The sequence below is a fragment of the Salmo salar genome, chromosome 09 (assembly GCF_965601325.2).
Source record: "Salmo salar chromosome 09, fSalSal1, whole genome shotgun sequence".
NCBI classification, from domain to species: domain Eukaryota; kingdom Metazoa; phylum Chordata; class Actinopteri; order Salmoniformes; family Salmonidae; genus Salmo; species Salmo salar.
The window spans coordinates 41,749,468-41,817,788 of NC_138299.1; the positions used below are offsets into that span (position 1 = coordinate 41,749,468).

General features: G+C 43.9%; 2 protein-coding genes across 2 annotated transcripts; one reads left to right on the forward strand and one right to left on the reverse strand.

Moving 5' to 3' along the window:
• Positions 1–3,274: 3,274 nt before the first annotated feature.
• Positions 3,275–15,050, reverse strand: LOC106611356 (thioredoxin-related transmembrane protein 1). The gene is made up of 8 exons (XM_014211511.3): positions 14,637–15,050; positions 14,040–14,155; positions 13,558–13,603; positions 12,859–12,987; positions 9,341–9,386; positions 8,139–8,240; positions 7,521–7,587; positions 3,275–6,801 (listed from the first exon to the last, which is right to left on the reverse strand). The coding sequence occupies exons 1-8, from the start codon at positions 14,837–14,839 to the stop codon at positions 6,602–6,604; spliced, it is 909 nt and encodes a 302-aa protein (XP_014066986.1). The 5' UTR covers positions 14,840–15,050; the 3' UTR covers positions 3,275–6,601.
• A 2,464-nt stretch (positions 15,051–17,514) lies between these two features.
• cenpf (centromere protein F) lies at positions 17,515–37,293 on the forward strand. Its single transcript, XM_014211512.3, has 21 exons — positions 17,515–17,613; positions 18,579–18,789; positions 18,906–19,102; positions 19,245–19,360; positions 19,775–19,866; positions 20,892–21,177; positions 21,615–21,817; positions 21,936–22,061; positions 22,226–22,354; positions 22,473–22,595; positions 22,837–22,972; positions 23,215–26,066; positions 26,233–26,380; positions 26,507–26,923; positions 27,281–27,397; positions 27,597–29,104; positions 29,337–29,561; positions 29,722–29,878; positions 34,718–35,395; positions 35,519–35,616; positions 36,557–37,293. The coding sequence occupies exons 2-21, from the start codon at positions 18,628–18,630 to the stop codon at positions 36,767–36,769; spliced, it is 7,983 nt and encodes a 2,660-aa protein (XP_014066987.3). The 5' UTR covers positions 17,515–17,613; positions 18,579–18,627; the 3' UTR covers positions 36,770–37,293.
• The last annotated feature ends 31,028 nt before the right edge of the window (positions 37,294–68,321 follow it).

Below are 68,321 nucleotides of genomic sequence, written 5' to 3' on the forward strand. Positions count from 1 at the left end.
TGATTGCTTCTGTGGACAGGTGTCTTTCATACAGGTAACAAACTGAGATTAGGAGCATTCCCTTTAAGAGTGTGCTCCTAATCTCAGCTCGTTACCTGTATAAAAAACACCTGGGAGCCAGAAATTGTTCTGATTGAGAGGGGGTCAAATACTTATTTCCCTCATTAAAATGCAAATCAATTTATAACATTTTTGACGTGCGTTTTTCTAGATTTTTTGGTTGTTATTCTGTCTCTCACTGTTCAAATAAACATACCATTAAAATGATAGACTGATCATTTCTTTGTCAGTGGGCAAACATACAAAATCAGCAGGGGATCAAATACTTTTTTCCCTCACTGTATAACACAAGGTTGTTTTTCAGCTTGAGGCAGACAACCCCTTCTGGTCTCTGGCCCAGGGGCTTCAAGTCAAACAGGCCTCTCTTCCCCACAACTTACCCCTTCTGGTCTCTGGCCCAGGGGCTTCAAGTCAAACAGGCCTCTCTTCCCCACAACTTACCCCTTCTGGTCTCTGGCCCAGGGGCTTCAAATCAAACAGGCCTCTCTTCCCCACAACTTACCCCTTCTGGTCTCTGGCCCAGGGGCTTCAAGTCAAACAGGCCTCTCTTCCCCACAACTTACCCCTTCTGGTCTCTGGCCCAGGGGCTTCAAGTCAAACAGGCCTCTCTTCCCCACAACTTACCCCTTCTGGTCTCTGGCCCAGGGGCTTCAAGTCAAACAGGCCTCTCTTCCCCACTACTTACCCCTTCTGGTCTCTGGCCCAGGGGCTTCAAGTCAAACAGGCCTCTCTTCCCCACAACTTACCCCTTCTGGTCTCTGGCCCAGGGGCTTCAAGTCAAACAGGCCTCTCTTCCCCACAACTTACCCCTTCTGGTCTCTGGCCCAGGGGCTTCAAGTCAAACAGGCCTCTCTTCCCCACAACTTACCCCTTCTGGTCTCTGGCCCAGGGGCTTCAAGTCAAACAGGCCTCTCTTCCCCACAACTTACCCCTTCTGGTCTCTGGCCCAGGGGCTTCAAGTCAAACAGGCCTCTCTTCCCCACAACTTACCCCTTCTGGTCTCTGGCCCAGGGGCTTCAAGTCAAACAGGCCTCTCTTCCCCACAACTTACCCCTTCTGGTCTCTGGCCCAGGGGCTTCAAGTCAAACAGGCCTCTCTTCCCCACAACTTACCCCTTCTGGTCTCTGGCCCAGGGGCTTCAAGTCAAACAGGCCTCTCTTCCCCACTACCAACTTAAATACGTGTGCTGTATAGAAGTCAAAAGTAAAAAGGACTGGACTTCCAGAGTTCTCCCATGGATGTTGGGTAGTAGGGGAGAGTGGGGTACGTTGAGCCATTTTGTACATTCAGCATCACTCCATCAAGGGAAATATAGTATTCTTTCTAACAAAGACATCTACATACTGTATATTTCAGGATGTTGTGTGTTCCTGTAAATAATGAGAAATCATGTAAACATTACAAATTTGAAAACATAGCTCGTCCGAAATAAGTGGTCTCTTGGTACACACATGACAACATACATGTACACAGTATACACACACATGATAACATATATGTACAAACTATACACACATGACAACATACATGCAAACACTATACACACACACAAACATACACACTGTACCCACACATGATAACATACACACGGTAACATATGCCCTATACACACACACAACATACATGATAAGATGCACACACATAACATACACACAGATGATAACATACGCACTATTCACACACGATAGCATAAAACCATGTCTTTGTTTCCCAAACACAATTCAACAATCAGAATAATTTTTTGGTATTTTAATAATTTTAAGCATCTTTTAAACACACATTTCCATTATACTCTTGAGTCCTCTCTCTGAGTCCTCTCTCTGAGTCTTCACCAGCTCCAGTCTCTGAGTCCTCTCTCTGAGTCTTCACCAGCTGGGACGTACTAAAAGGTATCCCCCAGAGGCCAGAGAGCACAGCAAGCTTCAAGTTTTATTAGTTGTATGTACAGGATACACATGGTATACATCATCCAACGAAATGTTAACTTGCAGGTTCCTTCTGGACAATGCAACAATAAGAAATAACAAAGATAAGAAAACCAACAGAAAGTAAATGGCTCAGTAGAATAAACATTGTAATAACCCCCCCCAAAAAAAATTATCTAGTAAAAATCAACATGAGTAGGATTGCAATTTCCTGTTTCCAATTTTTATTAAAGCTACTAACACATTGACCTAGCAAGTACCAGTGTGAACTGAACATTTACAGTAGGGTTTTCGGCATTACTGAAAAGTATGCAGGATAAATAGTTACTATGGTAGCACAAATGCAATTATTTCAAGACAGTGGAAAACATTGCCACCTACTGGACATTAGTAGTATTACAAAACTGCTATAACATTAAGCTATACTGTAGGCCTACTCAGGCTCAAACCCTGTCATGAATACAGGAATTAAACGCTTGGTGTCTGTCATTGTACAACTCTAAGGTACATACATCTAGAAGAGTAGTCTCTCTCTCTCTCCTCTCCCGGAGGACCTGAGCCCTAGGACCATGCCTCAGGACTACCTGACGACTCCTGGCTGTACCACTCTCTCTCCCCTCCTGGAGGACCTGAGCCCTAGGACTATGCCTCAGGACTACCTGACCTGATGAATCCTGGCCGTACCCCATTCCACCTGGTTGTACGGCTGCTCTGCCTGCAGCTATGGAACCCTGACCTTGTCCCGGACCTGCTTTTTCAACTCCCTCTGTATCCATTTCGCTCTTTTACCTGCTGTCTCGACCTCTGAATGCTCGGCTATGAAAAGCCAACTGACTTTCACTCCTGACATGTTGCACCCTCTATAACCTCTGGTACAAATTATCTGACCCTGCTGGTCATCTATGAATGTTTGAATATCTTGAAGAATTATCTGGCCTTAATGGCCATGTACTCTTATAATCTCCACCTGGCACAGCAAGAAGAGAACTGGCCACCTCTCAGAGCCTGGTTCCTCTCTAGGTTTCTTCCTAGGTTCCTGCATTTTCTAGGGAGTTTTTCCCAGCCATCACGCTTCTGCCTCTGCATTGCTTGCTCTTTGGGGTGTTCAGCTGGGTATCTGTAAAGCACTTTGTGACAAATGATGATGTAAAAAGAGCATTATAAAATACATTTAATTGAGTTCATCTATGCAATTTCTAGAAGTTATTGTAAAACCTCAGTATATTACTCACTGTGAGTCACCTAATAAAAACGGACATTTCCGTCACAGAGTGACAAGTACAGATCGGTTCAAACATGACTTGATTCTTTATTGAAAGAGCTCTCGTTGGACACAGGTAAGAACATAGTTGTCTCAGTGTCCTACGTGACATCCCTCTATGCTTCTCAAATTGCACCCTATATAATGCACTACTTTTGACCTGCACTATACAGGGAGCCATTTAGGACAAGCCTGCAGCTGAAGCAAAAGTGAGGAAAGCTAGAAGCCACAGTTAGATTTCCAACCAAATGGATCCATGTTAAATGTTCAGGTGGGCATATTTTGATGTTGTACCCTTGTCACAACATGAGGAAATAGCTTGTAGGAAAGAAATAATAGCATTTAAAAAGAGAAGTCCTTAAGAGAAGTCATTGCTAAAAATGTGGAACGTCAACACAGGTCATAGGTCATAGGCCTAAACCGGTCTGTTCTACAAAGCTGAAATACAAACAGGTTTTTGTGAGCATCTGTCAGTTCTTACAGATAATGAAATGTTAGTAAAATACTTGTCCCGGGTTACATTGCCACTTCTACTGACCACTCAGAAAATGTAAAACTATATGTCCTTCGCAAAACACTATTTTATGAATGATGCACAGTACAGTCACAAAGTCATTCTCGTTTGGTCTTGTTCTTTCAGAAGAACAGGACGTCAAACTAAATCCATAAAGCGTCTCAGAATAGGGGTGCTGATCTAGGAACAGGTAAAACTGATCTCAGATCAGCACTCCTACTCAGACGCTTTGCGGGCCCTGGCTTTGACCATTGGTACTCTGCATTGACTGCCCTGGGGGTTTACCTTGGTCTCTTTTCAAACCATGAAAATAGGTTTAAGGACCTCGAGTTCAAACTCTTAGGAACAGTTTTCTGGACACCAATTAAGCATAGTCCTGGAGAATGTACATTGAAATAGCTTTTAAATCCAGGATTAGGCTTAAATCGGCATCCAGGAAATTTCAGTTAAACTTCAAAAAGCAGTCTCTCTCTCTCTCTCACACACACACACACCTCTACCCCCATCCCCCTTCCCCCGCTCTCTCTCTCACACACAGAGAGTAAAGCAGAAGCCAGAAAACTACGGAGCAGAAGTAGGGTTAAAATAACATCACCTCTCACAACACGTGTCACGCATCCCAAATGGCTCCCTGTTCCCTATATAATGCACTACTTTTGACCAGAGCTATATGAGTCTTGTTCAACAGTAGTGAACACTATAGGGGATAGTGTGCCATTTGTGACCAGGATATCGAAGAACCCCCATAATAATTGCAGTTGTAAAGACGGCATGCATTGTGTCTGACGACTGACTGACATGACAGCACATTAATAAACTATTTCCGACTTATATGGAAGAACATCTCACACAGAGATGAACACAACATAAGATATAAGTCTGAAAGACATTCCACTGCCAGCTTTACAAAGGGGTGGATATTAGCTTTACAGCAGAGATCAACAAAACAAGGTTATTAACATTTTACACAACAATATCTTTGTATCATGCTGGGGTTGTGAACGCACCCCTGCGCAGCCCTGTTCTGGCCAAACAAGGGGCGTCTTCACACCTCCAAAACAGTTAAATCCTTAATGATCCATACTGACCAACATCCACCTCCAGGGAGGTTTAGTAAGCACCACAATCTTTTTAAAAAATGGAGTGAGACTTCATCAAAACCAGGCAGGCAGAAAATAGCAGTTCCCTTCCACCGGAGATGAAAGCAACACTTGCACAACTCAACATCTTGGTGTAGCCCAAACAGAAACATATGAAGGGCCCCCGAAGAGATTTGATCTTAGTTGCCTGTAGAAAAGCATTGCAAACTGCACTGCGCTCACTAAAGCATTATGAAGTTCAGTGGTGGGCGGATACAAGGTCTGTCAAGGAAGACTTGGATGAAAACAAACAATAGGCTTTCTGAGGTAAAAAATAATAAATAATTTAAAGTGGAAAAGGAGAAACAGAAATATACATCAGATGGAAGATTTTTGATGAGTGGACAAAACATTAAGGACACCTGATCTTTCCATGACAGACTGACCAGGTGAATAAAAGTGAAAGCTATGATACCGTATTGATGTCACTTGTTAAATTCACTTCATTCAGTGTAGATGAAGGGGAGGAGACAGGTGAAAGAAGGTTTTTAAGCCTTGAGACAATTGAGACATGGATTGTGTATGTGTGTCATTCAGAGGGTGAATGGGCAAGACAAAATATTTAAGCGCCTTTGAATGGGGTATGGTAGTAGGTGCCGGTTTGTGTCAAGAACTGCACCGCTGCTGGGTTTTTCACGCTCAACAGTTTCCTGTGTATCAAGAATGGTCCACCACCCAAAGGATATCCAGCCAACTTGACAACTGTGGGAAGCATTGGAGTCAACAGAGGCTGTTCTGAGGTCAAAAGGGGGTGCAACTCAATATTAGGAAGGTGTTCCTAATGTTTTGGACACACAGTGTACAATGAAATAATGCTCAAAAGCTGTATATAATTTGTTAAAACAGGGATTAATGTAGAATACAAAATAAAAAAAATAAAAATGCATAACACACAAAGTGGTAAAATTATCCTGTTCTAGTGCACTCCATACCTTCATGTAAACTCCACCCAAACACCATCCTTTGGTATTTGTTTCATTAGTCCATTGTTGACATAGTCCCAAAAGATATGCAACTTTCAAAATACAGAAATCATCCCCGCATGATGCAGTTTGTATCATATGAGGCAAAATGCATCACACAGGGATGATTTCTGTATTTTGAAAGTTACATATCTTTTGGGACTATGTCAACAATGGACTAATAAAACAAAGAACAAGGATATACAGGTTTGTGTTCATTAGGGACATTTTTTTATTTATTTACCAACGGAAAATGAAAAAGGAGCATTTCATATTGGACTTGGATAAACCCTTCCTGTTCCAATCGGTTTCCTTCATTTGATGCCTAAAGAACATGATAATGGTTTTGGGAGTGTGCAGTAGCACCTCCAATCCAGGGGAGGGTGCTGGTGGTGAGAGCAGAGCGGTCAGAATACGGGGCACTCCCGGTGAAGCTGAAGGGAGAAGAAGCAAGGCGTCGCTGAGGCCTTGCCAGCGTGTTGCTAGGGCTCTGTAAGCTGTCTGCTGTAAACTCTACTGCTGTTCAGGACCAGGTCCCGTATTCATAAAGCACCTCAGAGTAGAAGTGCTGATCTAGGATCAGTACCACCTGTCCATGTCATCTTAGTTATCATGATCTAAAAATCCTAGATCAGTACTCTTATTCTGAGGCACTTTATAAAAACGAGCTTAGGCACCAAACCAGGCCCCCTCCCCTTCCTCGCTGTTGAAAGGGGCATCTTCAGTTCCCCTCCAGGCCTCTAAGAGTCCTCATCCTGGTCTTCACGGTTGCCCACCACCCTCTTTCGCAGCACCTCCTCTGGACACCCCTCAGGAGACGCTGTCCTCCAGACATCTTCCTGTTCTCCATCTTCATCGTCCTCATCATCCTCTTCTCCGTCCGCCTCCTGCTCCTCCTCCAGCTGCTGAATCAGCCTGGCTTGTTCCATCGTCTGTTTCTCTGGAATGGGATAATAAAGACTATATGAATACCAGGACAACAAGAATACCAGGCCAAGAAAGACTATATGAATACCAGGCCAAGAAAGACTATATGAATACCAGGCCAAGAAAGACTATATGAATACCAGGCCAAGAAAGACTATATGAATCCAGGCCGAGCGCCGGCCAAGAAAGACTATATGAATACCAGGCGGCGACCAGGCGAAGACTATATGAATACCAGGCCGGCGACCAGGCCAGAAGACTATATGAATACCAGGCCAAGAAAGACTATATGAATACCAGGCCAAGAAAGACTATATGAATACCAGGACAATAAAGACTATATGAATACCAGGACAACAAGAATAACAGAATAAAGACTATATGAATAACAGAATAAAGACTATATGAATAACAGAATAAAGACTATATGAATAACAGAATAAAGACTATATGAATAACAGAATAAAGACTATATGAATAACAGTACAGGACAATAAAGTCATTATATTACATACTGCACCCTCCATGCCACTGCTCCTACACTAAAAACAGAACTGTCCACAACTTAAGAACAGAAAAAGACATGTCTGTTCTCTGTAAAGACAATGATAAAAGATTACCATAATCTACTACTACTACTATCCGCTCCAAGAGTTCAGCACATAACACAGTGCTACACTGCACATTTCACAAAGTTACATTTACATAGATTCTCTGTCAACTCATACTCACTCTGGTAGTAGTTTGGGGAGTTAAATCGTCGTGATGGGAAGACAAAATCTGCAATGAACACCAGTATCTGGAAGAGAAGGTACAAGAGAAGTTGGCTCGATTGGTGAGGAGAGCAGAGTTGATGTTACTGTAAGATATTGACATCGCTCTCTTTCTTTGCCTCCAATAACTTCCACAGCCTGTCATTTTTCCTACTGAATATAAAATGGGATGCATTTGCTCCATTGTTTACATGTGTCTTGGTGGTCCACTATGTGAGGGCACGCACATAATACAAAATAATTACAACACTTTTTATATGACCAGACACCTTTCAGGACACCTTACAATAAAAAGTACATTAAAATCAAAAGGGTAAGATAAATCAAATCCTAGCTCAATTAAAATCAAACAAAGACACATCACATAGGGATTGAGTATCAAGGAGTATGACTAACGTACCAGTCCCAGGACTAGGCCAGAGAAGAGAGTGGCCAGTCCAAGGAGTATGACTAACGTACCAGTCCCAGGACTAGGCCAGAGAAGAGAGTGGCCAGTCCAAGGAGTATGACTAACGTACCAGTCCCAGGACTAGGCCAGAGAAGAGAGTGGCCAGTCCAAGGAGTATGACTAACGTACCAGTCCCAGGACTAGGCCAGAGAAGAGAGTGGCCAGTCCAAAGATGACATATGAGCCCCACACTGGAATCCCCAAATGCTCTATCAGGTAGTTATGGCAACGCTGGAGGGGAGAGAACAAGAAGTCAACTGTTAGTTTCAACTTGGCAATGTCTTTGCAATTTTTTACAAACATGCAAAGGATATAAAGATGCTTCAAATGAAAACTGAGATGACTGCATTAAAAGATAAATAGTGTAACTACAATATAGGCTATATACACTGAGTATACAAAACATTAAAGACAGCTGTTTTTTCCGTGACATAGACTGACCAGGTGAAAGGTATGATCCCGTATTGATGTCACCTGTTAAATCTTCAAAATCAGTGTAGATGAAGGGGAGGAGACAGGTTAAAGAAGGATTTTTAAGCCTCGAGACAATTGAGACATGGATTGTGTATGTGTGCCTTTGAACGGGGAGTGGCGGCAGGTGCCTTTGAACGGGGAGTGGCGGTAGGTGTCTTTGAACGGGGAGTGGCGGTAGGTGTCTTTGAACGGGGAGTGGCGGTAGGTGTCTTTGAACGGGGAGTGGCGGTAGGTGTCTTTGAACGGGGAGTGGCGGTAGGTGTCTTTGAACGGGGAGTGGTGGTAGGTGCCAGACGCACCGGTTTGTGTCAAAAACCGAAACACTGCTGGGTTTTTCACACTCAACAGTTTCCTGTGTGCATCAAGAATGGTCCACCACCCAAAGGACATCCAGCCCACTTGACACAACTGTGGGAAGCATTGGAGTCAACATGGGCCAGCATCCCTGTGGAACACTTTCGACACCTTGTAGAGTCCATGTCCCAACGAATTGAGGCTGTTCTGAGGGCAAAGGTTAAGGTGAGATTTGAATGGAGAAACCTGATCTGAGAGCAGCACTGCCTTTTTTTCCATTCTATCAGTATCAACACATGCCTCAACGACACACTTATGGAACATTCTCTCTGCATGGTGTTCTGGGAAACATGTCACATCTTTGGTGTTTAAGGAAAGATGCATCGTTAAAAAACACTATGTAAGCCTAAATTCCATCGCTATCGGGAAACCGGGCCTGGTCAAAGGTGGTGCACTACATAGGGAGCCATTTGGGATGCAGTCATAGTGTTGGTGTTGTGTGGGTGTGGTGTTGGTGTGTGGTGTCTGACAGCTCACAAAGTGACAGCAAAAGCAGCACTCACCCTAATGAACATTGACAGCTTGAAGAGAGCGGACATTGTGTTCATCCTTCAGGGGGAGAAAAGGGAGAAATCTCTTTTAGACATTTTAATTTAGATAATTTAAGAATTACCAGCTAACCTGTTTAAAGTGTCAAACTATCATGGTCCAAACACATCAAGAAAGTTGTGAAGAGGGTACGACAACGCATTTTCCCCCCTCAGGAGACTGAAAAGATTCGTCATCGGCCCCAGATCCTCAAAAAGTTCTACATCTGCACCATTGAGAGCATCCTGACCGGTTGCATCACCGCCTGGTATGGCAACTGCTCGGCATCTGACTAAGGCGCAACAGAGGGTAGTGCTTACAGCCCAGTACATCACTGGGAACAAGCATCCTCCCATCCAGGACCTACAGTGGGGGAAAAAAGTACTTGATCCCCTGCTGATCTTGTACGTTTGCCCACTGACAAAGAAAGGATCCGTCTATAATTTTAATGGTAGGTTTATTTGAACAGTGAGAGACAAAATAACTACAAAATAATCCAGAAAAACACATGTCAGAAATGTTATAAATTGATTTGCATTTTAATGAGGGAAAAAAGTATTTGATCGCCTCTCAATCAGAAAGATTTCTGGCTCCCAGGTGTTTTTTTATACAGGTAACGAGCTGAGATTAGGAGCACACTCTGAAAGGGAGTGCTCCTAACCACAGCTTGTTACCTGTAAAAAAGACACCTGTCCACAGAAGCAATCAATCAATCAGATTCCAAACTCTCCACCATGGCCAAGACCAAAGAGCTCTCCAAGGATGTCAGGGACAAGATTGTAGACCTACACAAGGCTGGAATGGGCTACAAGACCATCGTCAAGCAGCTTGGTGAGAAGGTGACAACATTTGGTGCGATTATTCGCAAATGGAAGAAACACAAAAGAACTGTCAATCTCCCTCAGCCTGGGGCTCCATGCAAGATCTCACCTCGTGGAGTTGCAATGATCATGAGAATGGTGAGGAATCAGCCCAGAACTACACGGGAGGATCTTGTCAATGATCTCAAGGCAGCTGGGGCCATAGTCACCAAGAAAACAATTGGTAACACACTACGTCGTGAAGGACTGAAATCCTGCAGCGCCCGCAAGATCCCCCTGCTCAAGAATACATATACAGGCCCGTCTGAAGTTTGCCAATGAACATCTGAATGACTCAGAGGACAACTGGTGAAAGTGTTGTGGTCAGATGAGACCAAAATGGAGATCTTTGACATCAACTCAACTCGCCCATTATGCTTTGGGGGTGTTTTTCTGCTAAGGGGACAGGACAACTTCACCGCATCAAAGGGACGATGGAAGGGGCCATGTACCGTCAAATCTTGGGTGAAAACCTCCTTCCCTCAGCCAGGGCATTGAAAAAGGGTCGCGGATGGGTATTCCAGCATGACAATGACCCAAAACACATGGCCAAGGCAACAAAGGAGTGGCTCAAGGAGAAGCACATTAAGGTCCTGGAGTGGCCTAGCCAGTCTCCAGACCTTAATCCCATAGAAAATCTGTGGAGGGAGCTGAAGGTTCGAGTTGCCAAACGTCAGCCTCGAAACCTTAATGACTTGGAGAAGATCTGCAAAGAGGAGTGGGACAAAATCCCTCCTGAGATGTGTGCAAACCTGGTGGCCAACTACAAGAAACGTCTGACCTCTGATTGCCAACAAGGGTTTTGCCACCAAGTACTAAGTCATGTTTTGCAGAGGGGTCAAATACTTACTTCCCTCATTAAAATGCAAATCATTTTATAACATTTTTGACATGCGTTTTTCTGGATTTCTTTGTTGTTGTTATTCTGTCTCTCACTGTTCAAATAAACCTACCATTAAAATTACAGACTGATCATTTCTTTGTAAGTGGGCAAATGTACAAAATCAGCAGGGGATCAAATACTTTTTTCCCCCCACTGTATATACTAGGCGGTGTCAGAGGAAGGCCCAAAAAATGCCATTGGCTCAGGTCATCCAAGTCATAGACTGTTCGCTCTGCTACCGCCGGAAAGCGGTACCGGAGCGCCAGGTCTAGTTCCAAAAGACTCCTTAACAGCTTCTACCCCCAAACCATAAGACTGCTGAACAACTAATCAAGTCACAACCCGGACTATTGCATTGACACCCCCTCCCCCCCTTTGTTTTTACACTGCTGCAACTCGCTGTTTATTATCTATGCAGTCACTTTACCCCTACCAACATGTACACATTTCCTCGACTAACCTGTACCTCCGCACATTGATCCGGTACCCCCTGTATATAGCCTCATTATTGTTATTTTATTGTGTTACTTTTTTACTTTATTTAGTAAATATTTTCTTAACTCCATTTTCTTAAACTGCATTGTTGGTTAAGGGCTTGTAAGTAAGCATTTCACTGTAAGGTCTACCTGTTGTATTCAGCACATGTGACAAATAAAATGTGATTTGAAGTGTCAGAGAGGCTGACAGGCACCCTATTCCTTATATTCCTACCTTTGACTAGGGCTCTGATGAAAAGTATTGCACTATGCAGGGAATAGGGTGCCATTTGGGGTATACAGACTTGGGTGTGTTGGTTGGCTGTTTAAACAGAAAACTAAGAGGCTGAGTAACTAGTGTAGCGTTTGGATATGTCCTGAAGTGTAGCGTTTGGATATGTCCTGAAGTGTAGCGTTTGGATATGTCCTGAAGTGTAGCGTTTGGATATGTCCTGAAGTGTATTGTGCGTGTGGGAGTGATAAGAAGAATGTGCGTGGTTAGGAGTAAAAACAGGTTGATGTTTTAGAGAGGACTACCCATGGAAGTGGACTGCAGCTATTTATTCACTGTTATCTACTTCTATAAAACATACTGGCTACATTCAGACTCAGTCACTACATGTTATAAAGCAGGGACGGGTAACTGGTGACCCACAGGCCCCCTGGTCTCAACTTACTGTTAAGAGTTAGAATAGTAGAATACACAAGGTGCAATTTCAGAATATGATTGTGCATCAGCAGTTTTGCCCTTGAAAGCCCATGTCAGAAAAAAGAAATTTGGGGGGTAAGTTAGACCAGCTATCTAAACTCATATTAATCATGGTCGAAATACAGACCGGGGAGCCCCCATTGATTTTGTTAGTCACTCTCACCCAGATATCATATTAAAAACTGCAAACATTTCTCTCCGCCCCATGGCAAAATGTCGGGGGGGGCTCTGACTGCATGTGTGGGTATGGATGTGGGTACGCAGACCCGCGAGCCACTGCGGTCCCTCATTTTTGTGGCCCCAACCCCAGTAAAGTTGTCCATCCCTGTTAAAGTCTTAAAGGAGGCCTGGCTGAGGCCAAAATGTCACAAATATCCCAACTTCAATTCATTATTTCTCAACAATCCTTTTAGACAGAAAAGTAAATAAACGTCCTTCCTTCAAAAGGACCTTTTAATGCATTACATTTCAGTATTTTTTCCCCCTCCAGTTTCACACATTAAGGCCCCATAATGAGAGGAGACTCACATCAATCACTCAATCAATCAATCATGAATCCACTCACATGAAGGAAGATGGTCCAAACCAGGAAGACACGGGCTCAATGCCCTGCCACTTCTTCTCATCAATAAAGCTTAGCAAGTCATCTTTGGTGCGAGCCCCCTGGTACCTCCTGAACACACCATCCTTAGAGCTGACACACACACACACACACACACACACACACACACACACACACACACACACACACACACACACACACACACACACACACACACACACACACACACACACACACACACACACACACACACACGGTGTCATCATAGAGATCTACCACAATTAAAGCCAAATTAAGAAGCCAATATTGTGGCATTAAGCACAATAAAGAAACAGTCTGATTATTTGCCCATTGTGCCACTAAGCTATAGTAGGGTCATATATATTTCGTTATTCTACCAATGACAGACAATGTTTTATAGCAACATAAGGCTAGTGTCTAAACTGGGTCTAGAATCATAACAGTAGCAACAACAAAAAAACAACATGTTAGAAAGACTCTTCCCGCCAAAGTCTGAAGCTAAAGTATATAACAGCATCTCACATTCCAGTGAGGGTTATTGGCTAAAATGTGCTTGTAAGATTACCACATTTCCTGATTAGTCTAAATAGGATGATGGGTGGTGGTTGAGTTTTGTTGGCCTGCGCCTGTGACAGGAACAGGATGTGAGACATTGCTTGAGGCACTAGAGAGATAACTTACTGGTAGATGGTCGGAAGTGAAGTGATGATGAATCGCCCGCTCAAACCTAAGGCGTGGGTAGGGGGTGGCGGGAGGAGAGAGCAGAATGTTAGTGAATATGACTAAATATCTCTCTGAATGAGTCCAACATCATCTTGTTCTTGACTGATATTACAAAGGGTCTACAAAAACATGAGATAGACCTAACAAATTATATCAATGTTAATAGTGGACTATAACTGGATCAGATTACATGCATTGTCTCAACTACAAAACATAGTGGACCTCTCCCCTCATTCCTCTGAAAGCAGTAGGGTGCAGCTGGCCCAAGAGACAGTTCTCTTTGGTCCGTTTAGCATTTTATCCACTAAAGGTTAAGGTTTGGATTGGAGAAGCTAGGATGATCAGTACCTAGGGGAAACTTCACCCCAGAACTTCGTGAAACTTGAGAAGGGGGATTATTGATAGGCAGTCAGGAAGCCAGGGAGATATACATAACGTACCAGGCTGTTCAGTAACGTCCACCTTCGCTATGTTGACGCCCATGTCCTCACCCCAGTCGGCAAACTCATTCCACACGGGCTGGAGCTGTTGGCACGCCGGACACCACGGAGCAAAACTGCCGGGGACGAGTGAGGTGGGGCCAAACGTTGGCATGACAATAACATTAACGTTAGATACAGTTTTGAGACAACAAAAATATCTGACAAAACTATCCAATATTCAATGGCAGCAGGTATCAACATGTCTTAACTACACCACACAACTAACGTTAGCTACCTAACAAAAACACTCAGTAGTCCAGCAGCCTAGCTCTGTCTTTCCAACTCCACCATGCCATGGTCTGTCACAACATTTGAGATGAATCTGAAAGCATGGATTTTACATTGTTAGCTGCGAGCCTATGAAACAATGTAACGTTAGTTTCTTATCTTAGATAGATGGCTTGCTATCTAGCTAGGTGTGGCGTGGTAATCAACAAGTGCCGATTCAAGACTAGAAAACGACCTATTGCAAAGTAACGTTAGTTGTATGTATGGCCAGCCTAACTAAGCAGTTAGCTTACCATGCTTGCTAGCTAGCTAGCTAGATGGACTTACAATTCAATCATCCATTCCCCTGCCAAGATGTCTTCCCAGTTTCCGTCAGTGATCTCTTTGAGGCTGCTCGGTTTGGCCAAGGCTGGATGCGACGTCAGGTAAATAAGCAAAAGTAGTGAACATGTCAAGAGATTTGATCTTGATCGCCACGGTAAAGAAGATAACACAACGACGCCAATTTTGTGATCCAGCAAAGGCGCCATGTTTAGTTCCACTAGTCTACCGTTTGTACTTCCGTTTACCTAGTAACCTCTGAAACCGCCCTTCTCAGCAGTTTTCTAAACAGCTGTAAAATATACTGCTCACATTGACAGCTCTCTAATGTCACAGAAAAACACACAGTGGGTGGTATTTTATTTTCTAGTTTAGCAATTTAGCAATGGTAAATATATGTGTTAATTGCATCTTCCCTTGCCGCTTTTGGCAGGCAAATGAAATTTTCCATTCAAGACCGCAAGGTCTTGAAATAATCATTTTCTGCTTTATGTTTACCACCAGGTGGTACTGTGGCCCATAAAGTGTGTGTGTGTGTGTGATGCGGTTTGAATAAAGAGAAAACAATGCATTAAAAATACCTAAATGTATCAGTTTTTTGCAATTCATATCAATAGGCTACATTAGGTTTTTCTTTCATTATTTTTATCTGATGTTAGTGCGTCACCTATGCCTAACTGTACATTAGCCAAATACATGCCAATTGCTTTTGGGAACTTGGGCAGAACAATTTAGTCGATCCACTGAGGTAAAAAAGACAATGGGAAAGGGGGATACCTAGTCAGTTGTACAACTGAATGTATTCAACTGAAATGTGTTTTCCGCATTTAACCCAAACCCTCTGAATCAGAGAGGTGCCGGGGGCCTGGCATAATCGACATCCACGTCTTCGGTGCGTCAACTGTCTTGCTCAGGAAGACCGATTTTTACCTTCTCAGCTCGGGGATTCGATCCAGCAAACGTTCAGTTACTGGCCCAACACTAACCACTAGGCTACCTGCTGTCTAAGTTTAAGTCAAAAAGAGACAAGCTGTCAAATGGAGAGTTGAAAATAAACAGAAGGGAGGGCCAGAACAGTAGACTAAAGTTTAGGAAAGATTTGGTGAAGTGGTAAAAGAGGATGATAGCAGTGCCGGCTATGTTATCTGTGATGATTGTGAAGCGCTATACAAATTCAACAGTAACAAGACGGGGACTTTAACATGGCACATCAAGGGAACTGTAGGCTAGGCCTACTGCTTAGATGGGTTAAATGGAATAGTAGGCTAAAATCTGGACACTGACTGCATCTATAACCTCTAATATAATATTGACTCCTGCATAATTAAGCATTTCTTGCAGTAAAATAATACACCAAATGTATATTTTGACTTGGTGGAGAAATATTATTTATTTCAGCATCTTGAGAGAATGAAAGCGTGGTTAGGGACCGTCTGTAAAGGTGGTCTTTATCATCATCATAGTATTTCAACCACATAAAATATGATTATGCATCCAAACCAAACGGAAATCTTATCAGAAACAATTTCGCTAGGCATAGCTTTCACAGCTTTTAATTTACTTAAAACGTGTCAAACAGATGTAATTTGGAAATTTGTTACAGAAAATCTATCCTGTTTTTAAGTCATTTTCTCCCCGAACCTTAAATGTCTTTGCTACTTGAGAGAAGCAGAGATGAAAGAGACAACTTTATGGATGTCAACTAGATTAACGCATTCATTCAATTGATTTATAACAGTAATCTGGTGAGCAAGGGTTTATTAGTATTCTAGGGCAACAAGTAATGACAGAAGAGAAGCTGCATGTATCTAATTATAGACAAGTTGACTAACAACTAGCTTACCAAAATGTTGGAAATTATAAGCAGAAACATAGGCCTATCAAAAAAATCGCTCTGCCATCACTGACTGTACAGCGCCTTTTCTATATTTGTGGGTTAGGGTCTGGTGCGGGCCTCAGATTTTCACTTTATCACATTGTCTGGCGGTTGCAGATGGGTTATTAGCAATTGTGGACTGCTTGGGTGACAAACAGCTGTGTGTGTGTGAGAGAGATATTATGAATGTACTTTAAATATTTGCACATCTTTACAACAGGCTGGTGGGAGGATGTATAGGAGGATAGGCTCATTGTAATGTCTGGAATGAATTAAATGGAACGGTATCAAAAACATCAAACATATGGAAACCACATGTTTGACTCAGTTCCATTCCAGCTGTTATACTGAGCCATCCTCCTATAGCTCCTCCCACCATCCTCCAACTCTACATAGCCATAATATGACATTTGAAATGTCTATTCCTTTGAAACTGTTTTGAGTATAATGTCTACTGTTAATTTCTGATTGTTTATTTAACATTTGTTTATTATTTATTTCAGTTGGTTTGACAATGTAAACATGTTTCCCATGTCAATAAAGCCCTTTGAATTTAATTTGATATTAAAGCCACGTTCACGTCCTAGTCGGAACTAGGAAACTCTGAAATGTTCTACTTGTTAACTGGTTGTAGTTATACACGTGCCGGTTCGAGTTTCCTAGTTCCGAGTAGCACGTGAATGCGGCATTAGCTATAATGAAACAACTGAATGCAAATTCCCATAAATGAAAACAATGTAAACCATAGTAGTTGTAATGTACATAAATTGAGTTTAGGAGACGTTACAACAATCTACCAGTTGAGGATGAGTAACTACATACAAATACAGTACCAACACAACACAGGATTTTGAAGACTGATCCCTCCCTCGGACCAACCCTTTCGTCCCTTGGCTAGTCATGTGACAAATAAACTGCTGCAATATTCTGGGGGCGGGGACTTGTTCAAATTCAAGCGTCCAATCAATGGTGGGTTTCTGACAAAGTCACTATGATCATCCAATCAAACGCCATATCGGAGATTACTGGGCGCGTTGGGCGATTTTGAATTTTCAGCAGCATTGTCTTTCGGAGCGAAATCGCAAGAACAAGAATCACCGCTTTTAGGTGAGTTCGGATTTCTACCTAAAACTTTTTTTTGTTGCAACAAGTTGGTAAAGCAGATAGTTAAATTGGACACAATATTGTTTTGAACAGTTTTGGTAGTTGCAAAACTACTATCTCTTCGTCCGCTGTGACTTTTTCTTTGTTTACATTCGATATGAAAAGCGGTCTAGCTAGCGCTAAATTAGGCCAACGTTAGCTAACGGTAGTTTGATTTAGCTAGCGTTAGCTATCTAAGCTAAAGTGCATAAACGCAGAAAAGTAATATATTTGATAAAAGGCAGTAGAGTTATGCCTCATAACGAGTCAGTAGCAGAGAGTTTTCCTTTTAGTTTTTCATAGTTCATGATTCTCCACTAACGAAAGTATGCGATACATTTGATAAAAATTCTTGTTAAATATCACATCCATAAAAATATATTTTTTTGGGGGGGAAACATCTTATTCAGTATTTTTTTAAGGTGTACTTAAATAATTACTTTGCCACATTGAATAGTATGAGTAAGGTATTGAAATCAATTGATACTCTTAAGCTTTTCCCAAAAATGTTTTATTTAAATACCCTGTATGTGTTTTTGTCTTTATCTGTTTGATATGTTGTGTAAAAACAATTTATAGATTTTTGTAACACATTCAAATTTGTATCCTTCAAAATGTATGGAATTTCAATACACATACACCCCCCCCCCCCCGTGATGATCAAACACTATTTACCGTACTGAGTCAAACCTGTCAGAAACTTTGTCACTAGTAGCCCAATAAATATGACAAATTCCTGATAATTGTATATGCACTTTTACATTTGGATATAGCATTTTTTATTTAACATCAATAAAATATCAGAATTGTGAAATTCAATACAAAACTTTGTGAATCTGATGTAATATTTAGTGCTATGTCACTAGCACTGCCTCCATTCAAATATGCTTAGCTAGCTAACGTTAGTTTTGGTACTTCTCCCCTCCCAGGATATGCCGGTTGAGGCTCGACGTAGCTAGCTACAGATATTGAAGCAGTATGAGCTGGGTAGTGGAGGAGTGGAAGGATGGTCTTTCAGGTAAAGCCCTGCAGAAGATACAAGAGATTGAGGGACAGCTGGACAAGCTGAAGAAGGAGAGGACTCAGAAACAGTTCCAGCTCGACTCACTGGAGGCCGCTCTACAAAAACAGAAACAAAAGGTTTGTGACTTAACTTATGGTGTTGAATTCCAAAACATGAACAATACTTTTTCCTAGGGGAATTTCTGTTTTTACATTGTCTGTGTGTTTGACATTCAAAGTTGTGTGTTCTCCAGGTTGACAGTGAGAAGAGCGAGGCGTCTGCCATTAAGAGGGAGAACCAGGCCTTAGTAGAGTCATGTGACGCCGTGGAGAAGGCCCGTCAGAAGGCAACCCACGACCTGGGGGTCAAAGTGCAACAGGTCAGCAACCTGGAGGGTCAGCTCAGCACCAGCAAGAAGACCATAGAACGACTGGAGCAGGAACTCAAGAAGTGAGTGGCTTGCTCAGTACTACTGTACACTAGGGCTGTACGAGAAATCCGTTGGCTTTGTGCACATACTGGAGATGCTTAGCTAGCCTAGGAATAGGATGGTTACAACATGTTAATAATAACACTGTATTCCTCTCTACAGATATAAGAATGAAAAGGACCGTTCTCAGCCCTCCCACTCCTCTGATCTACAGTCCTACAGCACTCCTCAGAAGACCTTTGCCACTCCTGCTGCTACTCCCAGCTACAGACAGCATGGTAGAGTACCACAATATGGCCCACTTACATTCTGTGCAATTGGCTCATTCATCCCCCCCTCCTCTCCCCTGTAACTGTTCCCCAGGTCGTTGCTGTAAATGAGAATGAGTTCTCAGTCAACTTACCTGGTAAAAATGTGTCACGGTGCAGTTGTAGCCATGGTTGGAGTCAATTCCATTTAAATTCAGAAAGTAAACCAAATTCTGATTTGGCTGATGTAAAAAGGGCTTTATAAATACATTTGATTCCAAATATTACTAATTGAAAAATATTGGAGGGAATTTCAGTGTACTTCCTGACTCGTTTGGAATTTAAAGGAAATTGACCTGAACCCTGGTAGACGCCTCCATAACTAGTATTACCTGTCTATTTTACGTGCATGGTTGTGGTGTGAACAGTTTCTCTTCCCCACAGACTCCAGACTGGAGGACCTTCAGGAGAGATACAACCAGGAGGTGGAAGAGAGGAAGAGACTGGAAGCTGAACTGAAAATCACACAGGTCAAAGTGAGTTGAAATGCTCAGTAGCACAACCACACAGTCAGATGTAGTGCAGGGACTACAATTGGACTGGTTTTGTTAGCATGATAATCCACTATGACACTCTGGAACTGAAAGGTCCCCGTTCCAAATACCAGAGTCTTTTGATGTGCCTTTGAGCAAGGCACTTAACCCTAATTTGATCCAGGGGCGCCGTACTACTATTGCTGACCCTGTAAAACAACACATTTCACTGCACCTATCCGGTGTATGTGATAATAAAACATCTATACCTGATGAACTAGTCATACAAATCAAAGTGTTGTTGTTGCTTTGAAGTAGCATAACATATGGTATATACAGATGTGGTCAGAAGTATTGGCACCCTTGCATAATTCACTATTTCTTCTAAAATAGTTAGAAATGTCAAACACTGTTGGTGTTTACAGGTGTAATTGTTTGATTTCCAACTGCACAGGACCAAGAAGAACAAATCTAAACTGACACTGTTATTTTTCACTTTAAAGTTTAAATAAATTGCCTGGACTAAATTATTCTATCGTTTATTGTGTAATTGAATTCACCTGTAGTGCAGGTGCCTATAGGTAAAAATAGCAATTAAACATGTTTTTTAAATAAAATTGCAGGGGTGCCAATACATTTGACCACAGCTGTATGGTGTAATACCAGCCCCTCCAGGATTGACCTGCGTTTTTCTGTTATATTTGTGGGCAAAAATGTTTGATTTTGCTGTTGCAGTTCTTAGACTTTGCATGGCAATTTACTATGATTTTTATCCAATTGTCCCAAAAACTCAGCTGACACATTTTATGTGGTTAAGTGCAGTGATAAGCTAAAATTGTGAACCCTCCTTTTGTATTGCGGTGAGCAGACAGTTTTATGCTGTAATATTGCAGTGATTTGTCCAATTTGCAAGCCCTCGTAATATGCAGGGAATTGTTGATTTTGCACACAGAAGAGTTGCAATTGCAAAATCCTGGAGGGACTTTAATACGATGCATAATGACACATGGTTCTGTCTCGTCTTCTAGCTGTTGAACCAGTCGTCCGTCAGTCATAAGGACATTGGCACCCGGCAACAAGCAGGCTCCTCCATATTCCCATGGCAACAGCAGGACAAGGGCCGCCAGTCCCAGGGCACCATTGAAACGCCCCTGGCTAGGCGGGCAGGGGGCGGGACATCCGCTGGCGGCTTCCTGTGGAACACAGAGGATACACCAATCAAATCCATCCAGCGAATCAGCACGTCTGTATCCCAGTTTGATTCTGATGGCTCCTCCTCCCAGCAGATGGAACAGCTGAGGATGCTGAATCAAGGTTAGGCCACTCCCTGTTATACTAATACTATCCTTTAGGCCATGCCCTGTTATACTAATACTATCCTTTAGGCCACGCCCTGTTATACTAATACTATCCTTTAGGCCACGCCCTGTTATACTAATACTATCCTTTAGGCCACACCCTGTTATACTAATGCTATCCTTTAGGCCACGCCCTGTTATACTAATGCTATCCTTTAGGCCACTCCCTGTTATACTAATTCTATCCTTTAGGCCACTCCCTGTTATACTAATTCTATCCTTTAGGCCACTCCCTGTTATACTAATTCTATCTTTACAAACCCTGTCAGTAGGCACATTTGTGAGAACGCGCTGTAACAGAAAAACAAAATGTTCTGACTGGGAAAACTCCGGTGGTGTAGTCGCGTCTCCTTGTTTCTCAATGTTTGGTCCTGTTTTTTTATGTCTTGTCAGAGCTGAAGAGTAAAGTGTCTGAGCTGGAACAGCATCTGCAGTCACAGGAGAAGGACGCGAGGATGCAGAGCAGCAGGCTCCAGGAGCTCCAAGGCCAGCTGGACCAGGCTAGGAGAGACCTGACAGACAGAGACAAGACCCTGGGCAAGAGCATAGATGAACTTAGCAAGGCTACCACTCAGCACGAACAAGTGGTCGCGAAGGTAGGGGATATATGGAGTATTAAAAAATAAAATCATTTGCTAATGCATTCCTGTTGTGTTTCTGAGGGCTGTTTTGAACACAAGAAAATGTATGAATCATTACTCTGCTTCCTCCCAGTGTGTGTCAATGGAGCAGAAATTGAAACAGGTCTCTGAGGAGATGTCCTGCCAGAGGCACAACGCTGAGAGCTGCAGACGAGCTTTGGAACAGAAGGTCAAGGACCAGGAGAAGGAGAGCCAGAAGGTCTGCTCCCTTTGTCCTCTGTTCTTTCAGACTTTCTAGTTGAAATTAATACTGTGAATCCACCTGTGGCAACTTCAATCTCTGTTACCCATGTTTTTTTTTTGTGGAACAGCTGTTGCTGAAGGGAGGTGTATAAATGTATGTTTTCTTGTGTTTGTGTGTAGGAGCTGTCCCACCTCCAGAGCAGCCACCACTCCCTAGAGCAGCAGTTTAACCAGACCAAGACCAAGCTGAACCAGGAGATACAGCAAGCCAAGAAAGACCACAACATCCTGCAGGCTGAGATGGACAAGGTAATGTAATACGTTGTGATTATGGGCTGGAGTTATTCATTTCTACACGTCACTGACAACCACTCAAAGTTCACTTCCTGTTACCAAGTATGACACTTCCCTCCCTGCCCTCTGCCAGGTGTCATGCCAGAGGAGCCAGCTGGAGAGAGACCAGGAGGAGCAGAAACAGAAGCTGCTGAGGTCAGAACAGAGCCTACAGGCCAGCCAAAACAAGGAGCAGGACCTCAGGAAGAAATTTGAGGTGGGCCATGATTCATGGAATTTCTCTTTAAACCTGTTATGTATTCTTCTGTAACGTGTTCATTTGTGGAAAAATGTGCTGGACTAAATAAAAAAACAGTGAAACCACACACACCAAAAACTACTATTTTAATATACGCACACAATGTTTCACCCCTAGCCTGGGTGGTCTTTAAGGACATTGGATGTCCTCCATCTTGAAACCAGAGGTAATCTGATTGTTTTGTGTTTAACTTGTCCAGGAGCTGCAGAGAGAGAAGAACATTGTGAGCGCCCAGCTGGACCAGGGTAGCAAGAGGCTGTCTCAGCTGGAGGAGGAGAGGAAGACCTCCGAGCAGAACCTCAAACGCACCCAGAGCATGCTGGATGACTTCAGAGGTAGGTTGTTGGTTTTGTTTCACCTTTATTTATCCAGGTACTCATTGATATAACATTTATTGTTTAAGTGAGGCTTTGTGCATGGTTTCTAAACCTATCTATTATGATTTAGCAATGTAAAAGTAATGTTTTAAATCCTGTTTGATGTGGAATGAGCTCATTTTCATTCCTTGTCATGTCATATCTCTGGTTTTGGCTTCCCCCCCATTAGATGTTGTTTCTGTGTGTCTGTTGTTCAACAGCCAAAAATGAAGCCCAGTCCGAAGAGCTGAAAGGACTTGTCACTAAACTGGAAAGCCAGACCAGATCGTCAGCCCAAGATCTAGAGAACCTAAAGAAAACGCTCGCAGACGCAGAGACCAAGAATGACAAGACTCAGAGTGAACTGAATACCCAAAAACAGGAAGTGGAACAGATCACAAACAAGCACAGCGCTCTGGAGAAGGAGATCCAGGAACTGAAGACAACCCTGACCACCACTCAGAGCGAGTTTGTGCAGCTGAAGAAGGAGTACGAGACACTTCAGGGATGGAAAACAGAGAAGGAGACGCTTGTTAACGAGACTGAGGCTGTGCAGCAAGGCTTTGTCGACAAAATCACTGAGCTGGAGAAGAGTCTGGGCTCGTTGAACGACGATAACAGAGGTCTAAAGGAGCAGCTGAAGACTCTGGAGGCTGAGAAGGCTTGTCTATCGGGGCAGATCGACTCCCTGAAGGGAGAACTCCTCAACAAGTGCACCGACCTGGAGGAGAAGGGCCGCATGTACGAAGAGCTTCAGAAACAGCTGGAGGAGTCTGACCAAAAACACTCCAAAAACCTGGAAAATGTTGGGTTGCAGGTGACCCAGCTCGAGGGACAAGTGAAGGACCTGGAGTCCAGGTTGCAGGTGGAGACTGGCAGGGCGAAGCGGGCCGAAATGTCTCACACTGAGCTCCAGGAGCAGTACCAGGCAGCCTGCGACCTGGCCCGGTCCAAAGATGCTCTGGTAGAGTTAGGCCAGAGCGAAGCAGCCCAGCTCAGGGAGAGCCTGGCTCAGACCACGGCCCTACAGGAGGAACAGCTGGCCAGGTTTACCCAGGAGAAGACCGCCCTCCTGATGGAGTGTGAGGAAAGCGTAGCATCGAAGGCAGACGAGGCTGAGCAGGCCAAGCTGAGTCTGGTTAAGATTCAGCTGGAGCTGCCGTTCCTCCAGGACCAGGTGTCTTCACTGGAGTCCAACCTGAAGATCCAGAAAAGTTTGGGTGTTAAACTACAGGCCCAGTATGACAACATTGTCAATACTAAAGAAAATCTTGTGGAGAAGCTTTCCGAGGCAGAAAAGAGAGGGGAAAGTCTTCAGGGTGAAGTCAATAGCCTCTCAGAGCAGGTGAAGACTGTTGGCTCTCTACAGGAGCGCTGTGATAATCTGACGGCTGCGGCACAGGAGTCCATAAGCGCTCTGCAGAACATGACCGAGACCCTGACCCAGACTGAGACAGAGCTGCAGACACTGAGAGACGTGGTTGTGAAACTAGAGGCTCAGGTGAACGAAGCTGAGACCAAGGCATCAGATCTTGAGAGGGAAAAGGCAGAGATGGCAGAGAAAGTAGACAAAATCCAGAGGGAAGCTGAAGAGGTTTCTGTGAAGTATCAAAGCCTTCAGGACTCCCAGGAAGAGGAGAGGAATGGTTTGCTGAAGCAGATCTCTATATTGAAGGACAGACTCGCTGAGAATAATGCTGCTTCCACCCAGCTGTCTTCTGACCTGAATAACTCCCTGGAAGCTCTGCAGAAGACCCACTCGGCTGCCGTGGAGCTCAACTCCAACCTGGAGAGCAGCCTGGTGGAGAAAACAAACCTAATCTCTTCTCAGGAGATGCAAGTCAAAGAGCTCTCAGAGAGACTCCGTAAGGAAGCCGAGAGCCATGTCACAGAGCTGGAGACTTACCTCCAGAAACAAAGAGGCCTGAAGGAGCAGCTTGAGATTGTAAATAGCCAGCTGGAGAGTAAAAGCCAGGAGGCAGCCGAGGCTAAGGAGAAGTGGGAGAGGGCCTCACTAGAACTGTCTAAGCTGAGAGAAGATTTGTCTTCTGCCAGAAACAGTGTCGATGAGAAAGGCCGTAAGATCAAGAGTCTGAAAGAGAGGTTGAACCAGGCTGAGTCTGAACAAGACAAAGCTACCGATGCCCTGAAAGAGAAGGTCATCAGCATGAACAAGATCAAGGTCCAGCTGGAGATGCTTCAGATGGACCTGGAGGACAACGAGGCCTGCATGAATACCTTTGACACCCAGATAGAGGAGCTTAAAGGAACTGTGGAGGAACTCAGAGGAACCGTGGCCTCTCTGAACGGGAGACTGGAGGAGAGCGCGACGCAAAGGTCCACCCTGGAGACCGAGCTGGGCTCTGTCAAAGAGCAGCTGTCAGAGAAGAGCTGTGAAGTCACCCAGATGACAGCAACTCTTGAAGACACTCGCAAGCAGATGCAGGCTGCCTTGTCCACAGCAGGTTTAGTGGAATCACTCCAGGCCACTGTTGATGGGCTGATGGAGACCCTGGAAGAGGAGGTTAGAAAACACGGCCAACTGGAGATGGACATCATTCAGCTCACCGCGGAGAAGGAGCAGTTGACCGTGGAGAAGGAGCAGTTGACCGTGGAGAAGGAGCAGTTGACCGTGGAGAAGGAGCAGTTGACCGTGGAGAAGGAGCAGTTGACCGTGGAGAAGGAGCAGTTGACCGTGGAGAAGGAGCAGTTGACCGTGGAGAAGGAGCAGTTGACTGTGGAGAAGGAGCAGTTGACCGTGGAGAAGGAGCAGTTGACCGTGGAGAAGGAGCAACTTGAGGCTGACTTGCAGAGGCACAGTCTGAATGCTGGGGATGAGAGGGACGAGGTCAAACAGGAGAACGAGTGTCTCCAGCGTACGCTACAGAGCCTGACGGAGAACTACGAGGCTGTTCAGTCTGCGTTTGAGAGAGCAACCCGGCAGAGCGAGGACGAGGCCAGAGAGAGGATCGGAACGTTTGCGAGGGAACAAACCGAGCTCCAGCAGAGACTGAGCGGACTGCAGGGTGAACTAGCCCTGTTCAAGGAGCACTATGACAGCCTGATGACTCAGGTAAATCGGAAAGTGGGAGAGCTAATTGTGTATGTTATTTTGGGATTTCGTTTTTAGTGTTTATTTTACAAGGCAGGTCAAATTCTTATTTACAACAATGGCCTGTATTGTATAGGGCCTTGGAAGCAAAATGTGTTTTGTAAATGTATTATAATTATTATGACAGGCAAGCCAGCAGCAGTCCCTCATAGAGCAGCTTCAGACCAAGAGAGACCAGCAGGCCTCTACAGGAGAGGCGGACGGGCCGACGTCAGGCTCCTTCTTCAACGTCAGCTTACCCTTAAAAGAAGATACCGTGGAGATGAAACCAACAGGTTTGATGATGATATGATAAGACATTGAATTTCTAGTGGTTATGCTTTCCATTTACACAAGTCTTGATGTTAATATAATATATGCTTCGGGTTCACAAGGATTTACTTTTTCATTGATCTCATCAGATGACCTCCACAACTCTGAGGTACCTCAACAGGCAGGAAGTGACGGCAACGATGAGCCAGCTGAAGAGTTCAGTGACTGCATGGATAAAGTCCCTGTAGAGCAGCAGAAAGCGCTCAGTGAAAGCCTAGATAATGATGTGACACTCAGCAGTGAACATCCTGCAGTCTCTGAAACTCCCCGTGACCAGGACCAGCTGGTCCAGAGCAGGGAGGTGGTCAGAAAGCTAGAGGAGGAGCTACAGACCCTCCACTCCCAGCTTGACCTCGCTACCTCTGAGATGACCCTCAGGAAGGAGCTGTGCTCTGAGCTGGAGGTCAAAGTTGAAGAGTTAGAGGTGAAGGTCCAACAGATGGAGGAGGAGAGGTGTGGTGCCGCGGAGAAGATTAGCGCTGCCCTAGTGGAGAGACGGACTCTAGGTTGGTTTTTAACTAAACACAAAAACTTTACAGAACTCTCCTTTGTTGACCCCCTCCCTAATATAAACAAACAAACGCCATACTGTTCTACTTGTCTTTCTTGCACTAACACTTACTAGCACTGATTTGGCTCATAGCTGCTTTTATGTGGAAGGTTTCTACTCTCAATAACGTTGATACGTGATTGTCTTACCAACCTTAGTTTAACGCAGTAACTGTAAGTTCCTCTGGATAAGAGCAGACGCTAAATGACCAATATGTCAAAAAAGGTTTTTGTTTCAATCTTTTGTCCTGTGTATTATGTTTACTCTCAAGGGTGTTTTAATGATGACAATAACATGTATTTATTATTATCAGGTGACCAGATCTCAGAGTTGACAGAGGAGTCAGAGTCCCTGAGACTGGCGCTGCAGACCTCGAAATGTCAGCTCTCTGATGTCATGGAGATGCTGGAGACGCTGGAGATGGCCAAAGGTAAGGACCAGAAACCCAAATTGTGGACCTCTGGAAATTACTAATTCTATTATCTAATTTTATCTTTGTAATATTCCTCATTTTAATAGTGCTAGCATCTAATTGGTTAAATATTTGTGCTTTAGGCTAATGTATAGAAAGTGAAAAGATTTTTATTTTATTTATAAATTAATGAAGATATGATTCTTCCATCCCGAAGGTGGTTGGAGCGAGAGGTTCTTCCAGGTGGAAAGCGAACTGAAGAGGGTTCGTTCTGAGAAGGCCAATCTGGAAAAACACATCCTCTCCATGGAGGCCGATTTGGAGTGCCTGACAGAGCAGAAAGTCACGCTGGAGACGGAGATGGAGGCTAGCCGCAAGGCTAAATGTGACCTGGCCCAGCAGCTGGCCACACTCACCTCAGAGAGCGGACAACTCAGACAGGAGCTAGTGTCCTGCAGCGAGGATAGAGATGAGCTGGAACAGTCCGTGGCACAGTGGAAGGATAAGGCAGAGAGTCTGGAGAAGACAAACGTGGATACTAGAGAGGTTATTAAGATCTTAGAGGAAGATATCAGAAATGGGAAGAGGGAATCTGATGTGACGTCTGCTAACCTGGAGAGTCTGCAGAAGGAGAGAGTTCAGCTGGTGCTGCAGTGTCAGACGCTAGAGAAGACCATCACCCTGCAGAGCGGGGAGAAGGACAACCTGATTAACCAACTGAACAGCTTCAAAGATAACCAGAGCACTGCGAGCAGAGACACTGAGTCCATGGCCTCTAAGATCCTGTCTCTGGAAGGGGAGATATCTAGACTAGCCCAGTCTCTGGAGTCTTCTCTGCTAGAGAAAGGAGAGATAGCCTCACGCCTCAACTCTACCCAGGAGGAGGTGGCCCAAATGAGGTCGGGCATCGAGAGGCTCCGGGTCCGCATAGAGTCCGACGAGAGAAAGAAAAAACACATGAGCGAACTGCTGAAGGCTGCCCAGAGGAAAACTGATGCTCTTCAGGACCAGATTGACAAACAGGAGAGAGAGAGGGAAGACGCTGACCAAAACCTAGAGGAGGCTGTGCTTCAGGCCGAGACGGCCATGGCCCAACTGGAAGAGTTGGAGGAAGAGAAGAAGGAACTGGCCAGGAAGATTGAGGAGATGACCACCGAACTGGACAGCCTAAGAAATGAGAAAGAGAGGATTGAGGGAGCGCTCTCCCTGAAGAACGCAGAGATTGAGGAGATGAAGGCAGCAAACCGAGCTGCCACTGAGGAACTGGAGAGGGGGATGAGAGAGGCGGAGGACAAACAGAGGGCAATGGTGGAAGAGTTACAGGCCCACCTTGGCTCGGTGAGCTCTGAGCTGCAGAAATGCAGAGAAGGCCTGGAGGGAGAGAAGGAGAGAATGCGGTCTCTAACGGAGGAATGGGAGAAAGAGCGGGAGAGGATGCAGTACTTAGTAGGTGAATGGAAGACTGAGGGGGAGAGGCTGAAGAAAGAGGTGGATCGACTGCAGGCTTTGGAGATCGAGCGGGAGAAGGAGAGAGAGATGCTTACTCTGAGACTGCAGGAGGACCTGGAGGCACAGCAGAGAGAGATGGGGGACATCAGAGAGAACAACAACACCCTGCAGCAAGAGATGGAGAAGCTGCAGGCGCGACTGTCGGAGTGGGAGCAGAAAGAACAGACTCAGTCTGCAGAGAGACTAGAACTACAGCAGCAGGCAGAAAGCTACAAGGTCAGTGGTTTTCTATAGTCCTATTGATATGTAGAATAGTTTATTCTTAGTATTTGGGGTTTTCATTCATCCATATGAGACTGGAATGATCTTGGTACTTTGTACTTTTCAACCATGGTTAATGTGTTGGAAACAGAGATGTGTTCACCTGTGCCAGTCTTCTGGTTCAGCAATGCAGTGTCAGTCACACTATGTATGTCCTCTTTCTAACACACTACCGACTCCTCCCTAGTTATCCCTGGAGGAGGTTACCTCAGAGAAGGAGGTGCTGAAGGCACAGCAGGAGGAGGAGGTGGCAGCCCTTAGGGGTGAGCTGACCTCGGAGCAGGAGGTGCTGAGGGGACAGTTGGCTGCAGCGGAGGAGGAGATCAGAGGTCATCTGTCAGAGCTGAGCAGCCTGAGAACCAGAATGGAGGAGCTCAGCACTACCATCACACAGCAGGACAGCAGCAAACAGGTGTACAGCCCTTGTCACATTGTTGCTTTACGGCCTGGAAATTCATTGTATTAAATTCGGAGTGAAAACCACTTGAAAATGTATTACTTTTTTTTTTTTTTTTTTATCTGTGAGTGATTATTATGGTGACTAATATTATTTATCTGTGTCCTGTCTGGAGGTATCTGAGCTGAGCTCCAGAGTGGCCCGTCTCTCTAAGGAGAGGGACTCAGCCCTCAGTAAGGTTAACCTGTGGATGAACTCCTGTAAACAGCTGGAGAAGGAGAGGGAGGCACTTGTACTGGAGACCCAGCAACTACAGGCCAGCCAGACACCAGGTACCATTATCTACTACATTACCATCAATAATAAATATCATTGATATATGAAAACAGTAGGGGCCCCAGAATTGAACCCTGGGGAACCCCACATGAATACTTACATTATTTGAAACAAGTGGTGGAAAAAGTAAAAGTAAAGATACCTTAATAGAACATTTCTCAAGTAAAAGTCACCCAGTAAAACACTACTTGAGTAAAAGTCTAAAAGTATTTGGTTTTAAATGTACTTAAGTATCAAAAGTAAATGTAATTTCTAAAATATACTTAAGTATAGAAAGTAAATGTATAAATCATTTCAAATTCCTTATATCGCAAACCAGACGGCACTATCTTTTAATTTATTTTATTTACTGATATCCAGGTGCACACTCCAACACTCAGACATAATTTACAGTGCATTTGGCAGGGATACAAAAATTCGCCGTTTTGAATCCAAAATAGGTGACCTACATGATTCGTATCGATCCGATGAGAAAGTTTGGGGGGGGTGCTTTGGATCACTACTGGCTGTAAGCGAAAGAGTGATGCGCGTTTGGAGCGATACTGGCTGTATCCAAGGCTCAGCCAAATCATTCACATATCAACAGAATGCAACACGCGACTGAAGAGAGAAGAGACAACCAGTTCGCTAGTTACAGCATCAGCTTTGGAAAGACGAGAGTGTAAAGGCAGTTTGGCAGTTAACAGCAGCGCGTCCCCTGAACCATAACCAAGAGGTAACGTATGGTGACAAGCCTGACCACGGAGACCAGGGGTGAGAAGGTGATGAAGCGTACTTCCATGAGCTGTAACCGAAAAACAACTGGCATTTGCAAAGTTTGAGGTGAGGGAGAAAGTGTGGTGGAACAAGTATTATTAGCATTGTTAAGTAACGTTATCTTCCTAGCTTGATCGAATTATCCGTTTAGCTAGCCAGAGAAATGTTGAGCAACATTAGCCAACTTAACTGAACAAATAATTGAGTTTATTGTGTGAAAAATGGCAGGCTAATAACGTCAAACAGCTAACACCACCTAGCTAACGTTACCACGTCAGATGAGCTAACGTTAGTAACCTAACCAATTCGCTATAGTATTAACTGGTCTACGACTCCTTGCCGTTCCTCAACTTGCGTTAGTTTCTTACTGGACTCTGGTAATCAGTATGAAATGTTAACTAGCTAACCAACTAACTAATATCTGTGAACTAATGTTTTCCCTCTACAGTATGTGGTTAATTTTTAGAATGAGAGAGTTAGGTGAAAATAAGGTGTTTGTTAAACAAGTGTATTCAGGTATCAAGTGTAGCTGGAGCTGGTCCAGGCTTAAACTGGATGCCACTATAGAAGTGAAAGGAACACCACACATCTTCCCTATTTCTCACTTGTTCAGTACAGTGGATCAAAAGGGCTATGCCAGGTGTACTCTGCCTGAAAGAGATCAGTTATGCCAACAAAGGGTATCATGCTCTGCTGGCACATTGTAGAACAGATGTCCACAGACAGAAAGTGTAATAATGTGCAGTGTAGTCCAAAGACATTGCTTTTGTTGTGTTGAACTTGACAGTAACACTTGTGAGTGAAATTATTTAAATGATTTACTCAGTGAACGTTATTTTTGCACACATGTAGCCTTGTGCCCTTGATCGATGTCTACTATAGTGGCCAGTATAATAGAGCAAGAATAGAATGCCTGTTTTTCATTCTTTCTACTTTAAGATGTTTTTTTTCTTTCCCAAGTACAATATTTAGATGTGTGTGGTCACAAGCGTTCTATTATAAAGGCTGTCATGGCTAACTGCAATATTAGTGTATCGTTCTCTCTCATTTGCAGTAAAGTCTAGGCAACAAATAACATTGGATTGCTTTCTTTACATTTTTTTGCTGTGAGTAAGTTCACATTATCCACTTTTTATTTTACACACAGAGACTGATCATGTAGATCATATTCGTTGTTGTTTAATTACCGTAATTTCCGGACTATTAAGCGCACCTGAATATAAGCCGCACCCACTGAATTAAAAGAAAAATATTATTTTGAACATAAATAAGCCGCACATGTCTATAAGCCGCAGGTGCCTACCGGTACATTGAAACAAATGAACTTTACACAGGCTTTAACGAAACACGGCTTGTAACAAAAATAAACAGGCTTTAACGAAACACGGCTTGTAACAACAACAAAAAATTAGCAGTAAACAGTAGCCTACCAAGAAAGTCATTGGTCACTATCATCCTCCTGTGCACTGAAACCACTCGGAGTTGAATAGCCTCAGAATTGCTTCGTCCGATATTGGATCGTTTTCATTGTCGCTCTCGTCACTTTCATCCGGAGGCAAATCCCCCGCTGAGCCCTCTTCAACATGCAGCAGTCCAGCCTTTCGAAACCTGTTGATGATAGTGGATTTTTTGACAATGCTCCACGCTGTCAGGACCCACTGGCAGACTTGACCATAAGTTGCTCTTCGCATGCGGCCCGTTTTAGTGAAGGATTTCTCCCCACTTGTCATCCAAGCCTCCCACTGAACACGGAGCGCCACCTTAAATGCACGATTTACACTGATGTCGAGTGGCTGCAAATACTTTGTTGTGCCCCCAGGAATCAGGGTGACAAAATGACTACCGTAATCAGAATGATGGGAACTTTGAGAGCGCTCGATTTAATCTAAACAGTAAACAAAAAAGTTGTTTGACCTTAACCCGTTCGGCAATTTCATTGGTCTAATGAAAGCTTCATGCCGCCAAAAAACTGAGCACGTCACAGAATGTTTTTTTTTTAAATGTGAAAGCGGGAAAAATCCATGTATTAGCCGCGTCATTGTTTAAGCCGCGAGGTTCAAAGCGTGGGAAAAAAGTTGCGGCTTATAGTCCGGAAATTACGGTAGTTAAAACCTGCATGTCCCCCTAGCAGGGATTTGTTGCATGTTCCACCTTTTTGGGCCTTCAGCAGTTTGCATCCCTGATTTGAAAAGTATTCAAACCACTTGACTTTTTTCACATTTTGTTACGTTACCTTATTCTAAAATGGATTAAATGAATTAAAAATCCTCAATCTACACACAATACCCCATAATGACAAGGTGAAAACAGTTTTCAAATTTGAAATTTTATTACAAGTAAAAAAAAAACAGAAACCTTGATTACATAAGTATTCAGACCCTTTGCCATGAGACTCGAAATTAGGCTCAGGTGCATCCTGTTTCCATTGATCAACCTTGAGATGTTTCTACAACGTGATTGGAGTCCACCTGTGGCAAATTCAATTGATTGGACATTATTTGGAAAGGAACACACCTGTCTATGTAAGGTCCCACAGTTGACAGTATGTCAGAGCAAAACCCAATCCATGAGGTCGAAGGAATTGTCTGTAGAGCTTCGAGACAGGATTGTGTTGAGGCACATCTAGGGTAGGGTACCAACAAGAACACAGTGGTCTCAATCATTCTGAAATGGAAGAAGTTTGGAACCACCAAGACTCTTCCTAGAGCTGGCCGCCCGGCCAAACCAAGCAATCGGGGGAGAATGGCCTTGGTCAGGGAGGTGACCAAGAACCCGATGGTCACTCTGACAGAGCTCCTCTGTGGAGATGGGAGAACCTTCCACAAGGACAACCAACTCTGCAGCACTTGCTTGAAGTTTGCCACCTAAAGGACTCTCAGACCATGATAAACAAGATTCTCTGGTCTGATGAAGAGAAGATTGAACTCTTTGGCCTGAATGCCAAGCGTCACGTCTGGAGGAAACCTGGCACCATCCCTACGGTGAAGTATGCTGGTGGGAGCATCATGCTGTGGGGATGTTTTTCAGTGGCAGGGACTGGGAAACTAGTCAGGATCAAGGCAAAGATGAACAGAGCAAAGTACAGAGAGATCCTTGATAAAAACCTGCTCCAGAGCACTCAGACTGGGGCGTTGGTTCACCTTCCAACAGGACAACGACCCTAGGCACACAGCCAAGACAACGCAGGAGTGGCTTCAGAACAGGTCTCTGAATGTGCTTGAGTGGCCCAGTCAAAGCCCGGACTTGAACCCAATCGAACATCTCTGGAGAGACCTGAAAATAGCTGTGCTGCAACTATCCCCATTCAACCTGACACAGCTTGAGAGGATCTGCAGAAAATAATTGGAGAAACTCCTCAAATACAGGTGTGCCAAGCTTGTGCGTCATACCCAAGACTCGAGGCTGTAGTCGCTGCCAAAGGTGCTCCAACAAAGTACTGAGGAAAGGGTCTGAATACTTATGTAAATGTAATATTTCAGTTTAACACGTTTGCAAAAATTTCAAATCCTGTTTTTGCTTTGTCATCATGGGGTATTGTGTGTAGATTGATGGAAAATAACTTTCACCCATTTTAGAATAATGTTGTAACATAACAATGTGGAAAAAGTCAAGTGGTCTGAATATTTTTCAGATGCACTGTACAAACTAGTCACTTGTGTTTAGTGAGCCCTCCAGACCAGAGACAATGGGGATGACCCAGGGATGTTCTCTTGATAAGTGCATGAATTTGACCATTCTCCTGTCCCGCTAGCCATACAAAATGCAAGGAGTACTTTCGGGTGTCAGCGAAAATGCATGGAGTAAAAAGTACATTATACAGTAATTGGTCAAAAATATAAATAGTAAAGTACAGATACTTAAGTACTACTTTAAAGTAATTTTACCTAAGTACTTTACACCGCTGTTTGAAACAACTTCAGATTGTGGAACATCATATTACATTTAATTGACAGGGACAATGCACATTAATCATCATTTCTATAAATGTTGCTAAAACAGATGTAGATTTTTTTGCCCCTTTTTTCCCCCCCATGTTAAACATAAACCCATTGACATGTAAAATCTCCCTGTCGTTCCAGCTGGTAAAGAGAGCAGTGATGAGGTACAGAAGAGGAGCATTGAGGAGGTGCAGACTGAACTCAAAGAGTTGAAGAAAGCTCTAGAGGAGAGGAGTGAGGAGGTGCAGGTGCTCAGCAAGACTCTAGCAGAGAGAAGCAGGGAGTTGGAGGTGCAGAAGAGGAGCAGTGAGGCTGAACTGGAGGAGCTTACTGAAGCCTTGGAGGAGAGGAGCAGGGAGGTGGACGAGAGCATGGATAAATACTGCAGCCTGATGGTCCGTGTCCACAAGCTGGAGGAGACCAACGAAACGCTGAAAACACGTCTGGAACGCTTTGTCACGCACACCACTAGCAGCACGGCTAACAACGCTAGCAACACGGCTAACAATGCTAGCAACAAAACACCCAGGCGAAAGTCAGGCAGGAGGTCAGCCGCCAGGGCACAGGAAGCACTCATACCATTGTGTCCCGCAGAGATGGACTCTGAGAACACGATGCCTGCTGGTCAGGGGTCGTTGGGGAAGAGGGGTTGTGGTGCGCTAGCAGCTAGCGACAACAGCAACACTCCATTTAAAGCACAGGAGGCCCTTCTGAACACTGCCAAGAGGATCAAAGCAACAGCAACCACGCCCAGACCAGGAAGTAGACAGGAAGAGGAGGAATTAAGGCCAGAGGGACTTCCTGAGCTGGTGCAGAGAGGTGAGACCTGGGAACATGGTGAATGGATGATGGATTCCAACAATAACTTTGTTCTTATTGAAGCATAATAACCTGAGCTACTACTATCCGCCTCATGTTCGATTTCTCTCATGTCTCTCTCAGGGTTTGCTGATATCCCTCTAGGAGAGGCCAGTCCCTTCATCATGAGGAGAACCGCAGTGCTGCGCTGTAGCCCTCGTTTGGCCGCCGCCCGACACAAGGTGAGTTTCACACACACACACAAGACGGAGCACCTGCAGATTGTCACGTGCAGCCAGAAACACAGCCCTACACTGCACACGAGACACACCCACAGGGGGGCAGCAGAGTCCTGAAGGTGAGCCACACACTGCAGTTAAATTACAGTGTCATTGGTCAGCAGAGAGTAATATAAGCCATGGGAGAGATGGAGGGTAGAGAAGAGACTTGTCACTAAAAGAAGGTGTGAGGTGGTTGTATTCAGTCAGTCAGCCTAACCTCGGTCACATCTGCAATGGGGACCCTCTTTTCTCGGCTTAGAAAATCACTCTTGACTACGGCTCGCTGGAGACCTGATAACATTCACTCACACACGTCAGTAGCTACGTTTCCATCCAATTGGCGAGCAGACTTTTGAAAGATGCCACCATGTCAAATGAACAATAGAATTATAGAATTCTACTGGCATTTCCCTGTTTCCATCAGCCGGTCGTGACTTTTTTCCGCAAGACATTTGGGAGACGGCTTCCTTTCTCGGGCCCATTCAGGAATAGCACTTAAAAGAACACCCTCTCCATAACTTCAGTTTAATGAAAGATCACATCCATATTGGGGGCATATTAACTTGTGGTGAAGCCTCCCTGTGGTAGTTGCAGAGCACAGGAGGTTGGTGGCACCTTAATTGGGGAGGACGGGCTTGTGGTAATGAGTGGAATGGTATCAAATACATCGAACATGTGGTTTCCATGTGTTTGATGCCATTCCATTTGCTCTGTTCCAGCCATTATTATGATCCAGCCTCCAGTATTGCAGAGGAACTTTGTTATGCTGTAACTAGTTTGTCATACCACCAGGTACCTTAGAAGCTGGGGGGTGGACCATTTAACTTTAGGAAGACAGGGAGAGTCCACTCATGTCTCTGTCCATAACATGGCCATTTAAAACCCTTTCCTACTCTTGCAGGTGCTGGAGCCCCTGTCCCTTCAGAGCCCTGTCGGCATGGCAACTCTGCCAGACAGCCCTGGTGGGAAAGGCCTGTGTGTTAGTCCTGCCCCCAGTGGCGAGGAGAGGCGTGGCCGTCGGTCCCTGAGCACACGGAAGACTCCGGAACAGAGGGAGAAACGCAAAGAGGCCATGATGACATCACGCCAAGAGGAGAACTGCCAAATGCAGTAACATAGCAACTAACTAACCTGTACAATCCTTACCAGGAGTAGATGCCAGTAACACCCCAGACCAAACCAATATGATGACAGAATACTGGTGTCAGAATGTCTGAAATGGCATTACTAATGAAATGTATCTGTCTGTGTTACAGTAGTACAAATGGAATGTGATTATCCAATGTGAGCTGTAGATATTAAATGTTTCTGTGTTTGTTTTGTTCTGAACCTGTTTTATATTTTCTATTCCTCTTGATTTACTACTACTGTTAATAGCACAACAAACTTGTTGGTTTTCCAGACACAAATTAATCCTACTGGACTAAAAAGCATGCTCAATGGAGAATCTCCATGCCATTGGAACTTAATGTGTGTCTGTGGAAACTAGCCCATGAAGTCGTGTAAGATAAACTCCAATACCTAGTTCTGAAGCGTTACTGGTCTTTTCTGTGTCAATAACTAATAATTCCACTTCACTCCAGCTCATTGGTTGTTCATAATGATATAACTGCTGTTTTACTAAACATTGTGATCACATTTGCCTGACTGTGTCTCTTTTAACCCATGGTCTCACATCAGTGTACACATGATTTCCTTTTGCTTTGACTTACATGGTATTTTCTCACTCTTGGTTGTATTCAGTCAGACGGCAACTAGTCTGTCGACACACACCTCGACACTCTCTCTCACACACACACACACAGCTTAGGAAATCAATAATCCTGCCTTTTGAAGCCATAGGGAGAGAGATCTCACTGCACAAAATACCCCTGTGTTAAGATCTGACACATCTTGACACATTGAAATATGCGATATCTGATTGTGTCCAGCTCACAAACATGCCGTATCAAATGCTTCAGCCCACCTCGATGCATCCTGTCAATCACCACCAATCATATTTGTTGACACATCCTAACATCAAGTATGCGTTTGATCCCTTATTGACTAATTGTATGAAATCAATCTTAAAAGTTACGGTGCTCATTGCTGTCACCATGAAAATATCCCCCCCAGTAACAAAATGTAACAGTAGGTTACAGTGGATCCCAGACCAGGGCTTTTGAAAGTCAAACTTAATACTGTGTCTAAAAAGCATGAATGAAATGTTCCCCTGTGGGAGCAGTATTATACAAACCATGGGAATGTACAATTTTTCTATTTAAATGGAAGTTTCTACCTTAATTTCAGGTCTTGTCAGTCAAATTTCAAGATGTAACTTATAGGCCTATGGTACTTGATGCAGTCGACACTACAAAGAACCATAATTTATAACCCAACAAACGTAATAAGGTGACAGATATTGCATTTGTTTACAGTAACAAAAACCACACAAACCTTGTTTCACAAATCAGTTTAACTCCAGCACTGACAAATAAAGAATGAAAAGGGCAGAGTTTTCATTAGTTTGACTTAAAGAATCTGCATGAAGCTGTTCCTTCAGGGATTGAACTGACTACCACAGACGGGGATAAAGTTTCGAATGTTTAATCACAGTCCTGGCAGAGACTGCACTTTAAATGACTGTTACCGTGCAGCACCACTGTTATAACAGGCCCCAGGAGCGGAGATAGACACGTTGAAATACAAAAGTTTAATATAAAAACAAAAAATGGGATGTTCAGGTTTTAAGCTTCATCTTCCATTCTAAAGGGTAAAGTGAGTACCCATATTGTTTGTGTTTTGTAAGTGCACCTCCCTCTAACTGTAAAATGTATAATTTAATGTAGCTGATGTAATCCACAGTGGAAATATATTTCAATTACCAAATTGTAGAAATGGGATATTTGTGAAGAGGTGAAGGAGCGTCTTTATTCTGATATCAGTGGAGGCTGCTGGAGCGAATGGAATGGTACCAAACCATGTGTTTGATGCATTTGATACCGTTCTACACATTCCATTCCGGCCATTACCACGAGCCCGTCCTCCCCGATCAAGGTGCCACCAACCTGTGGTGTGTAGTGTATGTTTGGGTATTATACATGTAAGATTCTTGCTTCTGATCTGCAGGGATCACCTGAACGGTCCTTTCAGCTGTAAAAGAGAAATAACTGGTTGAGAGTATTGTGTGTGTGCGCACGTAGACCATATCGGCATGTATGTTGAATGTGTGAGAGATCAAAAGAGAGACCAATGGGAAAAAGAGAAGATGAGGACAGTTAATATTATAATATCTGATGGACAGACCACGTAAACATAGCATCTGACCAGATTACGCAAGGTTTTAGTTCTGGGTTAACTGAGATTACACCCAAAATGCCATACATCTCAGTTTATAAGGTCACTCTACTGTTCAGAAACAGTCAGTTAGAAAAAGTCCAGTGAAAGGTGCAGTAGTCTGACTTACAGCAGGGGATAGGCCTTCACCTTCACATCCTGATCAATATACACTGAAAAAAGATATATAAACGCAACATGTGAAGTCTTGGTCTCATGTTTCATGAGCTGAAATTTCTGTTAGTGCAAACATAATCCATCCACCTGACAGGTGTGGCATATCAAGGAGCTGATTAAACAGGATAATCATTACACAGGTGTACCTTGTGCAGGGAACAATAAAGGCTACTCTAAAATGTGCAGTTTTGTCACACAACACAATGCCACAGATGTCTCACGTTTTGAGGGAGTGTGCAATTGGCATGCTGACTGCAAGAATATCCACGAGAGCTGTTGACAGAGAATTAAATGTTAATTTCTCTACCATAAACCACCTTCAATGTCGTTTTAGAGAATTTGGCAGTATGTTCAACCGGCCTCACAACCGCAGACCACGTGTTACCACGCCAGCCCAGGACCTCCACATCCGGCCTCTTCACCTGCGGGATTGTCTGAGACCAGCCACCCAGACAGTTTGCACACCCAAGAATTTCTGCACAAACTGTTAGAAACCGTCTCAGGGAAGCTCATCGGCGTGCTCGTCGTCCTCACCAGGGTCTTGACCTGACTGCAGTTCGACGTCGTAACCGACTTCAGTGGGCAAATGCTCACCTTTAATGGCCACTGGCATTACATTTACATTTACATTTAAGTCATTTAGCAGACGCTCTTATCCAGAGCGACTTACAAATTGGTGCATTCACTGGCACACTGGAGAAGTGAGCTCTTCACAGATGAATCCCAGTTTCAACTGTACCGGGCAGATGGCAGAGTGCCCCATGGTGGCGGTGGGGTTATGGTATGGGCAGGCATAAACTACGGACAACGAACACAATTGCATTTTATCGATGGCAGTTTGAATACACAGAGATACTGTGACGAGACCCTGAGGCCCAATGTCGTGCCATTCATCCGCCGCCATCACCTCATGTTTCAACATGATAATGCATAATGTTACAAGGATCTGTACACAATTCCTGGAAGCTGAAAATGTCCCAGTTCTTCCATGGCCTGCATACTCACCAGACATGTCACCCATTGATCATGTTTGGGATGCTCTGGATCGACGTGTATGGCAGCGTGTTCCAGTTCCCACCAATATCCACCAACTTCGCACAGCCATTGAAGGGGAGTTGGACAACATTCCACAGGCCACAATCAACAGCTTTATCAACTCTGCTAAGGAGATGTGTCGCGCTGCATGAGACAAATGGTGGTGACACCAAATACTGACTGGTTTTATTTTCTCTGTCCCCTAACCTAACCCATTATGAAACACTTGAGTAGTTGAATCGGGTGTGTTAGTGCTGGGCTGGAACAAAAGTGTGCAGTCCTATGGGTTGGATTTGTGGGTACCAGAAAGTGGGACATGCAGTGCCTTCAGAAAGCATTCAGACCCCTTGACTTTTTCTACATTTTGTTATGTTACAGCCTTATTCGCAAATGGATTAAATAAATACAAATCCTCAGCAATCTATACACAATACCTCATAATGATAAAGTGAAAACAGGTTTTTAGAATGTTTTGCAAATATATATATATATATATATACACACACCTTATTTACATACATATTCAGACCCTTTGCTATGAGGCTCGAAATTGAGCTCAGGTGTATCCTGTTTCCATTGATCATCCTTGAGATGTTTCTACAACTTAAATGGAGTCCACCTGTGGTAAATTCAATTGATTGGACATGATTTGGAAAGGCACACACCTGTCTATATAAGGTCCCACAGTTGACAGTGCATGTCAGAGCAAAAACCAAGCCATGAGTTTGAAGGAGCTGTCTGTAGAGCGCCGAGACAGGATTGTGTCGAGGCACAGATCTGGGGAAGGGTACCAAAAAATGTCTACAGCATTGAAGGTCCCCAAGAACACAGTGGCCTCCATCATTCTTAAATGGAAGAAGTTTGTAACCACCAAGACTCTTCCTAGAGCTGGCTGCCCGGCCAAACTGATCAATCAGGGGAGAAGGGCCTTGGTCAGGGAGGTCACCAAGAACCCGATGGTCACTCTGACAGAGCTCTAGAGTTCCTCTGTGGAGATGGGAGAACCTCCCAGAAGGACAGCCATCTCTGCAGCACTCCACCAATCAGGCTTTTATGGTAGAGTGGCCAGAGAAAAGCCACTCCTCAGTAAAAGGCACGTGACAGCCTGCTTGGAGTTTGCCAAAAGGCACCTAAAGACTCTCAGACCATGAGAAACAAGATTCTCTGGTCTGATGAAACCACGATGGAACTCTTTGGCCTGAATGTCACGTCTGGAGGAAACCTTACACCATGGAAGCACGGTGGTGGCAGAATCATGCTGTGGGGATGTTTTTCAGCGGCAGGGACTTGGAGACTAGTCAGGATTGAGGGAAAGATGAACAGAGGAAAGTACAGAGGGATCCTTGATGAAAACCTACATTAGAGCACTCAGGACCTCAGACTGGGGCGACGGTTCACCTTCCAACAGGACAACGACCCTAAGCACACAGCCAAGACAACGTAGCACCAGTGACTAGATCAATAACAAAGTGGTCAGATGACGCAGATGCTAAGCTACAGGACTGTTTTTCTAGCACAGACTGGAATATGTTCCGGGATTCCTCTAATGGCATTGAGGAGTACACCACATCTGTCATTGGCTTCATCACTAAGTGCATCGATGACGTCATCCCCACAGTGACTGTACGTACATACCCAAGCCAGCATCTGCACTGAGCTAAAGGCTAGAGCTGCCGCTTTGAAGGAGCGGGACTCTAACCCGGAAGCTTATAAGAAATCCTACTATGCCCTCCGACAAACCATCAAACAGGCAAAGCGTCAATACAAGACTAAGATCGAGTCGTACACACCGGCTCTGACGCTCGTCGGATGTGGCAGAGCTTGCAAACCATTACAGACTACAAAGGGAAGCACAGCCGACAGCTGCCCAGTGACACGAGCCTACCAGACGAGCTAAACTACTTCTATGCTCGCTTCAAGGCAAATAACACTGAAACATGTATGAGAGCAACAGCTGTACCGTAAGATTGTGTGGTCACGCTCTCTGCAGCCGATGTTTGTAAGACCTTTAGACAGGTCAACATTCACAAGGCCGCAGGGCCAGACGGATTACCAGGACGTGTACTGCGAGCATGCGCTGACCAACTAGCAAAGCATGCACTGACATTTTCAACCTCTCTCTGTCCGAGTCTGTAATACCAACATGTTTTAACCTGTTTGGGATAGGGGGCAGTATTTTCACGGCCGGATAAAAAACGTACCCGATTTAATCTGGTTACTACTCCTGCCCAGAAACTAGAATATGCATATAATTAGTAGATTTGGATAGAAAACACAAAAGTTTCTAAAACTGTTTGAATGGTGTCTGTGAGTATAACAGAACTCATATGGCAGGCCAAAACCTGAGAAGATTCCATACAGGAAGTGCCCTGTCTGACAATTTGTTCTCCTTCTGTGGCATCTCTATCGAAAATACAGCATCTGTGCTGTAACGTGACATATTCTAAGGCTTCCATTGGCTCTCACAAGGCGCCAGAAAGTGTAATGGGGTGTCTGCAGTCTCTGGGCGAAAAACAACAGGAGGTTGTGTGAGTGGTCAGGCAGGGAACAGTGACACTGGAGATGCGCGTCCACGAGAATTCTCCATTTTTTTCTTTCAGCCTTTGAATGAATACAACGTCGCCCGGTTGGAATATTATCGCTATTTTACGAGAAAAATCGCATAAAAATTGATTTGAAACAGCGTTTGACATGCTTCGAAGTACGGTAATGGAATATTTTGATTTTTTTTTTCACGAAATGCGCTCGCGCGTCACCCTTCGGATAGTGACTTGAACGCACGAACAAAACGGATGTATTTGAATATAACTATGGATTATTTGGAACCAAAACAACATTTGTTGTTGAAGTAGAAGTCCTGGGAGTGCATTCTGACGAAGATCAGCAAAGGTAATCCAATTTCTTATAGTAAATCTGAGTTTGGTGAGGGCCAAACTTGGTGGGTGTCAAATTAGCTAGCCATGATGGCCGGGCTATGTACTCAGAATATTGCAAAATGTGCTTTCGCCGAAAAGCTATTTTAAAATCTGACACCGCGATTGCATAAAGGAGTTCTGTATCTATAATTCTTAAAATAATTGTTTTTTTGTCAACGTTTATCGTGAGTAATTTAGTAAATTCACCGGAAGTTTGCGGTGGGTATGCTAGTTCTGAACATCACATGCTAATGTAAAAAGCTGTTTTTATATAAATATGAACTTGATTGAACAAAACATGCATGTATTGTATAACATAATGTCCTAGGTGTGTCATCTGATGAAGATCATCAAAGGTTAGTGCTGCATTTAGCTGTGGTTTTGGTTTTTGTGACATATATGCTTGCTTTGAAAATGGCTGTGTGATTATTTTTGGCAGGGTACTCTCCTGACATAATCTAATGTTTTGCTTTCGCTGTAAAGCCTTTTAGAAATCGGACAATGTGGTTAGATTAACGAGAGTCTTGTCTTTAAAATGGTGTAAAATAGTCATGTTTGAGAAATTGAAGTTATAGCATTTGAGGTATTTGTATTTCGCGTCACGCTCTACCATTGGATATTGGTGAGGCATTCCGCTAGCGGAACGTCTGTCCCTAACAGGTTTAAGCAGACAACCATAGTGCCTGTGCCCAAGAACACTAAGGTAACCTGCCTAAATGACTAATGACCCGTAGCACTCGCATCTGTAGCCAATTTGCATACCGCCCCATCAGATCCACAGATGATGCAGTCTCCATTGCACTCCACACTGCCCTTTCCCACTTGGACAAAAGGAACACCTAGGTGAGAATGCTATTCATTGACTCCAGCTCAGCGTTCAACACCATAGTGCCCTCAAAGCTCATCAATAAACTAAGGACCCTGGGACTAAAGAATTCCCTCTGCAACTGGATCCTGGACTTCCTGACGGGCCGCCCCCATGTGGTAAGGGTAGGTAACAATACATCTGCCACACTGATCCTCAACATGGGGGCCCCTCAGGGGTGCGTGCTTTGCCCCCTCCTGTACTCCCTGTTCACTCATGACTGCACGGCCAGGCACGACTCCAACACCATTAAATTTGCAGATGACACAACAGTGGTAGGCCTGATCACCGACAACAACAAGACAGCCTATAGGGAGAAGGTCAGAGACCTGGCCGTGTGGTGCCAGGACAACAACCTCTCCCTCAACGCGATCAAGACAAAGGAGATGATTGTGGACTACAGGAAAAAGAGTACCGAGCATGCCCCCATTCTCATCGACGGGGCTGCAGTGGAGCATGTTGAGAGCTTCAAGTTCCCTGGTGGCCACATCACCAACAAACTAACATGGTCCAAGCACACCAAGACAGTCGTGAAGAGGGCACGACAAAAATCTATTCCCCCTCTGGAGACTGAAAAGATTTGGCATGGGTCCTCATATCCTCAAAAGTTTCTACAGCTGCACCATCGAGAGCATCCTGACTGGTTGCATCACTTCCTGGTATGGCAACTGCTCAGCCTCCGACCGCAAGGAACTACAGAGGGTAGTGTGAACGGCCCAGTACATCACTGGGGCCAAGCTTCCTGCCATCCAGGACCCCTATACCAGGCGATGTCAGAGGAAGGCCCTAAAAATTGTCAAAGACTACCGACTCCAGCCACCCTAGTCATGGACTGTTCTCTCTGCTACCGCATGGCAAGCAGTACCGGAGCGCCAAGTCTAGGTCCAAGAGGCTTCTAAACAGCTTCTACCCCCAAGCCATAAGACTCCTGAACATCTAGTCAAATGGCTACCCAGACTATTTGCATTGCCTTCCCCCCCTTCTCCACACCACTGCCACTCTCTGTTGTCATCTATGCATAGTCACTTTAATAACTCTACTTACATGTTCATACTAACCGGTGTCTCAACTAACCGGTGCTTCCGCACATTGACTCTGTACCGGCACCCCCCTGTATACAGTTGAAGTCGGAAGTTTACATACACCTGAGCCAAATACATTGAAACTCAGTTTTTCACAATTCCTGACATTTAATCCTAGTAAAAAAATCCCTGTCTTAGGTCAGTTAGGATCACCACTTTATTTTAAGAATGTGAAATGTCAGAATAATAGTAGAGAGAATTATTTATTTCAGATTTTATTTCTTTCATGACATTCCCAGTTGGTCAGACGTTTACATACACTCAATTAGTATTTGGTAGCCTTCCACAAGCTTCCCACAATACGTTGGGTGAATTTTGGCCCATTCCTCCTGATAGAGCTGGTGTGAGTGGTATGACGGCTGCGTGGTCCCATGGTGTTTATACTTGCGTACTATTGTTTGTACAGATGAATATGGTACCTTCAGGCGTTTTGAAATTGCTCCCAAGGATGAACCAGACTTGTGGAGGTCTACATTTTTTTCTGAGGTCTTGGCTGATTTCTTTTGATTTTCCCATGATGTCAAGCAAAGAGGCACTGAGTTTGAAGGTAGGCCTTGAAATACATCCACAGGTACACCTCCAATTGACTCAAATTATGTCAATTGGCCTATCAGAAGCTTCTAAAGCCATGACATCATTTTCTGGAATTATAGTTTGAACTATAGTTTGTGAACAAGAAATTTGTGGAGTGGTTGAAAAACGAGTTAATGACACCAACCTCATATGTAAACTTCCGACTTCAACTGTATGTGGACACCTTCAAATTAGTGGATTCAGCTATTTCAGCCACACCCGTTGCTGACAGGTGAATAAAATCGAGCACACAACCATGCAATCTCCATAGACAAACATTGGCAATAGAAAGGCCTCACTGAAGTGCTCAGTGACTTTCAATGTGGCACCATCACAGGATGCCATCTTTCCAAAAAGTCAGTTCGTTACATTTCTGCCCTGCTACAGACACCCCGGTCAACTGTACGTGCTGTTATTGTGAAGGGGAAACCTCTAGGAGCAACAACAGCTTAGACGTGAAGTGGTAGGCCACACAAGCTCACAGAACGGGAATACCAAGTGCTGACGCGCGTAACGTGTAAAAATCATCTTTCCTTGGTTGGAACACTCACTGCCGAGTTCCAAAATGCCTCTGGAAGCAACATCAGAACAATAACTGTTCGTCGGGAGCTTCATGAAATGGGTTTCCATGGCCGAGCAGCCGTACACAAGCCTAACATCACCATGCACAATGCCAAGCAACGGCTGGAGTGGTGAAAAGCTCACCGCCATTGGATTCTGGAGCAGTGGAAACACGATGTCTGGATGGATGAATCCCGCTTCACCGTCTGGCATTCCGAAGGAAGAATCTGTGTTTGGCGGATCCCAGGAGAACGCTACCTGCCCAAATACATAGTGCCAACTGTAAAGTTTGGTGGAGGAGGAATAATGGTCTGGGGCTGTTTTTCATGGTTTGGGCTAGGCCCCTTAGTTCCAGTGAAGGGAAATCGTAACGCTACAGCATACAGTGACATTCTAGATGATTCTGTGCTTCCAACTTTGTGGCAACAGTTTCAGGAAGGTCCTTTCCTGTTTTAGCATGACAATGCCCCCATGCACAAAGCGAGGTCCATACAGAATTGGTTTGCCAAGATCAGTGTGGAAGAACTTGACTGCCCTGCACAGAGCCCTGACGTCAACCCCATCGAACACCTTTGGGATGAATTGGAATGGCGACAGTGAGCCAGGCCTAATCGCACAATATCAGTGCCCGACCTCACTAATGCTCTTGTGGCTGAATGGAAGCAAGTCCCTGAAGCAATGTTCCAACATCTAGTGGAAAGCCTTCCCAGAAGAGTGGAGGCTGTTACAGTATAGCAGCAAAGGGGGGACCAACTCTCTATTAATGCCCATGATTTTGGAATGAGATGTTCGAGGTGGAGGTGTCCACATACTTTTGATCATGTAGTGTATGTATGTAGTAACACATGCGGCAAAATGCACAAGAATGGGTAAGAATCTGTAAGAACAACAATCTATAATGTCAATTGTCCTTATTATCATTTATTGGCCTGTTGTTTTATGTGTCAAATATCCCCCTTTTAGTGAATGAAAAAAATGGCATCTTTGTGGAAATATCTATATTTTTTGATACACCAGATGTATGTCCTTGAACCGATTATTTTAAATCGCACACGTACACATACTGAGAGCGGATGTACAGAGCACTTTCTCCCTCCCTCTCTCCCAAAGTGAGCGGATGCAGTCCCGGACAGCCGCGCAGTGCTGCCCATGTTGCTGATCCTGTCTGTGGATGTCAGCAGTAAAAGCTGAGCCAATAACAACTGGACCTGGGAGATGCGCTGGCACAGGATATGATGCGCTAGCTTGGCCAAGCAATGTTTTGACTGGCACTGAGATGGGTGTTTGAGTGGTGGGAATTGTGTGTTTTGACTGCCGCTGACACGAGTGTGTGTGTCTATGTTCTTTCGTTATGACTGATGTGTGTGTGTGTGCGGTGTTGGTGTATGCATGAGCTGCTCTATTTTATCCCCGGCAACGCTGTCTAAGCAACCTTCGCCGGGGACAATGCCTGGGCCAAGCCACGGCAGGAAGGTGAGACTGGTGAACGAGGGAGAGAGGGAGGAGAGGGGGAACCAGGGATCCCGGGAGATGTTGTGGTACTTGGCGAGCAGGGATGTGTTTTGCCAGATTAAAATGGGATTCCTAGCCAACTCCCCTGACACACATTCTGTCTTGAGTGTCTCTGCCATTCCATCTTTCTATCTCTCTCTCTAATTGCATCCTTCAGTTGAGCCAAACAGAATGGTCAATTTAAAACAAGACATTTCCTCTCTCACAGGAAGGAAGCTCCAGTCTGAGTTCTCCATAGAGAACGATAGAGGCCTCTAGTGGCCAACAGGATGTATTAGCATTGGCAGCGCCATTGAGGGCTTCCACCATTTTAATGTGGTCAACACAGACCTTATTTTAAGTGTTTCGAAAATCCCCTATGGGAGAAATGTATGGTGGAAAAAACGATTGGAACCATTTCGCTGTTTGACCGCTAGGTTTTATGGGTATTATGACACCTCCACTGTGCGCTCTATGGTGCTGCCCATGCTGTCACAGATTCTAAAATGGCACAGATACAAAGATGAGTCCTTTATCTATCTCTATGGCGTGCTCTTACTGGTGGCCACCTACAGCATGCCGCTGCTACAACACTGGTAGCTTTGTGTTGACTTGTGACTGTCATTTTCTGTAAATACTATAAATACAGCTTTACCTGAATTGAAATTCATGGTTCGTAGGCGTCTTCCCCAGGGGATGATTTAAAAGGTCGGACCTTGGCCCTTTGACAGACACTCGGTGGTGAACAGCCTTTATATGAAACCCAACCCGAATGTAGATACAGTAACACGACTCTGGAGAAGACTGTTGGCTATATGGCTGCATTAGGTACAACTCCTGTATATGCAGGACATACTGATGGCCTGGGGGTAGAGCTGATGATGTCCTTGTCACGCCCTGATCTGTTTCACCTGTCTTTGTGATTGTCTCCAGGTGTCACCCGTTTTCCTCATTAGTCCCTGGGTATTTATTCCAGTGTTCCCTGTTTGCCTGTTGCCAGTTCGTCTTGTTTAGTGAAGTCAACCAGCGTGGTTTTCCTTTTCTTATCTCGCTTTTGTTAGTCCCCCTGGTTTTGACCCTTGACTCTGAACCCGCCTACCCGACTGTACTGCCTGCCCTGACCTCGAGCCTGCCTGCCACTCTGTACCTCCTGCACTCTGACCTTGTTTATGATATTTTGCCTGTCCACGACCATTATCTTGCCTGTCCCTTGGATTATAATAAATATCAGACTCCAACCATCTTCCTCCAGTGTCTGCATCTGGGTCTCGCCCTGTTCCCTTATAGTCCAATTACACACACCACACACACACTACCGTGCTTAATTTTAACAGGATCCGACACCTCTCAGTTGGAAAAATTCAGATTAAAGCGATCAAAGTTCATTGGAGTTGCCTCTTCGTTAATTCTCCTACCTTCCGAAAAAAAAGCGTAATGTGGAAAAAGTAGATTTTCAGCCCGGCCTAATATTCTAAGAGTTGATTCGGGTTGGGGTTTATGGTTTGCGCAACATTGTAACCTCCTGTATGTGTGATACGCGCGCCTGTACATCTCACAACTAGAACGATGACTTTTCCATGATCTCTGATAGACATGAGCCTGCAGCTCATCTCTCCTGCGTTGACCTTTAATGTATTTCCTTATAGAATCGTAGCCGCGCGAAGGGTTCCTTCAGAACCGTAGCTCCCCTGATAAATTGAAATACATTTGCCAAAGTTATAGAATTACTGTCTGTTCAGAGAAATGATTTCATTCAGAATAGCCTACTACACCATGAGAAAGCCTATAATTTAACCACAGAGGATCAATCATTTATTGTGGTGTGTTACCCAATAACAAGAAATTGCCTACAGTCGGGAACGCGCGGTAAATCTGCCAGGGAACAAACAGCATGTAGACAACTGGCCTTTTGCAACATTTCAAATACAATCGCGGGAAAACACAGTTTGGATAAGATTTTATGCTGTAGGCTACCAACATATTTGATCAACTTCCAAATATTGTTTTAAAGGGAAACAAGGGAAAGATAGAGGTTTTTGGCACGAGCGCATCGGCCATCACCAACCAGCGAGCTGGGCTTCATTGGGTGAGTCAGTGAAGATGGAAAGCATTTTTAGGACTATCATTTCCTCCTCATATAGTAGCCTACAATGTGTCTCCACACACCTGGGCTATTGATGGATTCAAGACAAGGTCGTGTTTTACTGATCTCTGATTCTCAGTTTGTCAGTGTCATAGTAGCCTGCGATTTCGATCATTTGTGCTGTATTACAAAAGATTCCACCAATGTCTCCAGTCATGTAAAATTAAGTAGAATTGCATGAAATGCGTTTATTAAAGGCCACACTTTCTCCGGACCCTAGGCTACTAAAATGTTACCTAATGTGTGGAACTTCTGTATGTGCCTCTATTCTACTGCAAAGGGCCAGTTTTGTCTACGTGCCGTTTGTTCACTGACACGCGTTCCCGATTGTAGGTACATTTATTTCAGTTTATCAGGAGAGCTGCAGCTCCTTCAGAACCCTTCGCGCCAATGATTCTATAAGAAAAGAAATGATGAATGTCAACGCTGGAGAGATGAGAGTTGCAGGCTCATGTCTATCAGAGGAAAGAGGGAGAGAGATAGAAAAGTAAACACATTCTAGCAATGTGAGAGATACAGGCGCGCCTCACAGCCCCCGTTGGTCTCACACAGGTTACAATGTTGCGCAAACCATAACGCCGGGCCGCCCAAACCGAATCAAGTATATTAACCCTTATCTCGGGCTGAAAATCAAATTTTTCACATTGCGTTTTTTTGTGGGGGCAAGAGAATTAACGATGAGGCAACTCTAATGAACTTTCAAGTTTTTTATTTGAATTTTTACATTGAAAACATTTTAAATATTTTTTCATGCCACGAGAGTTACCAAATAGGTTCCAGAACATAACAGTCCAAAACGGAGAGGTGCTGGATCCTGTTCCGGCAGCACCCGACTCAAATTAAGCAGTGGATAGTTCACCCTCCAATTTACAAAATTACTATTGATTTCTTTAGCCTGCAGGTAGTCTATGGATAAGGTATGACAGAAATCAATGCTTTGCTTTAGTTTCCACATGCAGGCTAACTGTTTCCACAGGCTAACGTTTTAGCAAGAACGATCTGGCCTTATTTAATATCCATGTACTCTTATCTCCACCCGGCACAGATAAGAGGACTGGCCACTCCTCTGAGCCTGGTTCCTCTCTAGGTTTTGTCTTAGGTTCCTGTCTTTTTAGGGTGTTTTTCCTTGCTACTGTGCTGCTAAATCTCCATGCTTTTGGGGATTTTAGTTTGGGTATCTATATAAGGCTCCCAAGAGGCGCAGCACTGCATCTCAGTGCTAGAGGCGTCACTACAGACCCTGGTTCGATTCCAGGCTGTATCACAACCAGCTGTGATTGGGAGTCCCATAGGGCGGCACACAATTGGCCCAGCATTGTCCGGGGTTGGCTGTCATTGTAAATAAGAATTTGTTCTTAAATAATAAATAAGCACTTTGTGACAACTGCTGATGTAAAAAGGGATTTCTTTATGAAATACATTTGATTGATTTATTGATTTGATAGCATTTGTGGCAGAGGACTGTGTGGCTCAGTTGGTAGAGCATGGTGTTTGCAACGCCAGGGTTGTGGGTTCGATTCCTACGGGGGACCAGTACGGGGGAAAAAATGTATGAAATGTATGCATTCACTATTATAAGTCACTCTGGATAAAAGTGTCTGCTAAATGACTAAAATGTATTTGGCACAAATTCCATTCAAGCCATGGAACCAATATCAGCATTTTTCACGCATCACATTCAAATCATCTATAAGTTACTTTTTTAGCTTCTTAATACATTTATGATAGTTCTGGATCATTTTGACATGATGCACATTAAAATGCTAATATCAGGCCCATGACTTAAATGGGATTTGTGCCACAAATTGCTAAAATGTTAGCATTTGGAAACAGTACCAGGAAAACTAAACCAAAGCATGGACTGCTGTCGTTGAGAGAACGCTGAGAGAACATTACGTACAGTGGCGTCTGAGAACATTAGAACGTAGAGCAGCATCCCATACAGGGACATCCGAGAACACAGAACAGTAGTCAATAATACATCCTGGCATTTATAAGATCAATCCCAGTTCTACTGGAAACTACATCCTCTCCACTGCTTTCCGTGTCATGGTTTCTCTTCTTCCTGTGTCTTTCTGTATCATGGTTTCTCTTCTTCCTGTGTCTTTCTGTATCATGATCTCTCTTTTTCCTGTGTCTTTCTGTATCATGATCTCTCTTCTTCCTGTGTCTTTCTGTATCATGATCTCTCTTCTTCCTGTGTCTTTCTGTATCATGATCTCTCTTCTTCCTGTGTCTTTCTGTATCATGATCTCTCTTCTTCCTGTGTCTTTCCACTACTGACCATTCAGATCCTTGACCCTTATCCTCCCGCTCCATATCATCAGAACTTTCAGCCATATTGATTGCATTCCAGCACAGCTGTTGCTTCTCTAACCCTTTCCTCCATTTCCTCCACACTACTCAGCGCCATTTCCAACCATCCGCCATACCTTCCTCACCCCCCATTGAGTAAATCACCCCACTCTCCTTGCTGTTATTATGCCGAACAGTTTTGTGCCTTGGTTGTGTTTATTGTGGGTCCTAGAGCTGGCTGGTTTCTAGTCGGTGGTTGGGTTCTGGCTTGCTGCCTATAACTGTGGTGATCATACAAACTGTGTGATTCAATCTAACTATCACCCTTGTGTGGATTGTGGTGGATGAATCAGAATTAGTTGGGTAACATAGATAATTAATGTTTTATTTGCATAATATGCTTATGTGAGATACTTGTCATATGTGAATGTATTGTTAAACCATGTGATGGGATGGCGTGATTAATGGGGAACCAATTATTTGTCTCCACAATGTCTGTGCGCAAGTGACTCCCCTCAGTGAGCTTGTCCAGGAGTGGAGTCAAGAGGGGGTTTACTTGAGATGGGAGTATCTAGAGTTGTCAATTGATTTATGCCATTGGATGAGCTAATGGTTCTGTTCTATACCATACCAGGGAGAGACGGTTCCAGTTTGGGGTAGGAGGACCAGGTACTGGTCTATACAATGAACACTGTTGATACAGCAGTTGCTGTCTGCTATGTTTTATAGATATCTTTCAAACAGAACTTAACCTTTGTGAACTGTTCCTAAGATCTTTTGCAAAAGCATCTTAATTATTAAAGATGTAGTTTTAAGTATAACTGACTTGTGTGTGAAGTTTGTAGCTCTCCTCATTTGGTAATGCAGAAATTAGCCACCACAGGATTGTAACGGCCGTCGAAGGGAGTAGACCAAGGCGCAGCGTGGTTAGTGCTCATCATGAATTTATTATACTGAGAACACCAAATAAACAGAGAAACAAAAGACGACAGCCTAACAGTTCTGTCAGGTAAGATATACTAAACAGAAATAAACCACCCACAAAACCCAAAGGAAAACAGGCTACCTAAGTATGGCTCCCAATCAGCGACAATGATGTACAGCTGTCCCTGATTGAGAGCCATACCAGGCCAAAACAAAGAAATACAAAACATAGAAAAAAGGACATAGAATGCCCACCCTAGTCACACTCTGGCCTAACCAAAATAGAGAACAAAAACCCTCTCTATGGCCAGGGCGTGGTCCGCAAAGGTGCGGACTCCGGCCGCAAAACCTGACTCTAAAGGGGAGGGTCCGGGTGGCCTTCCTTACGGCGGCAGCTCTGGTGCGGGACGTGGACCCCGCTCCACCTTCGGACTGGCCCACTTAGGTGGCGCCTCTGGAGTGGGGACCCTCGCCGCCGACCCCGGACTGGGGACCCTCGCAGCGGGCCCCGGACAGGCGGGCGACTCTGGACTGGCGGGCGACTCTGGCGGCACCGGACTGGCAGGACATGCAGGAGACCTGGCTCTGGGAGCAGGCACAGAACTCACCAGGCTGGGGAGACATGCAGGAGGCCTGGCTCTGGGCACAGGCACAGGACTCACCAGGCTGGGGAGACATGCAGGAGGCCTGGCTCTGGGCGCAGGCACAGGACTCACCAGGCTAGGGAGACATGCAGGAGGCCTGGCTCTGGGAGCAGGCACAGGATAGACTGGGTCTTGAAGACGCACTGGAGGTCTGGAGCGCACAGCCTGCACAACCCGTCCTGGCTGAGTTGTTACTGTAGCCCGGCATGGGCAGAGTGCTGGCACAGGGCAAACTGGGCTGTGCTGAGGAATGATGGCTGCCGTGCGTAGAGCAGGCGCAGGGTAGCCTGGGCCTTGGAAACGCACTGGTGGTCAGATGTGCTGCGCCGGTGCACTTCTCCCTGGCTGGATGCTCACTCTAGCACGGCACTTGCGGGGGGCTGGTATCGACTGCACCGGACTGTGCGTGCGGATGGGCGAGACCGTGCGCACTTCCGCATAGCACGGTGCTCTCCACGCCAAACGCTCCCCATAATAAGCACGAGGAGTTGGCTCAGGTCTGTTGCCTGACTTACCCCAACTCCCCGTGTGCCCCCCCCCCCCCAATTTTTTTTTTCTGGGGCTGCCTCTCAGGCTTCCTTGCCAGCCGTGTTCCCTCATAACATTGCCAGTGGGCCTTCCTTCCTGCTGCCTCCACCCTCCTGGCTGCCTCCACCTGTTCCCATGGGAGGCAATCCCTTCTGGCCAGGATCTCTTCCCACGTGTAGGATCCCTTGCCGTCCAGGATGTCCTCCCATGCCCAGTCCTCTTTTCCACACTGCTTGGTCTTCTTGTGGTGGGTGGCTCTGTAACGGCCGTCGAAGGGAGTAGACCAAGGCGCAGCGTGGTTAGTGCTCATCATGAATTTATTATACTGAGAACACATGTTTTATAGATATCTTTCAAACAGAACTTAACCTTTGTGAACTGTTCCTAAGATCTTTTGCAAAAGCATCTTAATTATTAAAGATGTAGTTTTAAGTATAACTGACTTGTGTGTGAAGTTTGTAACTCTCCTCATTTGGTAATGCAGAAATTAGCCACCACAGGATTGTAACGGCCGTCGAAGGGAGTAGACCAAGGCGCAGCGTGGTTAGTGCTCATCATGAATTTATTATACTGAGAACACCAAATAAACAGAGAAACAAGACGACAGCCAAACAGTTCTGTCAGGTAAGATATACTAAACAGAAATAAACCACCCACAAAACCCAAAGGAAAACAGGCTACCTAAGTATGGCTCCCAATCAGCGACAACGATGTATAGCTGTCCCTGATTGGGAGCCATACCAGGCCAAAATAAAGAAATACAAAACATAGAAAAAAGGACATAGAATGCCCACCCTAGTCACACCCTGGCCTAACCAAAACAGAGAACAAAAACCCTCTCTATGGCCAGGGCGTGACAAGGATTCATAGATTTTTAGCTGATTCCTCACGAAGCTATTTTATTTGCGTGAATTTTAACTGACTTTTTCTAAAAAGGTGTCTACCAATATCTGCGGGGAAACTGACTTTTTCCAGATTGGCGACTACCGCCTTCAGAGACTACGGAGAAATGTTCATCCCATGTAAGATCTGCACCTATTTTACACAGTTCCGGGATAATATTGGCTGACCAAATGTCCAATGTAGAAACTTTCAGCTTATTGAGGAATATATGTCTGAGCTGGACATCCAGAGTAAGCAAATGGAGATATTGCAATGTATGCTGGATAGGTCCCATCCCTGCCCCCCCACACCCCTTGGAGAATAAAGGTGCAAGAATGCTTTATGAGGAGGTGGCCGATACCGCGGTTATCGATCCTGCATCCCAGTGGAGGCACGTCACACAGCGTAAGCCCAGCGCAAGGCAGCGGTCTTTGTTGAATGGGGCTGAAAGGGCTTTGGGGGAATCACAACCTGCTGACCAACAGTTTCACCCACCTGATTCCAGAGGTTCCTGCTCCTTCATCCTCTACCCTGTCTCCTGAGGGTCCAGCTCAAGGGGTTTCTACCACAGGCCGTACCCCCCGGGTGACCTCTCACATCAGGCCTCGAGGTTCCAGCCTCCCCTCTGGTCCTCCGTCCCCCATCTCCTGCCGGTCCTCAAGGAGGCACAGTAAAGGCTGGACGTCCATGGCCACTCACCTTCCTCCAGCCATCATCATTGGTAGCTCCATGGTGATGCACACCTCAGTTCCTGGAGCAAAAACCCTGTGCCACCCAGAGGCTACGGCAATGGATTCCACCCAAACCATCTAGGAGCCTGGACTCTCTCTTCATATTTCAAGACTGAGTTAAGATATTGACTCAGAGATAGACCAAGCCCCGCTTAGGCACTTCATCAGCATCAATCCAAAAACAGGTACAGTATAAAGGCTAGCAAGGGGAAGGTTACATCCAAGAACACCCCAAGCCCCCCTCAGATTGCCACGACCACCTTAACGTCATGGGATATCAGTCCTTGCTCGCAACAGGTAAACCTCATTGACTCTTGTTTTAATCAACGTCCTCGTTCGATGCGTAGGCCTAATGGTTCAGTTCTAGGCAATCTTGTACCTATTCCAATCCAAACCAACCCCATGGTATTTGCTAGTAGGAGTGTATCTTCTCTATACTATCCCTACCTTGTCCTAACACTGATTGGCTCAAACGCATTAAGAAGGAAAGAAATTCCACAAATTAACTTTTAACAAGGCACATCTGTTAATTGAAATGCATTCCAGGTGACTACCTCATGAAGCTGGTTGAGAGAATGCCAAGAGTGTGCAAAGCTGTCATCAAGGCAAATGGTGGCTACTTTGAAGAATCCAAAAGATAAAATATATTTAGATTTGTTTAACACTTTTTTGGTTACTACATGAATCCATATGTGTTATTTCATAGTTATTCTACAATGTAGAAAATAGTAAAAATAAAGAAAAACCCTTGAATGCGTAATAAGTGTGTCTGTGTGTATGGTGTTCTCGGGCCTATCACCCCGAGAACACCATCCCCAGTGAAGCATGGTGGTGGCAACATCATGCTTTGGGGATGTTTTTCCATTGGCAGGGACTGGGAAACTGGTCAGAATTGAAGGAACGATGGATGGCGCTAAATACTGGGAAATTCTTGAGGGAAACCTGTTTCAGTCTTCCAGAGATTTGAGACTGGGAAGGAGGTTCACCTTCCAGCAGGACAATGACCCTAAGCATACTGCTAAAGCAACACTCGAGTGGTTAAGGGGAACCATTTAAATGTCTTGGAATGGCCTCATCAAAGCCCAGACCTCAATCCAATTGAGAATCTGTAGTATGACTTAAAGATTGCTGTACACCAGCAGAACCCATCCAACTTGAAGGAGCTGGAGCAGTTTTGCCTTGAAGAATGGACAAAAATCCCAGTGGCTAGATGTTCCAAGCTCATAGAGACTGTTGTGGAAATATTCGATCAATCATATTTCACAAATGCCAGAGCATGTGAGTTCAAATATACTTTTATTACATAAATTTAACAAAATCCGAGCTGGTTCATGCAAACAGCTGCCTTCCAGTCTTTGCACAGACTACTTATACATTTGTCCTCCTTACGTCATACTCATAGTATCTCCACCGTTATCATATTGCCTTCATATTAGGGCATGGAACCTGTAGAGCAACAGAAATAGTTTAATGCATGTAGGACCATAGTAACAGACCTTGGCACTCTACAGGAATAACCATACATGTCATCCTGCTAACTCCTCTGAAAGGGACACCCCTGTTCTAGAAAATACCCAAGAGGTGTAACCATAGTTGGCCATAACAGTTACAGGAATAACCAGCCATGCATGTCTAATGGTGTCAAATGACCCAAAGCACATAACTAGTTTTGCTGGCTCCTTCTGAAATAAATAATTGCCACATATGTACTGAAAAATTCACAATAAGACATACCCCAAGAGACATGCAGCTATAATTTCTGCAAAATGTGGCTCTACGAAGTATTGACTTTGGGGGGTGAATAGTTATGCACGCTCAAGTTCATATTTTTTTTCTTATTTCTTGTTTGTTTGACAATAAAACATATTTTGCATCTTCAAAGTGGTAGCCATGTTGTGTAAATCAAATTATACAACCCCCCCAAAAAAATCCATTTTAATTCCAGGTTGTAAGGCAACAAAATAGGAAAAATGCTAAGGGGTGTGAATACTTTCATAAGCCACTGTATAGGTTGAAAATTGAAGATTTGGGCACTGATAAGCTCCTAAATTGGAACGCAGTGGCTGTACAGTAACATGCTGTACATGGCATCAGACAATACACTCTGCACTTCACAGCTTTGTATGGGTTTTGACTGACAACTGTTCTTGAGCACCACATGTGACAGGAAGTTGCCCCCATCCTTCCCGCTAATTGAGAAACTTTTGCAAATGTTTTGTTTTCTGAGTGAGGGAAATGCTGTAAATGAAAGCTGCAATATGTAACTTTTTGGGCAACCTGATCAAATTCACATATAAATATGAGTAACAGCTCTGTCATTGTCATTGAAAGCAAGTCTAAGAAGCAGTAGATTGGTTCTATGTGCACTATTTCTATGCTTCACATTTTCAAGTTTCGTTTTTGCGTCTTTTGCTTTCGGTTTTGTACACCAGCTTCGAACAGCTGAAAATACAATATTTTTGGTTATGGAAAATATATTTCACAGTGGTTTAGATGGTACAATGATTCTCTTTGGTATCATTGGGACGCTAGCGTCCCACCTCGACAACAGCCAGTGAAATTGCAGGGCGCCAAATTCAAACAACAGAAATCCCAAATTCAAATTCCTCAAACATACAAGTATTATACACCATTTTAAAGATAAACTTCTTGTTAATCCAACCACTGTGTCCAATTTCAAAAAGGCTTTACGGCGAAAGCACACCATGCGATTATGTTAGGACAACGCCTAGCCACAAAACACCATACAGACATTTTCCAGCCAAGGAGAGGACTCACAAAAGTCAGAAATAGCGATTAAATTAATCCCTTACCTTTGATGATCTTCATCTGGTGGCACTCCCAGAACTCCATGTTACACAATAAATGTTTGTTTTGTTCAATAATGTCCCTCTTTATGTCCAAAAACCTCTGTTTTGTTGGTGCATTTAGTTCAGTAATCCAAAGGCACAAAGCGTGCTCTCAACATCCAGATGAAAAGTTAAAAAAGTACAATAAAAGTTCGTAGATACATGTCAAACGATGTTTAAAATCAATCCTCAAGTTGTTTTTGTCATAAATAAGAAATAATATTTCAACCGGACAAAAGCTTCGTCAATAGATCACGCGCTGAACTCATGTCTGGAAATTTCCACGGTCCACTCATTGAAAGTGCTGTATCTCCCTAATTTTTCAGAGTAAAAGCCTGATTTTCCTCAGGTTTTCCCCAGCCATATCAGTTCTGTTATACTCACAGACATTATTATAACAGTTTTGAAAACTTTAGAGTGTTTTCTATCCAAATCTACCAATTATATACATATCCTAGCTTCTGGGTCTGAGTAGCAGGCAGTTTAATTTGGGCACGCATTTCATCCAAAATTCCGAATGCTGCCCCCTACCCTAGTGAAGTTAAAGCAACTGTCCACCTGTATTTTTACTTAAGTACTTTACACCACTGCACTCAGGAACATTTAAGCTTTCCCATGGCATGATGTTGCCACCACCATGCTTGAAAATATGAAGAGTGGTACTCAGTGATGTCTTGTGTTGGATTTGCCCCAAACATAATGCTTTGTCATTTAGGTTAGTATTGTGGAGTCATTACAATGTTGTTGATCCATCCTCAGTTTTGTCTTATCACAGCCATTCAACTCTGTAACTGTTTTGAAGTCACCATTGGCCTCATGGTGAAATCTCTAAGCGGTTTCCTTCCTCTCCGGCAACTGAGTTAGGAATCACACCTGTATCTTTGTAGTGACTTGGTGTATTGATGCACCATCCAAAGTGTAATTAATATCTTCACCATGCTCAAAGGGATATTCAATGTCTGCTTTTTTGTTTGTTTTACCCATCTACCAATAAGTGCCCTTCTTTGCGAGGCATTGGAAAATGTCCCTGGTCTTTGTGGTTGAATCTGTGTTTGAAATTCACTGCTCAACTGAGGGACCTTACAGATAATTGATGTTAAACACTATTATTGCACACAGAGTGAGTCCATGCAACTTATTATGTGACTTGTTAAGCAAATGTTGATCCCTGAACTTATTTAGGCTTGCTATAACAAAGGGGTTGAATACTTATTGAATCAAGACATTTCAGATTTTCATTTTTAATTAATTAGTAAAATATTCAAAGAACATGATTCCACTTTGACATTATGGGGTATTGTGTGTAAGCCAGCGACACAAAATCTCAATTTAATCAATTTTAAATTCAGGTTGTAACACAACAAAATGTGGAAAAAGTCAAGGGGTGTGAATACTCTCTGAAGGCACTGTAAGGTTAAAAAGTTTTCTGTTTTGCAATGTGAAGTTTTGAAGTGTTTTCTTTTCTTCTCCAATTTATGCTTTGACCACAAAAACGAGTATATGAGTTATGAGTTAACAGAATATTAACTTTAAGAAGTGCGATTTTCACTTGACATTTATTTTAAAACTCTTAGACTCATAGCAAAGTGTGTAGAGTAGCAGGAAATTAGCTTTTAAACTGTAAAATGTTCTCTCATACTTATAGCAAAGTATGAAGAATAGCAGATATGAGCTATAGAAAAAGCACATTTGTCTCTCTGCTCCATGGCAAAATGTGTAGAATAGCGTAAAACAGCACGTGTTGAAATGCAGGAAGTTAGTTGTCCCCTGTCCCCCGTCCCCAAAAAAAGGAATGCACAGGCTTTAGCTCAGCGGGCTAAGACAGTCTTGTGGGGGTAGATGTCAAACCCAGTTGATCACACCAGACTTGTCCACTCTCTTCTGCTGAGGTGTTTCTCCTTCCGCGGAACACGCACTTGAATGGACGCATGGCTCCTTTCTATGCGCACCAAAATTACGATCCGGAACTCTGAATTGCCCTGTGAAAGCCTAACATTTTATAACTTAGCTAGTCATGTTAGCAATAGAACAAACTTTCAAATGATGCCCACCTGACCCAGATTGTGATTTATAATAGGCAGTTTTTGGATTGTGTAAACAATAGTAATTGTGTGAGGGCGGGGATGCAGGGCTGTGTTCCAAACGAAACAACTACCAGTGTGCTTGCTGTAGTTCCTCAACGGCACAGCTAGGAGAGATCAAAAAAGCACCTTATAGTTAAACACTCTTCTTTGAGTTATAAAAGTGCATTGAAATGACTTAGCAACTGTGCACACTTTGGAGAGGTGTGTGACCACTTGGAGACACCAGTTAGTCCTCTCACTCAAACACTTGTAATTTTTTTGTCTTATGTTGCACCTACCCCACAATGTCCAATAATACTCTTATCATATTACTGAATGTATCCAGAGTATTTTCAGATTTCGTTATCAACAAATGCGGTGAAAAGTACAGTAAAAGTAAAATGCACATAAAATCAACAGTGTAATGTTTGGATTCAGTCTTGTGTCATTTGAACTGTTGTGTCCTCAACTTTGGTCTAATAATTTTCATATAATATCCAAATTGTTACCTTTCAATTGTTACAATATTTATGTATATGCTCTTCATATTTCTTCTGCAAGAAACATTTCAATTTATCTCTATCCATATAGGCCAATTACCACCAGTGTAAAGGGTACCACCTGTGGCTCAGTTGGTAGAGCATGGTGTGTGCAACGCTAGGGTTGTGGGTTCGATTCCCACGGGGGACAGTACAAAAAAAATAAAAAATACATGAAATGTATGCATTCACTACTGTAAGTCGCTCTGGATAAGAGCATCTGCTAAATGACTAAAATGTAAATGTAATGGCTTCAGGTCAGACAGTAGTCTATTCATTTCCTGTCACATATGTACAGTTGAAGTCAGAAGTTTACATACACTGAGGTTGGAGTCATTAAAACTCATTTTTCAACCACTCCACAAATTTCTTGTTAACAAACTATAGTTTTGGCAAGTTGGTTAGGACATCTACTTTGTGCATGACACGTAATTTTCCCCTGTATCACAATTCCAGTGGGTCAGAAGTTTACATACACTAAGTTGACTGTGCTTTTAACAGCTTGGAAAATTCCAGAAAATGATGTCATTGCTTTAGAAGCTTCTGATAGGCTAATTGACATCATTTCAGTCAATTGGAGGTGTACCTGTGGATGTATTTCAAGACCTCTCTTCAAACTCAGTGTCTATTTGCTTGACATCATGGGAAAATCAAAAGAAATCAGCCAAGACCTCAGAAGTCTGCTTCATCCTTGGGAGCAATTTCCAAATGCTTGAAGGTACCACGTTCATCTGTACAAACAATAGTACGCAAGTAAAAACACCATGGGACCACACAGCCATCATACCACTCAGGAAGCAGATGCGTTCTGTCCCCTAGAGATGAACATACTTTGGTGCGAAAAGTGCAAATCAATCCCAGAACAACAGCAAAGGACCTTGTGAAGATGTTGGAGGAAACAGGTACAAAAGTATCTATATCCACAGTAAAACGAGTCCTACATCGGCATAACCTGAAAGGCCGCTCAGCAAAGAAGAAGCCACTGCTCCAAAACCACCATAAAAAAGCCAGACTACGGTTTGCAACTGCACATGTGGACGGAGATCATACTTTTTGGAGAAATGTCCTCTGGTCTGATGAAAAAAAATAGAACTTCTTGGCCATAATGACCGTCGTTATGTTTGGAGGATAAAGGGGGAGGCCTGCAAGCCGAAGAACACAATCCGTGAAGCACGGGGTGGCAGCATCATGTTGTGGGGGTGCTTTGCTGCAGGAGGGACTGGTGCACTTCACAAAATAGATGGCATCATGAGGACGGAAAATCATGTGGATATATTGAAGCAACATCTCAAGACATTAGTCAGGAAGTTAAAGCTTGGTCGCAGATAGGTCTTCCAAATGGACAATGGCTTAAGGACTGACCTCAATCCTATAGAAAATGTGGGCAGAGCTGAAAAAGTGTGTGCAAGCAAGGAGGCCTACAAAACCTGACTCAGTTACACCAGCTCTGTCAGGAGGAATGGGACAAATTTCACCCAACTTATTGTGGGAAGCTTGTGGAATGCTACCCGAAACGTTTGACCCAAGTTAAACAATTTAAAGGCAATGCTACCAAATACTAATTGAGTGTATGTAAACTTCTGACCCACTGGGAATGCGATGAAAGAAATAAACATTTATTTCACTTTCTTTAAATAAAGTGGTGATCCTAACTGACCTAAAACAGGGAATTTGTACTTGGATTAAATGTCAGGAATTGTGAAAAACGGAGTTTAAATGTATTTGGCTAAAGTGTATGTAAACTTCCGACTTCAACTGTAGGTCATAATAACTTTTCTACAAACAGATTTAGCAGCTGAGTGATTGTTATGCAGTGTGAACTAGGTTGGTACAATAACATCCTCTGCTTTCTCACACTGCCATGCATATCTGTGCTGTATGATGTGCAGGGCTGTGGTCAGTTTCATTTCAATTCCAGTCTATTCAGAAAGTAAACCAAACTCTAATTCCAAAATGTTCCTCTATGAAAAGCATTGAAGATAATTGGATTTTCGGTGTACTTCCTGAATTGACTGGAATTCAAAATGGAATTTACCCCGACCCTGATGCTCTGTGTGAATCCGTGCCTGCCTGTGTGTAGTAGGTTGATGGAATAATATCCATGGGCTGCTGTATCTGAGGCCTGGGACGGTAATGTCTGTCTGCATACCGTCTGTCTGTCTGTTGACTTTGGCCACCCAGTCCAGCTTACATAACATCACCTCACACTCCAAATGGCCCGTTCTGATTGCTCAACAAGGACAGACAGTATGTCCCAACCAGAGACTTAGTTTGGGGTGTCTCTCCGCTCTCATCATCAGATTAAAGTGATAGTCCACCCTGAAACAAAACCCTGTCACAACTTATCATACCTCAAAGAAATATGGTCTAGAGTCCATATCCCATGCTATCTGTTGTGTAGATACGGTAACAGGAGAAATATGCAGGCTTCATACCAATGAAGGGCAAAGTTGGGCAGGCACCATCTGATTCCATTATATTTTGAGGTGAACTATCGTTGTAAAATGATAATGAAGCAACCATGACATACTCATCCACATGAAACGTCAGTTATGTTGTCTAATTGAACAAAACCACTGTCCAGTTGGACCACACGTCATATCAATAGAAGTCATGGCTGGCAAGTGTTTTCGAATGAGGCAGTAAACAGAAGAATTGAGAATAATGTATATTTTCAAGTCATTAGATATATCAAAAAGAAAGAAATCAGTTACATAGTATATAGACTTGTTCTACAGACATTTTTTTCAGAATGAACGTTTATCTCTGGATGACAAAGTCTGGGCCAAACAGCCAGAGCACCAACAGTGTAGAATTGTCCCAAATAAAACAAAGATTAACAATCGTAAAAGACTTAACATATCTGTTGTTGTATTTGCAGAATACAGTCCATGCATTGAGTTAATAACAGTTCATACATGTTAATTAATAGCCATCAGTAACCCATGTTAGAGTCAAAGCTAATGATACTGTAATAATAGCCAGACATGGGCCAAATACACATTTCATATGCGCTTGATTTAGTTTGTCTGGCCCTAGCCCAATAATGGACTATAAGGAGCCTAACGTTCCTCCTTATAGTCCAAGGACCTTTCATGTTCTGTTTAAAGGGCGAATTGTCTCTGGAAGCCAAAACAACCAAATACTCCATCTAAATGTGAATCGATTCTCAATTGCGGTACAGTTCTGGAAATAATAAAGCCAGCTACATTCATATCACATCAAAATAATTTCACAAAAATGCAAAATATACACTTACTGCTGGTTTTAACACAGTTGCAGCCGACAGTATTTTTCATTGACAACACGTTTATGGTGTCTGTCTTCCGTTTCGACAAAGGTGTTCGGAGAAGCAGATCGCTAATAAGCACAGGTAGTCAACTCTGTTTTCCATAAACAAGCGCTGTAACATGGATATAAGGCTGTGCGGGAACCCTAACCCTATAAAAGGTGTGTAGTAATTTAACCTTTCGTTTTTTGACAATTATTTCTCACTGTTATGAAAACTTCTTGACTTATGTTTCCAAAACCGTAACACAAGCAATTAATGTTAACGTTTAGAGCAACTGTTGGGCCTCTTAACAAAACTCTTCCTGCCAGAAGATACTATTGTAAATAGGCGCTAAAGCTAGTTAGCGTCTATGAAAGGACTAGTCCAGCCCAATGGAACCAATGGAATAGTCCCAAGTGCAAACTCTGCATGCTAGCCATGATAAATCAAATGCACCTCAAGTATTTGGAACAAAACAAATGCATATTGGACCCAGGCCTGACAGTAACACAGACAGAGAAAAGGCAAAGACAGACAGACCAAGCCACTACTATGGCACTGCCGTGGACACAACAAGCAACACATCGTCAGGACCTGAATGACCTAAACGTTCTGTTGTACTTCTCCCCAGGCTTGTAAAGACCATGGCTGTGTCCTAAATCTTGCCTACTACTTACTAAAACTACATACCGTGTACTAATACTAGTAATACATACTATTAAGAACATGCTGTTTAGTAAAAACATATGCAGTAAGCAACAAATAACATACTGAGAAGACTTGTTCCCCGCCATTTGTTCATTTTAGTAGCGAGCGTCCTCTATTATTCTGATTACCAGCTGTTGTCAAACACACGTGAGTCGCAAAATACTATTCTCTTCCTCACTAATGAAAAGACGAAATTAGTATGACATCCTGGCATTTATTAAAGCATACTCATTTTTCGAAATCTCAAATACTATAAAACGTTCTATTTCCTCATACCCAAAAAGCATACTACAGTATTTACAATGCAAGTATGGGTATTCAGACACGACCCATGTTATTACAGTACTTTACTGTTCTCTATCCCCTAACCACTCCTCTATAGATGCACTCTCAATTTGACCCTGCTTCTCACAGCAGGAAATGGGAATTATGTGGATTGCAATTAATGGACATTTTTGTACGGGTTGATACATTTTTCGTTAGGGCAAATCAAGTCTGACATTTTAAAGTAGAAATTCCAAACTTTAGACCTTAAACCTTGAATATACTATAATTAGCATTTCCTGCTGCACAGGAAAATGATCAGCAACATCAGACCAATCAAATTATGATAGCAGGTCTGTATATCTCTCTACTACCTAATAACTAATGGTGTTCAGTCAGAGATAGTAGCGCTCTCTGAAATGATCGTTTTTGTGTCAGGGATTTCACATACAGGATCTATTCCAATATCCACTTTAGCATCTAGCCTACCACTTATTAAGCTTGCATTCTAGGTGGGATGCAAGTGTGGACATTGGAACGGTAGCCGTGGTTTCACACTGGTGCTAATGAATACAACACAGCTCTGTGGACTGCGCGCCAGACAGGCAGCAACATCGCTAGAAAGAGAACAGTTACAGTTTATCTCCGCATAACGACGATACGAAAGCCTTCATCGTGAAAGAGTTAGTTGTGAAAACAATACAAATTTTGTAACTTTAAATACAGGCGGTAAAATAAAAGTGCATGTTGAATGGCAGGTGTACACAGAGTGTGTGAGAGAGAACCCTCAGGTGTGTGTGTGTGTTTGTGAGTGTGCGTGTAATGCTGAATGACTTCATGTGTTGGTGTGTTTTGCCTGTAAAAAACTGTGTTTCATCAGCTCTTTGTCCGTTTGTAACGTTTCAAGTAACATTCAAAGTCATCTGGCCTGTGTATCCGTCTGCAACACATCCAATTCAATGTAACAGAGTTCATCCCTGTACGGCGAACCCGGGACTCAAACCCACAACAACACTTATGCACTCAAGTCAACAGTGTTACTGACAGAGCAAGAAGCTCACTAGCTTGTCACTCTGCGAGCGACAGTTGACTAGATCCCCCTGGCGGGTGACGTCACTGCGCGATGGCTAGCTCTCACTAGCTAGTTCACATCGGCTAGGTCAAACCCCTCCTCCTCCTCCTCCTCCTCCTCAAATACCCCACTATGGTTTCAATCAAACATACCATAGACTGAACATAAAAAGGTCTGCTATAAGATAATATATCATATGAAAAGACAGATAGTAATGTGATGACAAATAAATCATAATTGGATAGGCTGAGACGAGCGGTGGCTGAGAGCTAGCTGAGACATTGAATAGATTGATGAACCATGTGGATCTACTTCCTCCACCTCCTTACGGAGGAAGACTTGATATAGAGATCTGATTTTACAGTCTGAACACAGCAGGTATCTTAACAGTCAACCGCCACATGCTCATCTTAGGGCGGCAGGTAGCCTTGCGGTTAGAGCGTTGAGCCAGTAACTGAACGGTTGCAACACAGCTCTGTGGACTGCGCCAGACAGGCAGCAACATCGCTAGTAAGAGAACAGTTACAGTTTATCTCCGCATAACGATGATACGAAAGCCTTCATCGTGAAAGAGTTAGCTGTGAAAACGCAAGGCACTTGCTCAAGGGTTTATGTTGATTATGGCAGACCCTGGCTGTTAGCCCACTGTCTGAGGGTGTCTCAGGAAAATTTGGGATATGCAAAAAACACATTTCCAATTAATATACACTTGTACATGTGTGAAATAGGACAAATATAAGCACCCACCAAATTCAAATAATTTTTATCTCCTTCAGATTTGGCATTAGCTCTGAATACGACAACATAATGTTGAACTGAACTGTCGATTTAGGAAATGTGTTGAAGCAAGGCAGCCATTTTTTGTCATCATGGCGAGGGTGAGTTTTGGTCACATTGATGTTGTATATACTGTAGTAGGACATTTTAACAACGCAAATAATCGGCACATATGTCAAAAGACATAAGCCTCGTTTTTTTCAATATTAAAATGTCTGTCCTGAAACAGTCCTAGTGGAGTGGAGCATCCATTTGTTGCTCCAAACTCCCAGCATCCCTAGAACAGCCCAGAGGACTACATTTGCTGCTCCAAACTCCCAGCATCCCTAGAGCAGCCCAGAGGACTACAATTATTGCTCCAAACTCCAAGCATCCCTAGAGCAGCCCAGAGGACTACATTTGTTGCTCCAAACTCCCAGCATTCCTAGAGCAGCCCAGAGGACTACATTTGCTGCTACAAACTCCCAGCATCCCTAGAGCAGCCCAGAGGACTACATTTGCTGCTCCAAACTCCCAGCATCCCTAAAACAGCTCGGAGGAATATATTTGCTACTCCAAACTCCCAGCATCCCGAGAGCAGCCCAGAGGACTACATTTGCTGCTCCAAACTCCCAGCATTCCTAGAGCAGCCCAGAGGACTACATTTGCTGCTCCAAAGTCCCAGCATCCCTAGAGCAGCCCAGAGGACTACATTTGCTGCTCCAAACTCCCAGCATCCCTAGAGCAGCCCAGAGGACTACATTTGCTGCTCCAAACTCCCAGCATCCCTAAAACAGCTCGGAGGAATACATTTGCTACTCCAAACTCCCAGCATCCCTAAAACAGCTCGGAGGAATACATTTGCTGCTCCAAACTCCCAGCATCCCTAGAGGAGCTCGAAGGATTACAGCCACTTAGTTATACAGACAAACTGTCTCGTTGTTTTAAATGACAAGAGTGAGCGTTATGATCGAAAAGAGAAA

Excerpts from the sequence above, each read along its gene's own strand:
- cenpf (XM_014211512.3), top strand. The coding sequence starts at position 18,628 with ATGAGCTGGGTAGTGGAGGAGTGGAAGGATGGTCTTTCAGGTAAAGCC. Across the intron at positions 19,867-20,891 it reads TGAAAATCACACAGGTCAAA|CTGTTGAACCAGTCGTCCGT; the intron begins GTGAGTTGAAAT and ends CTCGTCTTCTAG. Across the intron at positions 29,105-29,336 it reads AGCAGGCAGAAAGCTACAAG|TTATCCCTGGAGGAGGTTAC; the intron begins GTCAGTGGTTTT and ends ACTCCTCCCTAG.
- LOC106611356 (XM_014211511.3), bottom strand. The coding sequence starts at position 14,839 with ATGGCGCCTTTGCTGGATCACAAAATTGGCGTCGTTGTGTTATCTTCT. Across the intron at positions 14,156-14,636 it reads GGGGAATGGATGATTGAATT|TTTTGCTCCGTGGTGTCCGG; the intron begins GTAAGTCCATCT and ends CGTCCCCGGCAG. Across the intron at positions 12,988-13,557 it reads TCACTTCCGACCATCTACCA|CTCTAAGGATGGTGTGTTCA; the intron begins GTAAGTTATCTC and ends TGTGTGTGTCAG.